The sequence below is a fragment of the Coenobita brevimanus genome, chromosome 12 (genome assembly GCF_032717465.1).
Source record: "Coenobita brevimanus isolate Jiangsu-jjx chromosome 12, ASM3271746v2, whole genome shotgun sequence".
Taxonomy (NCBI): Eukaryota; Metazoa; Arthropoda; class Malacostraca; order Decapoda; family Coenobitidae; genus Coenobita; species Coenobita brevimanus.
Window position 1 is genome coordinate 2,588,648 of NC_136965.1, and position 72,089 is coordinate 2,660,736.

General features: G+C 40.9%; 1 protein-coding gene across 1 annotated transcript; it reads left to right on the forward strand.

Moving 5' to 3' along the window:
- Positions 1–7,315: 7,315 nt before the first annotated feature.
- Positions 7,316–36,236, forward strand: LOC145413699 (uncharacterized). The gene is made up of 16 exons (XM_080283354.1): positions 7,316–8,597; positions 10,479–10,809; positions 15,979–16,121; positions 19,591–19,973; positions 21,064–21,360; positions 21,806–21,898; positions 22,682–22,906; positions 24,067–24,231; positions 26,079–26,288; positions 27,285–27,474; positions 28,130–28,269; positions 28,966–29,103; positions 30,050–30,189; positions 31,233–31,332; positions 31,628–31,822; positions 32,932–36,236. The coding sequence occupies exons 1-16, from the start codon at positions 7,316–7,318 to the stop codon at positions 34,162–34,164; spliced, it is 5,265 nt and encodes a 1,754-aa protein (XP_080139480.1). The 3' UTR covers positions 34,165–36,236.
- The last annotated feature ends 35,853 nt before the right edge of the window (positions 36,237–72,089 follow it).

Genomic DNA, 72,089 nt, shown 5'->3' on the forward strand with positions numbered 1-72,089 from the left:
ATGTATATTTGGTGAAGTATACGTCTTGTGTGTGTGTGTGTGTGTGTGTGTGTATGTGTGTGTGTGTGTGTGTGTGTGTGTGTGTGTGTGTGCGTGTGGGCGAGGGTGTGGTATGCCAGGTGTACACGCAAGTCATGGTATAGGTATGTGAACTTTAAATTTTACACCACTGAAGGTAGGGTATTTGGTTTCCATGTCAGCAGTCCTCCTACGTGGCACACACCTTCGCATGTCACTGTTTTGGCGCTAATACCCACCGTCTATGCTGAATACATGCTAAGGCTGCCTCATTCAGGACTTGTGTATTGGTGTTAGCGGGGGTGTTTTTATATGTGTGTGTGTGTGTGTATTTCGTAACGCATCTTCCCAAGCGATTTAGTTTGCACATAATGCCTCAGTTTCCTTCTGTGTGTTATTGGTGTAACCTGTGGAGAGAGAGAGAGAGAGAGAGAGAGAGAGAGAGAGAGAGAGAGAGAGAGAGAGAGAGAGAGAGAGACTGTTAAAGGACGAAAATCTAGGCCAAGTTGGAGTGAAAAGAGCATAGTAATTTTGGTCTTTATTTGGTTCTTGATGCCTGCACACGAGAGATTTGTGTCTGTCCATCGTCTGTCTGTCTGTCTATCTGTCTGTCTATCTATCTATTTTTATCTGGAATTGATAATGTTTAATTTGGTCGATTGCGTCAGGAAAGGTGAGGGTCAGGTGTGTAATCTTAGAAGCATTTAACCTGGGCGTGTAGGTGGTGAGAGAGAGAGAGAGAGAGAGAGAGAATTCTTGGAGATCCAGCCCTAACATCAATAGAAAAGTTTACTCAGATTACATTTTGAGAGAGAGAGAGAGAGAGAGAGAGAGAGAGAGAGATGTAACCCCGTCCATATAAGATTCACTACAAGACGGACCCCAAACGCAGGAGACGAAGTGAGATGAAAATATGAGTTACACTGAGAAATATACACATTGTTCCAGGGTCTCTCTTAAGTTTGCGTTCAGTCCCACATTGTTCGTTCGATTTTGCACATTACACTCATTTCGGGCCAAGAACAGTATACGGTTTCTCAATATGGTCCTTACACCTTTGTTTACTTAGAGTTTTTGTCCTTTTTCTGAATATTTCGCGTTGCTTTGTGGTAGACCAAATGCTGTGCTATTGCTCCGTACCCTTTCCATAGCACTTCTTCGTGACTTGCACTGTGTTGTAGCATTTATTGTACCCCCAGCGTTCAGACTTGTATTGTACCTCGTGATGGACGCCCTCATGTGGTGGCACTGATGTAAATGGCCGGCTGGACTGCCTGATAATGCATACGAAACTACTTCCCTGTTACCTTGAAGGAGGATGGTGGACTGAATGACAAGGGCAGTTAAGCGAACAGTTCATCGGGTTCGCGTTACAAATCTGGAATCACAATAACAACTATAAAGTGTTCAGAGAGTGCATACCCCGCCAGTGCCGGTATAATTGATTGTTTATTCATGTATCTGCATTCGGATTCACCGCATGATGTGCACAACTCTTCTTTAACCCTCTGCCCACCTGTCCACAAAAATTAATTGATATCCACAACTTTTTTATATGTCTTGTGCACAAACAAACGCAGGTGGTTACAGAATCTCCATCCATCTTCGTTGACGGAGGTAAAAACATCAACAGCACCACCACCACCACCACCACCACCAACAACAACAACAACAACAACAACAACAACAACAACAACAACTACAACGACAGCACTGCCGTCCCTCGAGTCATATTTCCGTCTGTCTTGGTGTCTTTCTCGATAAATTTCTCGTGCGTATTTCCCGTCTACGTTTTTCTTAGTTCGCCATAAGCAACTCCCGGATGTGTGTGTGTGTGTGTGTGTGTGTGTGTGTGTGTGTGTGTGTGTGTGTGTGTGTGTGTGTGTGTGTGTGTGTGTGCTACCGTTAAGCTGTGTTGTCCTCCAGTGTGTACCTAATATGGGTAAGATTGGTGTGTGTGTGTGTGTGTGTGTGTGTGTGTGTGTGTGTGTGAGAGAGAGAGAGAGAGAGAGAGAGAGAGAGAGAGAGTCTGAAGAATTACGTAAGGTTCAAGCTAAAAGTCTCTCTCTCTCTCTCTCTCTCTCTCTCTCTCTCTCTCTCTCTCTCTCTCTCTCTCTCTCTCTCTCTCTCTCTCCATCAATAAATAAAGGAACAAAAACCAACTTGGATTCTTGGACGATTGCCATGCGGACTGGGATGTAGTAATGAGGAAGAAGTCTCTCTCTCTCTCTCTCTCTCTCTCTCTCTCTCTCTCTCGGCGGAAAAGGAGATTAACGATAGAATATGGTGCTTGTCACGAAGAAGTGCTGTGGAGACGGTGTTAGGTACCCGAATATTGTACTCTTCATTATAACTTGGCCTAAAATTGCCATATCTCCATCTTGAATGCTGAGTTGTAACGGGCTGAGGTCAACAGCAGAAGAAGAAGGTAGAGAAGTGAAAAATGATGATGCTGATGAAGCGATAAAGAAGAGGAGGAGGAGGAGGAAGAAGACGAGGAAGAGAGGAGGAAGAGAAGAAGGAGAGGGAGGAAGGAGAGTAAATTTTAATCCAATATCCCGTGAAAAAAATGAAACTATAAAATACTAAGCTGTAAACGTCATTATAACTTCACGTGGGAAACACATTAAAACTTTATCTTCCTGGTAGATAAGGAGCCAGCGGGAATTTGTTAAGGAACTCCCAGACGTCAACAACCCTTTCTGTTTTGGCGGGAAAAGATGGTGTTTTCAAATTACACATGTACACGAGCTTTATTTGTGAATGACGTTGATTGATTTTTCTTTCATTTTCACTCATGATTCGTTCATTTTAAATTCTCTGGGATTTTTAGAAATGTTCGTCCTCTTACAGTCTATTTTCTATTGTTCATTGGCAGAAAGAGATGATACTAGAGCCCTGCATCCTATCCACAGCACTTCTTCGTGACTGGCATCATATTCTGGTGTTAGTCTCTTGTTACAGCTCAGCATTCAAGGTGGAGAGATGGCAATTTTACGCCTAAAGTGAACAGTAAATCACCAGACTAGAATGTATATATAGTCATCATCATCATCATCATCAGTAAATATTCATCATCATCATCATCATCATTCAGACCTCCTTTCCCACCACAAGATGGGTTGAGTTAGGGTCCAGAGAGCCAGGGGAAAAAAAAAAAAAAGATGGAATGAGATGCTAGCCAAAGTTTGCCCAATTGAATGAGCCACATTTCAAATTCATTCACCATTCAAACGCCCGGAATCCTGAGAGGTAAACACACACACACACACACACACACACACACACTCCTCCGATTAAGCATATTTCAACTATAGTGACGAAGTTGTGCTATGAAAAGAATGTTTGGGCATAGCATTATCTTTTACTGTCATTGAGCTGCGTGACAATAAGCTAAAGAAAGGACGAAAATTGGGCCAAGATGAGATGACAGAACTATATCACAGTAAACATCACATTTCATCATCATCATCATCATCATCATCATCATCACCACCAACAACAACATCACAAACTGGGTGGGTTAGGTAATGAGTTCAAAACAAATGAGGGTCCAGCTTGCGCATGCGTAGGAAGCTCAGAAGATGTTTTTTATAATTGCGTCTTTACTCCAAGGTCAGAAAGAGCATTGCCTCCTCCTCCTCCTCCTTCTCCTCCTCCTTTTCTTCTTCTTCTTCTCCTCCTCCTCCTCCTCCTCCTCCTCCTCCTCCTCCTCTTCTTCCACGACGGTGTAAACAAACCACAACCAGGACTTTGCAAAACTAATTACAGGGTTGAGTGCTCTCTCTCTCTCTCTCTCTCTCTCTCTCTCTCTCTCTCTGTGGCAGTTTCAAGCCGCTGTAAATGAACTTTTGACCGCGACCGTACGTGCCCACTCATCTCAAAGATCCAGCTAAGAGTAATGCGATATCGGAGAAGAGATAAAGAGGAGGAGAGGAAGAAGAGGAAGATAAACAAGAGGAAGGAGTAAGTGGAGAGAGAGAGAGAGAGAGAGAGAGATTGAGATTGAATATATAATGCGGTATATCGATTCAGTATACACATCGCTGGTATAATGTTCAGGAATCACACACACACACACACACACACACACACACACACACACACACACACACACACACACACACACACACACACACACACACATATGCTTAGTTTCTTTCAGTCTTGCAAAATATACTCTCTCTCTCTCTCTCTCTCTCTCTCTCTCTCTCTCTCTCTCTCATTATGATTGAACACGCTTATGACTCAACGGTGCCACATTGTTCTTCCAGGATGTTGTGTTATTTCTCTCTCTCTCTCTCTCTCTCTCTCTCTCTCTCTGTAGTTTTGTTATGGTTCTTTTTCTTGTTTTTTTCATTCGTTTTTCTTTGTATTGTTACATTTTGATTGCTTTATTCATTTTTATTATTTATTTTTGTTTAATTTCCAGTACAAATTATTATCTGAAATTACTGTCCATAAATTTTTGGAACAGTTATATTTAGCGTACCACCTTTCGCTTACTGGCTCGTGGGCGCGAATTTCAAAAGCCCTAACGTAAGGTGATAAAGGGTTAAAAAAAAAAAAAAAAAGGCTGCGGAGAGAGAGAGAGAGAGAGAGAGAGAGAGAGAGAGAGAAAGAGCAGGATATAGAGGGAGGAAGAGACCCCTGCAGGATATTGTTCATTAGTTCGTAGGGGAGAGAGAGAGAGAGAGAGAGAGTCGCCATTTTAGCCGTAACCTGTTTATTATGCCACTTTCACCTTAACTTGGCCCAGATTTTCGTCCTTTTCTGTTTCACGTGACCCTGTGTATTGATATAATAATACCGCTGGTTTACTTACTGTCTCAGCACTTCTTCGTGACTAGTATTGTATTCTAGTGCTCACCCTATGTGGAGAGATCAATTTTAGGTCAAGTTAGAGTAAAAAAGAGTATAAGATTCTCTCTCTCTCTCTCTCTCTCTCTCTCGTACCCCAACTGCTTCACCAGACACATAAATCGGGGAAAATAGCTGTTCCCATCTCGATTCTTATATTTTGCATTTAGGTCCTGTCTTGATGCCAAACTCAAAAAAAAGAAAAAAAAAGAAAAAGAAAAAAGAAGAAAAAAAACGTATTCGGGGTATGATGGAAAATTTGAATGGAAATATTGGGGATCAAATAACAGCAGGATAGAGTATGGCCCACCACTATTATTAATGCTAGTCTTGTCTTATTCATCTCTTATCGTCACACCTGTACCAGACGCAGGTGGGATTAACTGCCCTTTAGATTCTTAGTAAGGGTAAAGCCGGATTAAACTCACCAGGTCCATTAAATCCTTACCAAGAAAAAGGTTAAGTCGGATTAAACTGGCTTGCTAAATCTGGCAGCCGGATATACCTTTGGGTGATTAAAAAGAGAGGCCTACACCGAGGATGAGGTGGAGGGATGGAGTGGAGGGGTATGTGAGAGAGGGGGTTGTGCGTTGGGGGAAGGGGAGCGTGATGGCAGGGGACAGGGCGACATGGAAGCGATTTAAAAAAAAAAAAATACAAGATTAAGGCGTCTGGCTATAGATGAATAGAATTAAACTCAGTAAAAGCACACACACACACACACACACACACACACTGGTATTCATCCCTCTCACAGCACTATCTACCGTGTGCCATGCTGAGTGTTCTTACTTATCATTAATAGCTATATAAATTAATGCTCAAGTACTGGGTGTTTATGTTGTCCTGTGAGGCAGAACCAGAAGTATCGGCAACATGCAATAGAAATATTTTTATAATTCGTAATAAGATTCTGCATCCTTAGAAATATTTGTATAATTCGTGATAAGATTCTGCATCCATCAAGCATTCCCCTTTTTATTTATATATTTTTTTTTGTCCCATCAAGAACGTAGAGATCTGGGGCTAGGTTTCTCATCCCCTACATATAAGGTGAGAGAGATCAGCCTCACTTGCCCCTGAGTACCATTATGTGAGCAATAAGCCCAACCATTCCTTGGATGGAAACCCTCATAGGCTTGTTCTGGCTGGAGCATCTTACAGTAACTCGCTAGATCACCAGGCGTCATTTGGTTATATGGTTACCACCCAACATAGTAAATGGTTTCTTAGGTTACGTGAAACCAGTTAGCATGTTATTCAGTGTAGAATTACATGAAGACAACACCAAAGCAAGTGAGTGGATAATGGGCGCCACCTACACATACAGTAAATCCTCGTTGTGTAGGTTGTATTCTGAGAGCGTGTAGAAATTCATACCACATCTTCCTTAATGAATCATTCCGCATATTACACCTCAGCAGCCTCTTGTATATAGCTGATGTAGGTTTTGTCAATACTGAAATGGTGTAGACTGCATACAATATACAAGAGAATGTTAAAGTATAATATGTAAAATCAAGTTGCTGAGGAAAAGGTGTTAAGAAGCTTCCAGTGGCACTCTAATGTAAGTTACTTTTTTTTTTTTTACTTTGTGTGTGTGTGTGTGATTTAAGCATTCTGCTACAAGGACATGTTTAATATTTTGTTCTAGCTACTATCAGGTGACTTTATTCAGCGATTAGAATAGACTTTTTGAACTGGTGGAGTGAGATATAGCCCTCAAAACCCCTTCACTTAAGTGTCTCACTTAAATTGCATCAGATTATCAGTTCAGCAGCGAGAAGAAAAGAAAGGGACATCATTGTACTGACTGGGTTTAAATGTCTTCTTTTACATTTAGTTAGAGTAAAAGGGGTATACAGTAGTTACATAGCTACCCATGAAGCTGTGCCCAGTTCTCCCAGTTAGCTGTATTGGTTGTTTGAAAGAATTTTTTATTTTTTGAACACCTTGTACATATCGTGATGACTGCATGTAGATATGAATGATTTTTACTTAATATGCTTCTATTATTTTCAGGTAGTGTTGATCAATAGTTTTGTGTTACCTTCAGAACAGTGCTGAAAATAAGATACTGAAATTATATTCAGCCTTGTAGGATAAGTAGTGTACTGTGAGAAGGAAAAATACTCTCAGCAAGCAATGTTGAAAGGTAGTCCATTGAAATGAGACTGTATAATCATAGACTGAATGCTGTGCTGTGAGAAGAGATTATGTACATAGTGTGCTTGACTGAAAGAGGATATTGATGTGATATAGTGAGTCTCGTAGAATAAATGCCATGCTGTGAGGGAGGAAGTTGTGTACAGTGTGTCTCGTGAATGGACATAAAATTACTGAAAAGTAACGAGAGCCACTGTGGTGGTAGCAGAGATTGAGGGACATGGCCCAGCACAGGTGATGGAAAACCTGCTTCCCTCAGATGGAGACAAACATGAAGACTACTACAAAGAGAGAGGCTGGGGAGGACAGTCTTCAAGAGGGGGTGGCAGACACCTCTGATGCTCATAATGCTGATGAGGAGGAGAGACTTAACTGCAATCCAGACTCGCACAGCATTGGAATGGATGGTGACGAGATGATAGCTACCCAGTCCTTGTTAGACATCCCACCTCACCCAGCCAGTGATAATGATAATCCTGTGGAGGGCCATTCATATCAAGGGAGAAATGGGGGAACTGTGGAAAGTAACACTGTGCAAGATTTTGGATCCAGTATTAGTTTGTCTAGTAATGATGGGGAGGGTACCACGGACTTGATGGCAGCTATCTGTCGTGCCCTGCCAGAACTGCAAGCCCTAAACCCAATGCCAGTAAGACGTCATTCTTGCTCAGGATATGGAGCACATCAAAAGTCCAAGAGAGATCAAGCTTTACGTAACAGTGACCCAGAGAGATATTCAAACACACTCCCTCGCAAGTCCCAATCACACGCAGTCAGCAATATGTGCCATGAGCCAAAGGCCAGTGGCCATACTTATGAAAATGTTAGAGTTCTGGGGCTTCATTCAAGTCTTCAAAAAGGACTGAGTCAGGCCAGTAGTGAGGTGTTCCACTCTTGTCCCAGTTCTTTAATATTCTCAGATAATGAAATTTCAGGTGAATGTGAAGAGGGAAAAGAGCTGGGTTCCATAATATCTGGCACACAACAGGGAGATCCAGACAGTGTGCTGGTAGAAGCCAACAATAGCGAACTGTCAATTCTGAAAGAAGATGAAAAAGAGAAGCACGAGGAAAGACAAGACACGCAGACAAGTGAATCTAGAGTCAAGGACGATGGTGACATAAGTGAAGTTGATGGGGCAGCAGTTTTAGTAACCACTGAGGATCAGGAATCAGTCATTGTGCCAAGTGAAAGTCCTGTTGTGACAGGTGAAAGCGAACCACATTATGCTGTGGTCAGAAAGGGGCCTCCTATACCAGTATTAAGTGAGAAACGAGTAAAGAAGACTAAAGCCAATGAATCGAACAGACTGAGCAGTGAGAGTAGTGAGGCAGTTGTGGTGGCAGACACAGAACACGTTTATGATTGTCCCCGAACAGGACTGGATGGAAATGCAATTTGTAGCAAAGATGATGATAGCCACAACATTGAAAGCACAAGTTACAGGGAGAATGAAAGTAATGAAAAACCCATAGAACATGAACCTGTCTATGAAAGTGTAGATGAGGAACCCCAAAGAAGAGAAAAACGAGAAAGAAGAAGTCGGGACAGTGGTAAGATGAATGAAACTGGGTGTAGGGTGCAGCTTTTGCCTGAAGAGTTGTGGGTTGCTAATGCCTGCATGTTGTTAATTTCACATTTTTAGTTGACTTAAGAGATTTTGTAATGCCTCTTCCTTAGTTATTTATTTTGCACATCACACCATAAACCTTTGGCTGTGAAAAGCCTATTATGTATTTTATGCTGCTAACATCTATCTATCTATCTATAGCCCGACGCCCTAATCCCGCAAAGGGTGGCCGCAGACAAAACGCCTCCAAGTCACTCTGTCACCCACCATTTGACTCCCCTCCCCCCAACTCACCCCCCCCTCCCTCATATACCTCTCAACTAACATCAGCAGCATAAAATACAGTGCACAGGAAAAACCTGTCTTGCCAATAATTTTTAGTGTTCTTGATTATTGTTTTAGCTGAAAGTAATGAGCTTTGTATTGTATTCCAGCTTAGGACAGATGATTATATTCAGCTTATAGACTCACCACAGTCACTGGGTTAAGTCTTCTTATATGTTATTAATGCAGACTGTTGCTGTTAAGTGACCACACATAATACTATGGGAGAAAGGAAGGTCATGATAGAAAATTAATTGCTAAGGAAGAGGCATCATGAAGCCTCCAAGGAAGCAGCTGTCTTCAGTCTTGCCTCCTCTGGTTATTCTTTTGTGTTTTTTGCTTTTGTTGCAAGACTCCTGTGGTGGTGGTTCTTTCTTTTACCTTTGTCAGTAGATATTATGTCTTGTACTGAATTAACATACACTGTATATTTTTCCACTGCACTTGGGTGAAGAAACTACTGTAAATGGGGAAGTCAAGATATTTTTTTTTTTTTTAGTCACTTTTGCGGAAGCCTGCCCCTCAAGAATGTATTGTACACATTAATATTTATTATGTAATGCTTAAATCTGCTCTGTAGTGGTTGATAAGTTGCAATAATTTTATCTTCAAGGCAAAATGTATATACTGAATCTTTGAAGGGTTTCATTCAAGGGAAGCTAAGGAGAATGAATTAATCTTGTCCCAAAGGAATATGGTGCAATATTCACAGACTTGTTTTTAATCATTTATTCTTGTGCAGCACAACACAATAAATTTTTCCATTAAGTACAGTGATCGTTACTAGATTTTACTCTTACTTCCCTTAATGTGCAGCCACACTTGTTCAAAACATGTGATCGACAAGACAAAGCAACGCACCGGGTTAGAACCGCTGCAGTATTTGAGTCTTAACATTGGATGGACCTGAGCCTCGTTTCCTCTTGTCGATCAAATGTTTGGAGCAAGTGTGGCCGCACCCTTAGGCTGTTTTATTCAGCTTTTAGAGAACCAGTCATAGTAAAAGGGTTTGAAAGGATCTCCATTAATCTCTTTACAATGTGGAGGCTTATACAAAGACGAATAAAATTGTCTAGTAGTTGGAAAAAAAGACATCATCATAATATACTCTGTAAGTTAGTTGACAATACAGTACATGTAAAAAGTACTGGAAATCACTTACCATACTGTACTTAGCTTCCTTTTATGGTAACTTCTAGAGTACTGACCTCCTCCCTCTCACTAAGCCTATTTGGGCTAGATGAAACCCTAATTCTGTATTTTTTACAGACTATGAACTTTATTTGGCTACTTTTTTCTTTTTAGTAGCCATTATTCTGTTTCACATATCTTTTTATCAAGCACAATTCTGTCACATACCTATATAATTTTAGCAAACACTGTACTGTACTACTGCATCATGCATAACTTTTTGTTAGACACCGCACTCTTTCATATATATATTATATATTTTTTTTCTTTTTATCAGATACTGTACTGTTCCCTCATCCCAGTATCTCATGGCTTTACTAACAGCAGCAACTTTCCTTATCTTTCACAGACTCGCGATCAAGCAGATCTAGCCGTTCCAGTCGATCCAGTACCCTTAGTGGTCCATGGTGTGAAGACCGCATCTACGAGGACATCCCCGACCTGGGGAGTGGTGGTGGTGGTGGTGGTGGTGTTGGTGGTGGTGGTGGCGGAGGTGGTGGGAGTGGTGGTAGTGGCAACGGTGGAGGGGGTAGTGGCAGTGAGGAGACCTGGGTTTCACGTCGCTTGCACGTCCACCGACAGTTGTCCTCCTCAGACTCCTGGGGTTCTGAGGACTTTGAGTCATACTCCAGCAACGAAGAGGAGAACGGTGGAAGTTCCGTCAAGACACAGCCGCCAAAGTGAGTTGCTCATCTCCCACATTATCCCTTTAGAAGGCAAGAGATTCCCTCAGCTGAATTTAAACATAAGACTGTAGCCAGATGATAATAACTAAATGTGTTGCTAATTAAATATTCTTACATATGAAAAGCTTTCTTTGTTATATGATGAATTCCAGGTGCCAAAGATTTCTGCTGCTGCAGTTTGAACATTTGTAACAAAAGATGCCATATATCAGAAATAGAATTTTGGGGATAATGTTATCGTGTATGAGATTGTATTTCGTTGTTTCTAGTCTGTGGTTAGAAGCAGTTAATGGTGCAGGAGTTTACACTGGAAAGTAGCAGGGAGTTTACACTGGAAAGTAGCAGCAGCAGCCTATCAGTTCCTTATTTGAGAATCTCTTGCTTTCCCTCCAGGTGGTGCACTAACATTATCCAGGCAGTCCACCATTCTGTAACTGCTTACTACAGTAGGCCTACATATACAGTACAGTATTCCATTTAGTAAAGTCATATTTAATATTATGCTTTGTGAGAGTTAAGTGTACTGTACGTCATTTCTGATACCATCGTTCACACATTTTCAAATCTATTTCCTATTTTTTGTTGTTGGGAAGAATCTATTCACCACCCTGTTAGAGTTTGTAACCCTAGGGGATGTACTATTTTCTCAATATTACCAGGTATCAGGCAGTATTTTTAGCTGATGAAAGACTTTTGAAAGTGGAGGTGTTACCAGTACAGTACATAATGCTCTCATAGCCCCATCATGTGAGAGACTTCTCCCATGAATATAGACATCTGGAAGTAGCAAGAACAAGCTACAGTAATATATCATCATACTGAAATGGTTAGTTTTTTGCAAATTGGCCTAGAGTTGTGTCTCTTATATATTCCAGATACCCGTACCAAGATTGTTTGATACAGTCTCATATAGCTGCCCTTTGCCCCTTGTATGTACCTTTCTTTCCACTGAAATTCCCCACAACAAATTTATACTGAGATTTGTATTTTTTTATAGCAGTTCTTGGTTTGAAGAACATTGTGTGATAAATATTACTGTAAAAGTAATCAGCCACATGGGACATTATTACTCATAAATCCTTTCATATGATGTTGTGCCACCTTCAGGTGACTCTACACTGAGTGACAAGCCAAATACAGATTATTATGTTGGGTGTAAACCATTTAATCGGATGACACATGGTGGTCTAGTAAGTTAAGGTGCTGCAAATTACTTGGGGCCCATATGGGTATAACACTTGAGGGGTAATTGAGGTTTATTGTTCACATAGTGCCACTCATGGGCAAGCAAGGCTGGTCATCCTTGCCTTAAATGTTAGGGCTGAGTAGTCTAGCCCTGGACCTGTGCATTCATGATGGGGCAAAAAAAGATTGGATGATATATAGATGAGTAGACAGTGTTCTTGCATGTCTAATGGAGTTAGGTATGTGAACTCCTAAATAAAACATCTTGTGTTAATTGAATGTATTCACGCAGTTAACCAAAAATTGCTCTGATTAGTGAATAGTCATTGGCAGGAAGTATTCTATCAAGTTATCAACCATACCATTGATAAGCTTTACCTGATAAGACCAACAGTCGTCTTGGCTCAGTGGTCACATCAACATCACCTGTCAGCAGTTGCTGCTGTTTAATCAGACAAACTTTGCTGAAGCAGTACTGTACCAGTAACCATACATTCTCCTCTCACCCTCCATATCACAGCTTACCTAGAAAATAATGTATTCATTTCTCATGGTATGATTGTTGAAACTTCTGAGGAAATGTGGTGTTTATATAATCAGTAAGAACCCCCGTGAGTACAGAAGCCTCTTGTACCAGTACAATGGCACCACCAGTATCATTGTCACGAAAGAATAGCACAGACAGTACTCCCGAGCCAAAGATTTCATTAAGACGAACACAGAGCCTAAACTGGACAAGTGATTTGGCCAGATCTCCAACATCACTAGTTAGTATTCACCAGTTCAGCCCAAGAAGAACACAAGAATTAAATAAATCAGTTGTAAAAAATGTACGAAAATCAATTACTACTTCAGTTTGGGGTTCAAGATTTTCTTTCTTGTTGGGAAGAAAAGAGTCTGTGGTGTCAAAGGAAAGCAGAACCACTGGTGTTGGGCAAAAGCATTTACCTCTGCAAGGTAAGAAGCAGCATGACTCCGTGCAGGCATTGCCAACACAAACAGCTAATGTGGATGTCTCACGTCACCCAATACCTACTGTGTCAAACCAAAATACATCTGACATTTCGTATAATGTTCAGGGTGAGTATTCAAGCAACTCAACAGTCTGGTATGTAGATCTTGAGACAGAAGAAGAAGAGAGTAACTTACGCTCTCTTTCACCAAATAATATATCACGAGAGTGTGAAGGTGGAGAGGGAAAATTAGCCACGCCTTTACCAAACCATGAATCACTTGAGTTTGGAAAAGGAAGGAAACCTGTAGACAGTATAAAGGATCAAGAGTTGCCGGAGTGTGTTGAAGAAAAGGGGGCACAAGGTGAAGATTTGCACAAAGAAAGGTTAACCTATGAGAGTAATTGCAACCTGAATGCCAGCCAGAATCAGCTCTTTACAATTGATGAAGAGAGTATAAGAAACCACAACTCTAGTACCTCATCTGATTCAGACTCTTATGCAACTGCTGGTGAGATGTCGCAAGAAACATCTCCAGTTTTGCGACGTTCCCACACTGCCCCTTCAGACTATGGTGGTAAGCGTTGGACTATTGCTGTGTTTGATATTCACGACACTACAGCTCAAGAGGGAGAGGCAGGTGTGAATGATTCAGTGGAAGAAATGAGGGTCCAGGGATTATTAATTGAAACTGAGCAATTCCAACAAATCCCAAATCAGGGTGAAATGGTGGAGAATTCAGTTGCCACTACTCCTCCACCACTGCTTCACAAACAGGGGGATGCATATGAAGAATATCCTGTTTCTGTTTCCCAGCTACCAGACTCTGTTGAGAATCAAAATGACATGGCAGAGAATTCAGTTGCCGTCACTCCACCACCATTACCCTGTAAGAAGAGAGATGCCTGTCAAGAATCACCCATTTCTCAGCCACCAGACTCCCCTAAAAGCCATGATAATTCAGTCATCACCACTCCACCACAGCTGCCTCCCAAACAGGGAAATGCATGCCAAGAATATCCCATTTTACAATCCTCGTACCTTCCTGCTTCCCCAAATGACTCAGTTTTGAACACTAGTCAGAGCATGCTGGAACTATCATGGTGTGGGAGGCAAGACACTCCTGCCCCGAGAAGCAATCGAACCCTGTCTGTGTACGACAGTGTGAGGATGAAGCCGCCTTCCTTACAGCGCAGCTTCAGCCTAAGCCTTAGTGGTCGTGGAAGTAGTGAAAAGTTAGTTATATGATATAGTTGTTATAGTGGCTAATTAATTGCTTCACTTTAATTTATTCTAGCTGCCATCAGAGAGTATTATTCAGCTTAGGAGAGTGCTCTGGAAGTGAAGAGATTAAAGAAGGCAGCATGTCTCTCCAGTTTAAAAAAAAAATCCCTTGTTTGTTATTCACATCAATATGTAAAATTATTGTCACTTGTACTGGCTTCTATATCATGTATAGCATTTTCATTAGTGTACAGTCATTCCTCACTGTAAGGTCGTGACTATCTCTCTATCTATCTATAGCCAGATACCATAATCCCAGAAGGGGTGGCTGTTTGACTTTTTTGGGGGAGGGGCACTAACTCTCTGCCAACCCATTTGTTTACACATGGGGTACATGTATGGGTTGTGAATGTGTTACTAAAAACTACCATGTCAAGTGAAGCTTATCGTACAGTAAGTGAAAGTTTCTTCCATCAAGAAAGTTGATCTTTTCAGATATTAAAAAAACATGAAGGGTTGCAATGGATATAAAATCTTGTCCAGTGGTGTCGTTGGATGCATTTGTATTAGTTGAATACTACAGTCCATGAGCAGTATAAAGAAATCATGGTAAAGATATACTGGACTGAAACAAATGCAAGTGTGGGATGAATCAACTCTTACCCTTCACTGCACATAGTGACCACGTAATAATAAACAATGGCATGTTATGTAACAAGTGATCCTTTGTTAATTAAGAGCTTTGTAGTGAGATTTGTGCCAAGTGAAAGTGTGTTAAATGAAGAATTACTGTTCATGTCCTGTAAATTCATTGCTTTATAATTTTTTTCATTACATAAACCACAAACAGTGCTGTATATGTCTTCAGTAGTTTGTCTTGTCATCTGAGTGTTTAAGCAAGGATTCTGGGGCGTGAATGATTGTGTCCCATTTCACTGGGTATGTACTAGCTGATAATAATTCCACGATTATACTCTCCCTTGTGTCTGGATAGCTTTTTCATCCCATTCTAAGATTAGAGAAAGGAATATGATGATGATGATAATTATTATGGCCTATATTTTAATGATACTGTACCTGCAAAGCAAATGTATTGTTTTAGCCTCTCAGTCTTCACTATACTGTATGAATTATATCATCAGAATAAGTAATGTACTGTACTGTATTCACTGAATATCATCGGAATAAGTAATATAGTCAATAAAGTTGTCATTTGCCTGTTTCAACAATGAAATGAACACTCCAATGATGCATGTTTCCATGTTATGAATTTGGGCGTGTTGAGTGGATGGAGGATGACAACTAGGTGTGGAAGATGAGAAGTGTGAACCTCGAGGGTAGGGTTGCCAGAGGCAGACTAAAAAAGATCTGGGACGAGGTCATAGAGTGTGACCTCAAGGATAAGGGACTGAAAAGGGAGGCTGTCAGAGATGGAGCAGCACAGAGAGCCACCATTGGGTGACCAAGGCCAATGCATGCAAGTATGCTGGAGCTTTATAAACAAAACAAAGATAAATGATCTATGGGCAGTTTCATTCTGCTTAGGAACGCTATATATTTATGAAGACAAACACTCTCTTGGTTATATAAATCCCCTCCCCTTCAAAAAGTCTGTGCCAAGTTTAATGTACAGTAATCGTCAGGAGATAGAAAGAATAATATTTAAAATACGCCATTGAACTGAAGGGGTTCATGTAATGTACTGGACTACACTGGTTTAGTCTCTGATCCTACAGCTCAGGGGTATTGTGGTACAGTATTGCCCCTCTCCCTTTGATTTTTATGAGCATTTTTCTTTCAGCCTGGAGAACTTCAAGCAGCGCCTATTGCGGAAGAGAGAGCAGTGGCGAGAGAGGCGACAGTCAAGCAAGAGTCTGAAGGATGCAGCACGTAAAGATTCCAAGGAAGATCACAAAGACGCTGTTGTCAAACCTTCAGAAGACAGTAAGTAGTATATCTCACTATTTTTACACATCTTCTAGCAGGAAGATAGCTTGACAGTACTTCAGCATAAGTGTACAGACTAAGACTAATATTACTGTGATATTATCCCTCCTTTTTTTCCCCATTCCAAGTTGCTGTTCACAGTTGCTTTTAGTTAATTACTCACTGTAGAAGAATGAGTTACATCCCCCTTATCCCCCTTATATTAGATAGCACAGTAGTACAGTATGTCCAGGAGTGTTTCAGAGTGGGAACTTCCTGCATATGCTATACATAGATTAATATATATACAGTATATATATATCTGAATACTGTATTTATATACACACACACTGTATCAATAAACAGTACAGTACATGCATTAACTTGTATGAGGCTGAATCTTTCACCAACATGTATAGTTCAATACAGTATAGGCAAACCCCAGTATGATACCCCTACATGCGTTAGTGATGTGGGTAGAAATACCACCCTACCACCCCTAATGATGGCCGAGCCCTGGTTTAACGATGAGTCCTCCTATGTTTCGTCCATGAGTGATGGGCCAAAAGTTTGAATCAAGTGTGTTTCTGTGGCCAGCTGAGCCCGCCAGCCTGCCAGGATGCGCAGAAACGCTCATGCAGCCCCCGCGCTCATCCCTCACCCCACTCGCATGCATATCATTCTTCTCGTACTGGCCATCTCCGATTGAGGAACTCTCTTACGCTCGCCCACCTCTCATCGTGTTGTATTACCAACATTACACAAGCCGCTATCGTAGTGCATCGTAACTGTGCCCCACCAGTGTCACGAGTAGGGCAGCGATACTAATCGTGTGTGGAGTGTGATTTTGTATGAATTTTGGCCTAAACAAGTGTGATCATGTCTGGTAAGGGCACTGCACATGGTGGGGCTAGTGGTCCTAGTGGTGGCAGTGATGATCCTAGTCAGGGTGGTAAGCGGCCTGCTAGTGTTGGTGCTGGTGACATTCCCACAACGCGCACTTGTAAATCTGTGTCTCTGGAAGTGAAGTTAGATATTCTTATGCGCCACGACAAAGGAGAGGGCACATGTACTATCGCCTCGGCTCTCCAACCGCCCAGTCGACTGTCTCCATCATTATCAAGAAGGGGGAGTCCATCAAGGCTGTAGCTGGGGAGGTTGCTGACTTCACCACCTCCCATCTCACCTGCTCAGAGAGCCTGTGATGGAGGAGCTGGAGCGGATGCTCTGCACACGGGTGGAGGACCAGAACGGCAGGAAGTCTCCCATGAGTCAGGCAATCATACGCATGAAGGCTCTCTCCTTGTGGGACGAAATAAAGGTGAGACGTAGTCTCGATGCTGGTGAAACCTTTAAGGCTAGCTCCATGAATGGTTTGACTGCTTTAACAGGCAGGCAAGCCTCCACAATGTCAGGATCTGGTGAGATGGCAAGTGCAGATGCGTTGGTGGCAGCAGTGCTCCCTGACAAACTTAAGTGCATCATTGCAGAGGGTGGCTACAGTGAAAAACAAGTTTTGAATATTAACGAGACTGGGCACTTTGGAAGAGAATGTCCTCAAGGACTTATCTTTCAGGCGAGGAAAAATCTACGCCAGAGTTCAAGGCCTCAAAGGACCGGCTTACTCTGCTGCTGGGGGACAATGCCTAGGGTGACACCAAATTAAAGCCGTTCCTTGTCTACCACTCCGAAAACCCAAGGGCTCTGGTGGCATATGTTAAGAAGAATTTAGGGGTGATTTGGGAGTTGAACAAGAAGGCCTGACTGACTTCTGATATCTGTTTGTCCTATTTCCACTCCTACCTCTCTCGTGCTCTCAAGAAGTATGCCTCTAGGGAGAACTTGGCGAACAGTTGGTGAGGGCGTGTGACACCAATGACAGGACGACGGTGCAGTCCTTCAGGGAAGGATGTAATATACGCCACGTCATCGAGAACATCACAACTTCATGGTGGGAAGTAAGCCAGGCCACCTTGAACGGTATGTAGCTCAAGCTGTGGTCAGAGTGCGTTCACTCCTTCACCAGTGTCCCTGAGGGCGTGCGAGCACTGATGGTAGAATGGGTGTGGCAGGACATCGTGCAACTGTCTCACGAGGTGGGCTTTGGGGAGGTCAATGAGCAGGATGTGGAGGAGGTACTGGAAAGCCACAGGGAGGAGCGCAGCAGTGAGGAGTTCTCAATATGGAGATTCAGCAGGCACACCAGGAGGCACAGGAGGAGGGGGTTGTCCCTGAGGTGCAAGCACTCAGTGTGGAGTTTCTGAAGGAGATGGTGACCAAGGTTGACAAGGTCATTGCACTTATGCTCACTCACGACCGTCTCCCAGAACAAAGCAGAGAGGCATCTGATCGGTTGGAGGAGGGGATGAAGGTGTACAGGGTGATGCTGGAGGAAAAGAAGAGGGCGACCAGGCAGACTACCATCACTGCTTTCTTCAAACGGGCCTCCACCATGCCAGCAACCCACAGAAGATCTTCCCAGCCCATGACCAGCAAAGCATCTCCCCAGCCATCGACCAGCAGAGAAACACCAAGGTCCTTCTCCTGCCGAGGATGTGCTCTGCCCCTAGTGCTGGACCTTACCTGAAGCCAATCCTCATCTCCCGCATCACCTGAGTCTCCACTGCAGCACTCCGCCACTCCGTTGCTACCTTCCTCATCCCAGCCTCAATCTCCGACACCACTTTGGCCACCACCTCTGTGTCCCTCGTCACGACGTGAGCCACCGCATCTGTTTCCCTCACTACCTTGTCAGTCATTGCAGTGGTCTCCCTCGCCACCTCACAAGTCATCGCACTGTCTCCCTCGCCACCTCACAAGTCATTGCAGCTGTCTCCCTCACTACTTTGTCTGCTATTGCATCGCACCCTATCACCACCCCCAGAGCCAGCACATTGGTCTCCCTCTACCATCACCCCACCTTGCCAGGCTTTCCCCCTCCCCCCTCTGACCCTCCCCTGGAGATGGGGTTTGAGGGCTTTGAGAAGCATGAGTGAGTGCTTGGGAGCACCACATGTCCCCTAGCCTCGGGGAGGATAGCAAGGATGATGACCAGGACCGGACATGGCCTTACAAGAAGTAAGAGATGAGAGATGTTTGATATTTTCTGACCTGTTTTTTATGATTTTCAGATTTTATTTGTTGGTTTTAGTGAGTAATTTATAGGTGTTAGGCTTACTTTAGCTTCTTTTACAGCTGTTAGGCCATTTAGATTAGCTTTAAACATTTTTTTGGACTCATTTGGATGGGTTTAGGACCTGTTGGGGGGGAAACCTAAGGCCCAAAAACACATCCCTACACTTTACATGTAAATCGTCCCCAATGTACGATATCCCACCTAGTGATGGGTTTTTACTTAACCAGTTGCATCGTTAAACTGGGGTTTGCCTATGTGTAGTTAAAATAAGCTCTGCAGTTCATTGACATACATAATTCAGATGGCAGTGGAGTAAAAATGTCATGAAATTAATATAAATAATATTGACAGACCCATCAGCAACCCCAGACAGCAAGCTGTACCGGTGGTTCTCACTGCGTAAGAGCGTCAACTATGACGTGGAGCGGAGAAGCAGCACCATTGCCAACACCGACCGCACAAGCTCCTACACAGCCAATGCAACCAATGGCACCTACATTAACACCAACACCAGAATGCCAAAATTACTGGAGGAGACAGATACAGAACATGGGGGACTGTTCTCAGAGAATGGTGGGGTGTTTGCACATACCTTTCAGCGCAGACACCAACCACCAGCCCTCCCCTCTATGCCTCCCAACCTCAGCCCAGAGCAGATCAAAAGGAGACACATAGTTGCTTCAATTGTACATAGTGAGAATAACTATGTAGCAACACTTCAGAGACTAGTCAATGTGAGTACCTTTTCTTGTACAGTAAGTCACCACTTTCTGTGCTTCATCTTTGCTTTGAACCCCTCAGTACAGTGGCCTTTTCAGCTTTATTCCTGCTATCTCCAGCTCACCCTTATCATATTAGGAGAACCCTCACGTAGAGAACTGGTGTATCAAATCCCTGTTGTTCAAAAATGTCATTAAATGAAATTGTCTGGAGATAGCAACAGATAAAATATATACAGTGTGTGTATGTTCTTGTACTAAAAAGTTTAACTCCTTTACTAAGGAGTTTAACTCCACAGGGGAAAAAAAAAAAAAAAAAAAGTTTAAATTCCATTGCTGCATTTTATGAAGCTGGTTCATTATATTCCTCAGTTTAATTACAAAAAACTTGGCTATTAAAGTTCCACTACTACCTGTCAGGCTGATAGGCCAGTTTCCCTGAGCTTACAGTACCATTCCTGTGGAAAAGATTTTGATTTATTCAAACCAGCAGCATGTAGCACATGTAGCTCTCATATTTTCTCAGAAATGCATAGCAGCTTTCTTATACTTTTTTGCAAAAATCTCTTCACACCTTGCTACAGCAATTCCGTAGCTTAATTTTTCAACCTCTGAGCACTCAGAGGTTGATCAGCTAGGTATGATGTACTTGATGTTGTTTGAGCTTGTGCATTACAGTATCATCAACAGAAATCATATCAGTGATGTAGAATAAGATTTGGGTGTTGGATTTTGCCAAGCTGACATCAGTTTGTTTGAGTAAGTCAAGTATAATGGATATTGTTTTACAGATTACCTAATTCTTCTGCAGTATTTTACATTTTTGAACTAATACCAAAGTAATTCATAACTCATCAAACATCATGTCACCCAATCTTCCAAATTATTTTGATTGGTGATTGAGTAGCCTAGGCCTGGGCCCATGTGGTCCTGATTGAATGATAGGTTGATATAGACAGATAGATAGTCATTTTTTAACCCAACTAATGTATGAGTAATTTGTCTCTCATTTTAAACTATATTATTCCATAGACAGATAGATAGTCATTTTTTATCCCAACTAATGTATGAGTAATTTGTCCCTCATTAAAGTATATTATTCCAGGACTTCAAAAAACCTTTAGAAGAATCCAAGCCCCCAGTCATCAACTCTGCCAAGCTCACCACATTATTTCATAGAGTATCTGAGATTCTGCAGTGCCACACGTTATTCCGCATCGCCCTTGCTGACTGTGTGAGGCAGTGGGATAGGGAGGAGAAGATTGGAGATGTGTTCGTCGCTTCATTTTCCAAGGCCATTGTTTTGGATATTTATAGTGACTTCATTAACAACTTTTCACGTGCCATGGAAGTTGCAAAGCAGGAGTCTAAAAAGAAATCTGCTTTTGCTGACTTCCTTAAGGTAAGACACTGGAGTGTTAACACTCTCAGTCCAAAGACAAGTTTTCTAATTTATTTTTGCAATTAAAATTGAACTTGTTGTCTCTAAATGACCACATTAGAATTCAGGGGTTAGAAACAGACTCCAGTAATTGTTTGAGCCTTTGGAGATCTAATATACTTAAAATCTTGCTACTGATGAGCTATTATAATCAGTCTCTTGCTATACAAATTTGAACATGATGCAACTTAGAATGAAACTCTCAGCACTTGTACTTTATATGTCTGTCATCTAATGCTTCTCAAAAAATGCATAAGATGTTTGTTTTCAAAGATATACACAAGATCTCCCTCAGTTTTCCAAGTAAATTGTTGTTAGTACCTCCCTTTCCTTGGGGGAAGCAGCCTAGGTATATAGATAGATAGATGTTGTTATAAACATGGTCTAATGTAGTAATGTTCCACAGATGCGTCAGATCACCTCGCCTGATCGACTGTCATTCTTTGGACTCATGGTGAAACCAGTACAGCGCTTCCCCCAGTTCATCCTCTTCCTACAGGTATGTACATTGTTTTGTGTGTTATCCTTTAAGTACTTGTTTGTAAGTGTACCAGAACTTTAAAATGTTAGATCACAGTATGTACTTAGTCTACTCCAGTCATCATTTATTAGCAGAATATACATTTAAATCTTTGAATTTGCCATCTTCACACTTCAGGTAATTACCATCCATACACTGCTGAACTTACTTAATTTGATTGATCACTTCATTGTGATGTGTGATGACATATTTTATATTATCTTTGCTGCCTTGAGACAGTTTTGTTAAGCTTAGAATAGATTTCTAGGACTGGATAGAATAGATGTAACCATCACATATCCTTGCATCATAAGAGGTTCTTCCCTAACTTAAAGTCATCTGGCATTGGACCGATTAAGAAAAAAGAAAATAATCAGACCGAAAGGGATAAGTTGTTACTGTAGCACATATGTAATAGAACTCTTCCATCAACTACTGTGTTAAAATGGTGTTGCAGCTTCTATCAGATAATGTACTTTCAGGACTTTATCTATTAGATTATGTCTCTTGTCAATTCTTATGGTTCCTCAGCTTCCACACCTCACCATCCCAGAAACTTACTTGTGTTGGAAATTTAAGCAATGTTAACCCTTAAACCATTATTTACGCCTTATCACTTCTGTTGTTAGTACAGTATTGCCAGGCAATTTTACTTGCCACTGGTAAATTGCCCAAGGTATAAGAGTTAAATAAATTCTGGTAAGATTTCATTGTCCATGTAAATTTTTGCCGAACATAGACTATGGGTTCTTCTGTTTACAGGATCTCCTTAAGCATACTCCACAAGGCCACCATGACCGAATGTCTCTGCAGCTGGCTCTCACACAACTAGAGTCACTGGCAGAGATGCTGAATGAGAGAAAGCGTGAAGCCGAGCAGTACCAGGCGTTCCGAGACACACTCAAACACATCAACACCAAGTTTGCTTTACGTGGAATACAGGAGGGCAACCGTTACTTACTCCGACAAGATGATATGCAGCAGCTGGTTTGTATTTTATTTAATTATTATTCATTTATTGTATTTTTGTGTTTTTTAGTTGATTTTTTACTGTTGAGTGGATGAGTGTGTGGTGTGTGACTCGCTTCACAGGGCATGTTGGTGATAGCTCGTTCTCTTTCTTGCTTTCTCTTTCTTTACTTTCTGGACCTTACCTTGTCACATTCCTAGCCAGAAAAAAAAGAGATCAAGATGACATTGAGGATTGTAATGATGTCTGACATTAGGCAGGCTCAATAGTCTATTTCCTTAGGCCCAGTAGTCGTCGTACAAGCCACACATCTTCACATCACCACCCTGGCACTAATAATCACCATCCACATTGAATCAGTACTAGGGCTGCCTAATTTAAAACCTGTGTGATGGTATGAGCTGGATTGTTTTAATGACATGTTAGTAGGTGTTGTGGAAGATCAGTAAAGACCTGACTTAACAAGAGTCAAATCATCAGACTGTTCTTTACCTCAGCTTGGAATCAAACTTGCATCCCTTCAGACAGCCAAATGCTTCTCTAACCACTTGACCACCATAGTTCTTAGTCAAGAAGGGTTACAGTATTATTGTGAAAGCATAGTCACAGTCAGTGCACTCTTGGAACTGTAGTGAAACATAGTTAAATCTTGCTAAACTATTAAGTTATGATCAAAATGGAGTTTCATTTCTTGAGTTAGAACCAAATGAAGGTAAAGAAAGAATTGACTGATGTTGTACACTTCTATAATATATCAAGTCATCATAAGAGGTTGCTTTGAGGGACATCTCTTTTGCTATTAATTCCACAGTAAATTACAGAAAATAGGTATATTAAAGTACCATTATTGTGTGTAAGGAGGATGGCCATTTCCCAGTTGTTTGGGAAAGGTTGTGATATTCTGCAGCTCATCCCAGAGCTATTATGAGGACTGCATGTATATGATAACCTGTGAGCTTATATTTTCCCTGGCATTTAAGGTGAATATCACATGGCTTAAGCTTTCCTGGAACTGTGTCATGACCTTGTGAGATCAGGTTAAATTAACCATTAGTAACAAAGAGAACTAAGTGTTATGACCTGGGTTCTGAACCCAGAAATGTGTAGGAACAGTTGACCAAGACAGAACATTATTATAATGGTTTCATGCTTTTTTATTTTTTTTCTGCTTTATCAGGAATTCAACCAGGGAGGATTGATTAGCAAGAGCAAAGGTCGACGACTATTCCTAACTAATGATCTGATAATCTGCGTGACTGTCGTTCCAAAAACATCAGATGAATATGGCCAACAGAATGAGCGACTTTCCCTAAAGTGGGCCTACCCTGTCACGGATGTTGAGGTGAGATACTTTGCAGCAGTTTAGGTACCCTTCCATTTATCCAGAAAGACTAGTAATAGAAGTTCCCCTGTTTTAGGATATTTTGAATTTTAGGGTTTAAGGTCTTGCAAAATCTATACTTTAAGTTCCCCCCCAAATTTTAATGCTATGGATACTGTAAGTTTGGCAGAGTTCGATACAGGCATAATTTTTGCAGTCTTAAAGAAAGCCAAAGGAGAGACAGCCTTGATATAAACTCATCCCCCCCCCACTCATAATGTTGACTGATTTTGTTGACTGTATGGTTGTGTTTGTTTCATTTTGTTCATATTATTTAAGTGCGATGTCATTTCTTCATAATGACACTTGGATGCAGAAGGTGAGAAGTTGAACATTTGGGGTAGGGTTGCAAGAAGCAGACTGAAAAAGACCTGGGATGAGGTCATAGAGAGTGAACTCAGGGATAAGGGATTGAATAGGTAGGCTGCCAAAAATCGAGCAGCATGGAGAGCTGCCATTAGGTGACCAAGGCCGGCGCATGAAAGCATGTTGGAGCCTTATAAACAATGCAGAATGATGAATGTCCATTGAAATTGTAACATTTTCTTTCTTTCTTTGTGGATTCTACAATATCTCATCTGATCATTTAGGGGTGAATAAGAACTGAGATGATGATGTTGATGGTGGAAGAATTTTACCTCTTTGTGGAGTGATGTGTTTGTTGATAAGGTACAACATTTCAGTTCTGGCCCAACCCTATTTCTGGTTCATATTAATGATCTCTTATCTGTCACTCGCAATCCCGTTCACTCATATGCAGATGACTCAACACTACATAGTTCATTCACACTCAGACATCCATTTAGAAAGTCTAATATCTCTACCTCTCAACTCAGTACAGCCATCTCCATAAATCAAGATCTAGCTACAATCAGTGAATGGGGACAAAACAACCTTGTCTCTTTTAATGCTAGTAAAACTAAATATATACAGTTTACTAATAAACAGATATTGCCAGATTCGTACATTACCTTCAGTGCTACTAATATTCCCATCTCCAAATGTATTGAAATTCTTGGTGTCTCACTCAACAGTGCCCTCAGCTGGACCTCTCATGTCAGATCACTTGCTAAAACTGCCTCAAAGAAACTTGGATTATTGGATAGAGTCCGTAACTTCTTCGCCGATGAGCAGTTAGCTATAATTTATAAGAGTCATGTGCGCTCTCAGCTTGAGTATTGCTCACCCTTGTGGAATGGTTGTGGAGAGGTTGCATTAAGACAACTAGACAAAATTCAGAATAAAGCTGTTAGAATCATTAACAACTCTGCCATTACATATAAACTACCTCCCCTGCAAGTAAGAAGGAATGTTGCCTCCCTTGCATTATTTTACAGATATTTTTTTGGCAAATGTTCAGACGAAGTTGCGTCCATGGTGCCACCTCTCCATGCCTTCCCTCGTGCTACACGGACATCTGGTAGAGCTCATGACTGGAATGTCACTCAACCATATTGCAGAACTTCTGCCTGTCAGAATTCTTTCATTCCCCGAACTGCATCTCTCTGGAACTCGCTTCCTCAGAGTTGTTTTCCTCCAAATTTCAACCCACAACTGTTCAAGTCTAACTGTTACAGATATTTTATGAACGGAGGACACCAGTAATCTGGTGTATGGATTATTTTTTTTTTCCCCATTTGTTTTTCCTTCCTCCGTTATGTTATTTAAAAAAAAAAAAAAAATGTTTGAAGAATTCACAGCACTGATATCAGCACACAAGTGATAATGATGATGATATAACACAGATGATATTGATGATGATTATGTTTTAAAGCAGTTTTGTCTCATGTATTTTTTTATACTTTCAGATCCAAGACACCACCTCCTCTCCAACACTGAGTCGACTACTGGCATCTGGAGTAAACAAAACTGGTTCCATCAGTGCTGGTCGCATCCCAGAGGAGACAGCTGGACCTAATGTAGATAACTTGTGCCAAGAGATGAATGATCTCATGCATGATTATGAAATTGTCTCTCGAATCTCAACTCTTGTGTCGTCTCTCAGAGGAACTTATGATGTGAGTGCCATAGGATAAGTACAGGGAACATTATTTTCATCAGACACACAGGAATGTATGTGTCAGAATCTGATCATTATTCGTTGTTATATTTACTGAAAAAATTTATTGTTCATGCACATTTAAGAAAAAGTACTTTTTCCTGAACAGTGTACGATGTACCTGTTATAAAAAAGTAACAGTACCGAGTGCAGACCAGTTCCTAATGCAGATTTTGTCCAAGTTCAGTAAGAAAAATAGGATCATTTAGAATTCTTATATATACTGTTGGAACACTGAACTCATTATCAAAGTCATATAGTCCAAGAGTCACCATCAAAGGGCTGGACCATTATCAAAGAGTGGCAACTCTGGCCAGATATACAGTTGTACTTAAGCTCTTTCAGCGTCTTCCAAGAGAAGGCTGATGAGCTGCAATGATGGCACAGAATTGTGCTTCTGGAGACTACGGATTCATTCATATATTCTGCTAGAGGGTATGCAACCATTCTGGCCTGTCAGCCCCTCTTACTCACCAGAGGCAGTCACTGAAAACATTCTTATTCCACATGCACACACCACCCCAACATGCAACAAAAATACTGCCCTCAGACAGTGATGAGTCAAGTGTAGCTTTTGTAAACACTGGCTTTATTGCTCTGCCTCATACATGAAAGTGTAAACTAAGTTAAGATCTTTTGAATATTGAAGTCATGCTCATTTCAGATGAATTATTGCCTGAATATTTGTTCCTTAACCCTTAAACCTCAGGGGATTATTTAGCTGTTTTATTTTGGTTAGTATCCGATGACTTTACATGCCATTGGGCAACCTTCTGAGCTGTGAGTGTTAAGGAACTACATATCTCAGATTAATCCTTAAACGTTTGAGAATAATTTTTGTAGCTTACTCAGGCTAACACCAAATTATTGTGCTCCCCACTGGGAAATATCCAGAGATCTGAGGGTTATGAGTGTCATGGTACTACATTTGCTTCATTGGTTGTTTCTTCCTCAGGGTTTGACAATAGAACACCTGCAGCATGTATCAGGGACCATCCAGCGAGCACTCCACATACGTGATGAACAGATGGCGTGGGTGGATGCTTGCTGCCTTCAGTTTACTGTTAAGAACAAGGAGGGTCGAGAGAAGGAGACTTTCACCTTCCAAACCAACAATCCAGTTATTAAGAAGGATTGGATTGTGGGTCAGTAAATACATGCCAACTTATTTGAAATTTTCCCAAGTCTTATTTATTTTAATCTTAAGCATCTGCATAATCAGTTGACACATTTATTAAATACAGTTTAATACAAGAATAAAAATAAACACACTTCACTTTGTGAATTTCTAAAATTCAATATTTATGTTATCTGGGGAGTGACAGTCTTGCCCTTTTCAGTTAATAATGTGGTTTCATACCATGCATTCTCCCCTTGAGCAGCCAGAAGGGCTAATATGGAACTGTATTGTATTTTGTGTGGAATTTTTGGCTTGTGAGGTAGTGTCAAGAATTGAGAAGGTTGGATTTATGAAAGAATGTGTGTCCAAGTTTGTTTGGCACTGTAGTGGTAGTTCTCATGTATTGCTCTTTCGTATATCCCTCCCACCTCATTTATGAGTGGGAAAGAGGGTTGGGGTGATAGATGAAGGATGGGCAAGCATACTTTCTTTGGCAATGCATGATCTAAAAGCCTCCAGTCCCTCTTGGGGTTCAAACCCACACACATCAGGGTCACAAGTAGACCTCAACCATTATTATAGTGTGCTGTATCTTATAGGTGAATTAGGTGTGGGGCAGTGGTGGTGGTGATGAAAATGATGATGGTGGTAATTGTTATATGTATGTGTTTAATTTCCAGAGCTGAGATTAGCACAGCTTGCTCTGGACATCTCCAACTCACCGGCCTGGGATGTGCCAGAACAGGAGAAGCGACCATCAACAAAAATGCCACTCTTTGTCAAATCCCTTCCAGTCTTTTCTTCCCCTCACGACACAGAGGTAAATATTATGTACTTGCTTCCTTGCGACATTCAGGTAAATTTATACACTCAAGCTCATAACACAGATGTATATTTTTAGGTTTCTTCCAGCATAAATAAATTTACATAAATTTTCCCACGACACAAGTAATTTAGTACTTGTTCTTGTAATCCCTTCACTAACCACATTTGGTAGACTGCGAGCTTAGTGAAATATGCAAAAATTAAGGATGTACCAGTGTCTTGATATCATAGTCCAGACCTGGTGGGTCCATGTTAAGCCAGAACTGATGTATCTTCACAGTAAATACAATTTCACTATATGGGTATTATTTTGTTGACTTGAACACTAAATACCTATACAACTGACTGAATCAGTTACAAACAAAGGCACTCCAACACCAAATATCAATATGCCCTTTCCTACCTTACACTCAAAAAAAGCCTTTCTCATTAATTTTATACTTATACTTGAAGCACTAGGTGTGAGCATGACATCTCCAGTACAGAAAGTGGTTTTCGTTGAACCTTTCAGATCAGTTGCCCATCAGAACCCACAAAACACTCGAGTTGGTGTCCAATGTCAGGCCTATGCAGACTGCCCACTACTGTACAATGCATACAGACATTTATATCCTGGCTGTAGGCTCTATATTGATAGTATCTGTAACCAGTTTTTTATTTTGACATGTCTGTATTTTCCTTTTTCTCACAGGTTAAATGTGGGTGCTGCTACACAATGACAATGCCCCGGCCCAGTCGAATCTCTGGCACCAGCCGTCACCATACGTACCTGTGGTTGTGTTCCACTGATGGTGTGTCATCTCATCTGACAATCTACCTCATGCAGCAGGTACATGTACACTCTCATTCTCCTTTCTAGATTCTGTCTCTCGTTTGGGCCGGAATTAGTGTTAAGATGATAAAGTTGGTGGTGATGATAACACTCTTTGCTGTCTGGTGATCTAGCCAAAAAATATCAGCTGGAATAACAGCCTTACTGTATGCCTGAGGGTTCAGCTCTCCCGTAGGTAAATGAGGGTTCTTGACCCTGTATTTTAATACTTCTGAGGACATAGGTGTATTTTTGATATTATTCTTGATATCCCTGATGATTTTATTCACCTTGGGATAAGCTTTTTGAACTGGAGAGATTAGTTATGTCCTTCATTAACCCCTTGGCAGCAAAGCCTCTCCCTAAGCTGAATAAAAAGATCCGTTGGTTGCGAAATTAGTTTTAAAAACACAACCTGCACCATGCCATGGCAAGGACTCTAGTTCAACCCTGATGAGATGCCATCTACCACAAGGAGAGCCAGATCCTTACTCATTGTATGTACTGTACCAGTAGGATGGCTTCACAGAAACAGTTGCGTACATGTGATTGACAGGTCTGCTCAGTCGGGCAGACTGGGATTAAGTAATAACAACAACTTTGGAGTAAGGGGTAACTTGTCCCAGTGCCCCAGAGGAGGTAATGTGAGATTGGCTGTTACCGTAGAATGCTCTGCACAGATGGTGGTCAGTTCTGAAATAGCTGAATTGTAAAACGGTTACAGAGCAAGCTTATTTTTATATAATACAAGTTTTTCATCCGTTCAGTTGATCATTGTGAGGTTGTATGTATATGGTAGGTCTTTATTTTATTTATGTATTATTATTGATTTTTAAAAAATTAATTGCACACCTCAGGCATTCTGATAGTCCTTAGATAATTAATGATGGTTTGGCTCTGACTTTTTTTCATTATTAGCAAATCAAGTTTCCCTCTACATTATGCAATCTTTTCATGCATTCAGGTTGGTCTGCGTGAGGTAGTGCGTGTTGACCTGGTAGAGGTGTGCGTGACATCACTTCAACACGTCCCTGGCATCACCACAGCCACTGATGACCCCACCCTCCGCTCACACACCATCTGGATGGGCACACACTCTCATAGGTAAGTACAGTAGTAGTAGTAGTAGTAGTAATACAGCAGTAGTACTTGTTGCAACGCCATGCTCATCTGGATGTGAATGCAGTGGACTGCAGGCCAAAGCTGATTGTCTCTTGCAGTCCACCAACTGTCCTTTGGGAGACAGGGAGGGAACTGAGAGATGTTTGTTGCATAACCAGGCAGTGGATCTTTCAGTCACTCACCATCCACTCACTTGATGTCGTGCTTCATTGTTTGTCCCTCCTTCCTCTTATGTCTTTCTTTCTTTCCACTGCCTTCTGCCTATGGGTAACTTTACACTGCCTCTTCTGTCTTCTTTTCCTTCATTCTTTCCCCTTCCTTCTGCCAATGAGTGACTCAACACTGAGTGACAAGCCAAATGGTTTCCTGTACACCAGGAAACCATTTGCTACGCTGGGTGGTAACCATATAACCAAATTATTGCACCAGGTGGTTTAGTGGGTAATTAAGGCACTCCAATCGAATTGAGCCTATGTAGGTTTATATCCAAGGGGTGGTTTGGGTTTATTGCTCACATAATGCCACTCAGGGATGAGTGAGGCTGGTCACTCTCATCTTCAATGTCAGGACCAACTTGCCTCACCCTGGGCTCCTCCGTTCCTCATGGGGCAACATAGGATTGGATGATGGATGGATGGATCTGCCAGTTATTTCAGTGTCACCATATGAAGGCATCCCTCCCATGTACCTCTCATATGTAATATTAAGGTTAACAGGAATAATATATTCTTATGAATATATGTGTAATTTAACTTATCCCATTCTGTATTTGATACACAAAATTTCTCTTCATGGAATAGGAAATTTATTTATTTTTATTAAACACATAAAAAGCTGCAAATTTGTACCAAGCCATTTTATAATAACAATGTTGGCCTGATCCTTTTGGGAAGTGGAACAGTCAGGAAGGTTATGGTAGACCAGTACTATAGTTGTGTAAAAGAGCTATTGACTACAACTATACATCAGTTTATTAGAACAGTATATTTTTCCTTATCTGTTAATTTTTTGCCATTCACACACAGGCTGGTAGTATACAGTGGAGTGGATCCAGAGAAACAGACAGAGTTGGGCTCCACCACAGTTCCATCAAGTATTACGACTATAAAGTACCACTGTGATCAGGTAGAGTAAAGAAAACATTTTATTTCCATCATCATCAGGATCATCATCTTCATCATGTTCATTATTCTTTATGTAGTTCCCATTGTCGCCATTATCATTATCATCTTCGTGTTCATCCTCACCTCCACCTGTATTGTCATCATCAACAGAATAATCAGCATCATCTGTTTTCATTTTTCATAGTACTGCATTCACAGATAGAGCTAATTTATAAATTTGAGGTCCCCCTGCTCTCATATACCATGCTGTTGTATAAAGTTTTGGCTGTACACTAATCTCCACTGATGATTTACAGGTATATGTGGGATTAAGCAATGGATGTGTACAAGTATATCGTCGGGGGTCTGATGGGGCATGGCAACTGCGAGAGCCCCTTAGCATCCACCTAGGCTCACAGTCAGTCACTGCACTTCTCCCCATTAACACCCATGTTTATGCAGCGTGTGGGGATAATGTCCATGTGCTGGACTGCTTCACTGCCGAAGTAACCGTAAGTAAACAGAGATGGATACTTTGTGCTTAGTTAAGATTATATGTGACTTAGTACATCTCCTCTTTCTTTTATTTCCTTTAAGTATGTGAATGATGGTAAATTGTGACTGTCAGGGAACGAATGAGCAGCTTATTTATTTTTTTATTTTTTATTTTTTTTCTCTCTCTCTATTCAAAGACCTGTTCAATAGCCATTTCAGGTGCTGTTGACAAGTTCAAAAAATTTTCCACTTCTTGAAAGGGAAAGTCATGAGTGCTGAATATTGGCATCCTGTTTCTTTTGGAGATGTTATGTGTAGTATTAAATGTGAATACTTTGAAAGGAGCAAAAGACTTGAGTTTTTCTTGAATGATGAATAGAAATAGTGGCATTGTGTGTTTTAGCTGAAGTTCATATGCATAAAGTTTGGAGACATGAAAACTTATCAGATAATTGCATATATGTCTTGTGAAAATTATGCATACATTCATTATCTAATCCAGTGTTGCTGCATGATGGGCATAGGAGCCCAGGGCTAGGCAAGTTTGTCCTGGCATGTAAGATGAGAGTGACCAGCCTCTCTCTTCCCTGTGTGGCATTATGTGAGCAATAAACCTCAGCCACCTCTTGGATATAAGCCTGTACTGGCTGAATCTGATTGCAGTGCCTACATTGCCCACTAAACCACCAGGCACAATAATTTGGGTATGTGATTACCATACTGCGTAGAAAATGGTTTCGTGGTGTAAAGGGAACCATTTGGCATGTCACTCAGTGTAGAGTCTCCTGTAGACAATAGAAAGAGGAAAGAATGGAAGAAAGAAAAACAGAAGAGGAAGGAAGGAAAGAAGGAGGTAAGAGAGCAAAAAGGGCAGGCACCCGAGAGCAGCACTACATCGAGTGAGTGGATGGTGAGTGCCCCTACCAATCACTAAAACAGTGATGATTTATATTCAGCAAAATCTGCCAGTTTATAATTATTGTATTGTGTCCTTCAGTGCTGTAATAGAGACAGGTTTTGTTTTTTATTCAGTATAGGTCACCATTTTTTTAGTGGGATGATGAAGAGTATGTTTAAATAATTAACAGTGGTACACTTCCCTAATCTCATTTTTTTTCCTCAACAGAAGAAATTTTCGGTCCACCATGAAGGGACTGGGGGAGTACAACTTATGGCGCACTCTGGCATTGGGCTGTGGATCGCTCAGCAGAACACATCAACAATATGCCTGTATCACACCGAGACCTTCCGCCATCTACAGGACATCAATATTGCATCTAATGTGAATCGTGTGCTTGGGGAAAGAGGAATTGCAGCCTGTAGTATTAATGTGACAGCTCTCTTGGCTTCAAGGGGACTTCTTTGGGTTGGAACAAATGTTGGAGTTGCACTGACCATTCCACTGCCACGTTTGGAGGGTGTACCAATTATAAGTGGACGTGCAAACATCAGTTATCATGCTCATAAAGGACCCATCAGTTTTCTCCTGACTCTCCAGCCTCATGCAAGACCACAGGCATCACTCCCTGAGCTAAGACCTGGCTCACGACCATCCTTGCAAGATGGAACTGGCCACCCGCAACAACAGGATGCTAGAAGCCATGGCAGTGATGAGCTTCGAAGTTTCATGGCAACTCCAACACAAGTCTCTCGTTTGGAAAAGCAACAGAGTGATGGTAGCTTGGTTCCTCCCAGACGCATACCTCGCTTGCGCCAACAGTTGAGTTCCCCCGTAATACTCCGACGCAAGACACGAGACACACAACAACATGTCCGCCGCCTGTCTAAAACATTGCCAAGGGGATTAGGACTTGGGACCTTGGCTGGGAGTCAGGAGTGTGATGTGTATGGACTGTATGGGGATTTGCTTAATGTTCATGAGTATGAGGATGAGCCATTGGTTATTGGTGAGGGGCATTTACTCTCCCGATATGACTCTTTGCGCCGCAGTGATCCGGAGTTAGCTGTACCCTCTCAGATTAGCACTCTGGATCGTCGTGTGAGGCTAAAAGCATCGAGACCACGTTCATTGGATCTTTCTACTTGGTCAATGGACTCGCGGGCCTCTTCCGCTTGTACAACTTCATCGGGGTCGGAAGATGGTAATGGGAGTTGTATGAGCAGTGTGATTTCGAGTAACACATCAACTGGTCAGACTGATACATCGTCTGTGCCAGCCCAAAATACCACTAGCAGGTCAAATATGCCAGGCCGTCGTAAGGAAAATGATCAGTCAAGAACTTTGATGACAATAATGGGAGGCCGAGGATACCTTAATCTCAAGCAGTCACAGGAAGCTCGGTCAGCTGTCAGCAATGATAAAGATGCATTTATTGTTGTGTGGGAAATGAAGCTTTAATAATCTGTCATCACATCAAGTTTAGTATGTGAAGTGGTTCAATGCAACTTTAAGTGAAACAGGTTTAAGCAGGCATGCTTTCTGTTCATGATTTGAGGTGTTAAAAGCACAATAAATACTAATTTCTGAGTTCAAAACAAGTTTATTATGAATGATGAGGAACATTAAGTGAAAAGGTTTTATCAGCAGCTTAATTATGAAACAACTTTAAATGAAGACCACTTGTAGTGTCACCCTGAATTACTTACAAGAAGAATCCTCACACAGTCAGACCTGATACAAACCCACTAAGTACAGCTGGGTCCAGTCCCTAGTGGATTCTTAGGGCTATATTGTAATTGGCATAGGAGGCTTTGCAGGGTCTTTGCTGTGATTTAATTTTAATATTGCTTCTTTTGTGTAATGGGTTAGGGTACCCATAGAATACCAGTATGTTCTCCAAGAGTGTACATCTGAGGGTTGGTTGGAGTTTATTGCTCTCATATTGCCGCTCAGAGCAAGTGACTGGCCGTTCTTGCCTTAAATGTTGGGACTGACTAGCCTAGCCCCAGGTTTTTACACTCCTGATGAGGCACATTACTGAGCCAATCCACGTCAGTACCAGAAATATATAATTAACCTAAACAAGGATACTGAGGTGTGATAAACATAATAACTCATTAAAAAACCGTATTGTGAAGCCTCCGTTGTCAACAAGAATACAGCCCTCAGTGTTCATGACATACGTAGGTATTCATTTTGCCCCTTGTTTGTATGTAGTCTCTGTGCAATTGTGATATGTCCATATTTTATGTCCTTATTTATGCTGAATAATGTATCATACCTATTCAGACAAAATGTGTAGTGGATAGAACACCCCAGTCGTAATGACATCCTTGCATAGGTTTGATTCCTAAGAGGTGACTGGGGGCATTTTGATAATGCAATGCCATCATGGGAAGTAGGCTGGTCATCTACCCTTAAATGTACTGGACTGTAATAGCCTAGCTTTAGGCCCCTACACCTCAAAGAGGGTAATATGGGATTGGCTGTTACCCATTACTCATCGTGTGAACATACCTGCCATTTAAACAGTGGTAACTGGTTCAGCCCTTAAACAGTGACCCCTTCAACCCAAGGATTTGGTTCTTGATGCTGCCACATGATTTGATTTAACTTAGAAGGATCTCCCACAATCACTGGATGAATGAAGGCCATATCTATCCCCTCCAGTTGAAAAAGTCTCTCCTTACCTGAACAACATGGTCTGAAAATAACAAGAATGAAATGAAACATACATCACCAAAGTCAACCCAAGCATGTATTTTTCAGTCTATTTTTGCTTATTCCAATTGATTTTATTCAGATTAGGGGAGACTTTTTGCACTGGAGGGGTAGATAGGGCATTCATTAACCCTTTTGTTTCAGTGGGGGTTCTCTTGAGCCAAATAAAGTAGTCTGATGTTAGCTAAAACAAAATTAATAATATGTTATTGGACTGAAGTGATTAATGAAAAAAAGTACATTTAACTTTGAGAGAATCTGTACTATCATGATCAAGAGCTTGTCAATACGTCCCTGCCAGCTGTCGTGATGGAAGGTGGAATGTTGAAATCTTTTTATGTGTATTATTATGAAGCACACAGCAACAAAGAATGGATTGAAAGAACACCCTCTGATGTTCGTGGAGGAATTAGAAATATGGAAAGCAGGACACGATACTAGCAGGGGATTGTTGGCAAACTTCTGCTTGTGGCTGAACATTTACCACATTTGTGTTATAATCCCCCCCTGGCAGTTTCATGTTTAGTCAGTAATGGTTTTATCTAGCCACATTATACAAAATTTTGTCAGTGTATTATATAAATGTTTATTTCATTATTGCTATATATGTAAATTATCTATACAGTAAGAGTATATTATCGCAAGATGTTCAATTGTAAATACCAGATGATGGCTATTTTAAATACATTATTTTGGTCTACAGCAGGCCAGAGATAATATATACATATATATATTTTTTCTATTCCAAACTGCAGAGGCATTAACTCATATGAATCTAGAACCATGTAACTTATGGAAAATATATTTAAATGTGGGTATGCTGTATATATCTGTATCATTTTGGTGCCTGGTGGTGTAGTAGTTAGAGTGCCCCACACAGAGTGATGACCATGCATTGGTTCAATCCCTAGAGATGACTTGGGGGCTTTACAATCAAGTATTGCCACTAAGAGAAGGAGGCCAGTCACATACAGTACTATTTCTACTGAACCACAGTAGTCTAGCCTTGGTTCTGTACACCTTGAAGTGGGGTTAAATGGGAGAGGCTGTTACTTTTTTCTTTTTCTTAGCAATTAGTGACAAGCCAAATGGTTTCCTGTAACTCCAGGCAACCATTTATTATGCCTGTTAACTGTACAACCAGATGACTCCCAGTGATTTAGTGAGTTAAGATGCTCCAACAGGATGCAGCCTGAATGAGTTGGCATCTGAGGGTTGGCTGGAGTTTATTGCTCACGCAATGCCACTAAGGGGCAAATGAGGCTGGTCAACCTGCCAGAAGTATCAGAACTCAGTAGACTAGCCCTGGGCCCCAACACTCCTTTTGGGGTAAAAAGGGATTGAATGATAGATGGATTGACGGATGGCTTAACAGCTGGTAAAAAGTACCTTTTTATGGAGAAGAGATGTCAGGGAAAGGAAATATATACTGTACAGTATATAACAACATGGTAGTCTGTAAATGGTTCTCCATTAGAAACTCACATGACAGTGTCTTGTGTGCTCCAGGGATGGCTCAGTCCGCTAGTTTAAGCTTAAATGCAGCGATGGGAGTAGGAAATAAACAAAAGAGGCAAAGTAGACTCTAATAATGCTGACTGAGTCATCTCTGCAACACATGACATCGCATGGAGGAGTGGAAGAGGACAGAGGCACCTCCAAGTAATGTCACTAATATAGAAGGTCATTCTACTGATTAGTTTTACTATAAGACTCAAGGTAGTAGTAATAATTGTTGCCCCATATTCATCTGAAATATGAATCCAGTGGACTGCAGGCTTAAGTTCCTCGTGTCCTGCAATCCACCATCCTCATTTCAGGGGCATAGGGAGGGGAGCTGAGGGATGTTTGTGTAGCCAAGCAAAGGAGCCAGTCGGCTATCTCTATACCACCTCTTGAAGACGCCCCTCTCCAGCACCTGACACAAGGTAAATGTACTTGTTACATCAACAAGTAAGTCAACAAACATTTTGCAAGCTGGATAAAGCTGTGTGGAGGTAGAAAGAATAAACCCTTTTTTTTTTTTATATATAGAGATGAAGGAATCAAAGGCTAATTGATCCCTTGACTCTGATGATGTATTTTTCATCTTAATCAAGTTACCACCAGAGAATTTTCATAGCCTCCATGCCTATCTGCTTGACTGCCAACCTTCAGGGCTGTTGGCCAGGCAGGCAGGCTGAGTGACAGGCAGGAAGAGTGGCAAGCGAGCAGGAAGCCAACAGGTAGCAGGTGGCAGACGAGGAAGGCTGATAGGCAGTAAGGCAGGCAGGTAGGCTGATAGGCAGGCAGACTGGTCGGCTGGCAGGTATGGTGGCAGGCAAGCAGACAGCTTGCCAAGATGTAGGCAGGCAGGCAGGTAAGTGGAAGCCAGAGTGCCAAGCAGGCAGTCAGGGTAAGCGGCAGACAGACTACCAGGTAGGCAGGTACGGTAGGTGGCATAGACAGGCCGGCAGACAAGGGAAGGAAGGCAGGGTAGGTGGCAGGCAGGCAGGAGGGCAGATTTCTCTTCAAGCTGTTCTCTGTCCTGTAATTATACATAAAACGGGCAAGAATTAGCCAGACTAAAATATATACAGCCTTGATTAACCCCTTCAGTACGAGACGTCTTTGCTAAGCTGAATAAACCCGTCAGGAGGCGGCTGGGATAAAATATATATAATACGTCCTTGGTGTGAAGAGGTGAAGGGCTTTAAAAACACTAATAATGAATAAAGGCAATAAATGAACATTATTATACACTGATATATTTATTCCATCGGTATCAGTGGAGAGAGAGAGAGAGAGAGAGAGTTCCTGGTGCTCCGATTACAAACTATTCTAATCTAATGCTATATTTCGGGTCATTCAACCAAGTACAACTACCGGAGATAAATAATATGAACTAATTCATTCGTCAAAGTACATTGATGAGACTAAAACGACATTTGACGGGCCTGTCTGGTGGACTGCCAACCTTCAGGACTGTTGGTCAGGCAGGCAGGCTGAGTGACAGGCAGGAAGAGTGGCAAGCGAGCAGGAAGCCAACAGGTAGCAGCTGGCAGACGAGGAAGGCTGATAGGCAGTAAGGCAGGCAGGTAGGCTGATAGGCAGGCGGAATGGTAGGGAGACTGGTCAGCTTGCTAAGATGTAGGCAGGCAGGCAGTCAGGGTGAATGACAGGCAGACTACCAGGCAGGCAGGCAATTGGAAGGCAAACTGCCAAGCGCGGAGTCAGGGTAAGCGGAAGACACTACCAGGCAGGAAAGCAGGATGGGTGCCGTTTAGACAGGTCGGCAGGCAAGGAAGGCAGGGTAGGTGGCAGGCAGACTGCCTGGTAGAGGCAGTCTGCCTGCGCAATAATTAGCCAGAATAAATATTATAGAGGCTTGATTTAACACCTTCAGTAAGGAGGCGGCTGGGATGGTACGTCTTCGAACGCGAAGCGCGAAGGGACAGAGGCCTCGCCGTACCAAGTAAAAAAGTCATCCTACTCCGTTTAAATTGCCTATTTAAGTCAATATTATGCTATATTTCGGGTCATTCATTAATAAGTACAACTAATGTAAATAAATAATGTAGCTAATTGAGTCGTCAAGTACATTTTATGGACTAAAACGCCATTTTACGGGCATCGACCCTCCCAGTTGGAGCGTTCAAGGATTTCAAGCGGCGGGTTCGTCGAGTTGCAAACAGCACAACATAAGGCCCCTTCCCTGAAAGAACTCCTGACGTGTTGTGACGTCACGGATTCCCGGGATTCCCCCCTTCATTCCCCCGACCCTCACGCACAACCCAACTTAATTGACGAGCGTTTTAATATTGCGACAATGTCAAACTCCATCATTTTTGTCAGATTTGACACTCCGGTTATGCGATTGCTTTCCTAGAACACCGTGGGATATAATAATTATTAAAATAATACATAGAGAACGCATAATTGTGGCTAAAAATGAACAAAAACCGTCAAATTCGGATGGGGAAGTGACGTCACAGGCAACCCTGATAGTAACACACGAGCCTTTGTGCTAGTCCTCCCATCCTTATACCGCTTCTTCTTTGCTGCAGAATTACTCATTAACCTAATATAAACATACTGGGATATCTAATTTCAGCTGATATATGATACAAGAGGAAGTTTGGATGTGAATTAACGAGGGAGAGAGGTGCGTAGTCACAGGTTCCCTCCCCCCAACCCCCGCCCAACACCGAGCTGGCAGAAGTCACCAGTGAGATGCCAACGTAAATTTTTAAATATCGCCAAAACTGCTTTTATTAAGGTGCTAGAATGTCACTAAGGATATGAATGTCAAGAAAACTTGTAAGATATATGCAAGCATCACTAGATTACCGGTGAAATTTTGGAATAATGGTGAAATTACGGTTTGAAAACAATTCTCCCGTCAATATTCGGCAACTTGAGGGTGGCGGGTCCGCCGGCGGGACCACCGTCATTCCGAGCTGATCAGTCGAGAAGGAAGGTGGTGGCTGCCTCTCTCTCCCGCACCACTTCTGCCAGGATCTCGCATCTCTTCCGCACTCGCTTCTCTTTTCTCCTAGTTGCACTCTTATTTGCTTCCTATGTACTCATTCATCCGTTCATATATACTTACATGCATACATAAATACATACCGGTGTCTATATACAATGCATCCATACATGGTATGCATGCATTCACGTATATACATACATTTATACATAAGTATGCATGCAAGCATGTTGGAAGCTTTGTAAACGATAATCGATACGAACATACACATACAGTACAAACATACATGTATCCATAAATGTATGCATGCATACATTTAGGGATGAACACACACACACACAGTATATATATATATATATATATATATATATATATATATATATATATATATATATATATATATATATATATATATATATATGCGTACATGCATACCTACAGATTCATATTTACTCATACAGATACACATACATTCACATTCACTTCCATACAGTACAATAGAGTATTAGACTACCTACCTACTCGTATGAAGCTTGTCATGTATTCGATATAGACGGTGGATATTAGCGCCGAAGTGGTGACATTTGAGGCTGCGTGGCACATCAGCGGACTATTGGACCTCAGGCAACGGACTATCAAGACATGTCATCCAGCCCGTCACGACGATGACGTATTATTTGCTACATTCTTGCTGTTTACCCACCGTTTGCCTTGGAATTACTGCAGTGGTGGTGGTGGTAGTGGTGGTGGTGATGGTGGTGGTGGTGATGGTAGTCATTGCAGTAGTAGCAGTAGTAGTGACAGTAATAGTAGCAGTAGCAGTAGTTGTGTAGCTTCAGACAGAGTAGCAGTAACCTCTAATTATCTCCCCATTAACTGTCAAATTTCCTTACTAGCAATGTAATTACCTTCTAATAGACCCACTCATTATCTTACAAGTCCTCTAATCACCTTTACTTATTCGCTAAGTACTTTCCATTACCTTATAATTACCTTTTTACCCTCTACTTATCCTCTAAGCACTTCCTTAATCACCTTATAATTACTTAACTCACTAATTACTTCAAATTACCCTTCAAAATCTTCCGTTTAACACTGATTACCTCCTGTGAGCTGATTACCTCATTGTGAACACTAATTACACTTTAATATTAGACAGGAACCTTTATAATAAATCATCTGCTGTCAGTAATTGGAAATAATTTTAATAAGTCCATTTAAGTCAATATTATGCTATATTTCGGGTCATTCATTAATAAGTACAACTAACGGAAATAAATAATGTAGGTAAATGGTCGTCAAGTACATTTTTATGCTAAAACGCCATTTACGGGCATCTGACCCTCCCAGCTGGAGCGTTGAAGGATTTGAGGCGGCGGGTTTGGCGAGTTACAAACAGCACAACATAAGACCCCTTCCCTGAAAACCTATGACGTGTGACGTCACGGATTCCCGGTATTCCCCCGTTCATACCTCCCGACCCTCACGCACAACCCAACCTAATTGACGAGCGTTTTAATATTGCGACAATGTCAAACTCCATTATTTTCATTATATTTGACTCTCCTGTTATGTGATTACTTTTGCAAAGCACCCTAGAATATAATAATGATTATAATAATCCGCAGGGAATGCGTACTTGTGGCTATAAATGAACAAAAACCGTCAAATTCGGAGGACGAAGTGACGTCATAAGCAACTCTGATAGTAACGCACGAGCCCTTGTGCTAGTCCTCCCATCCTTATCCTGCTTCTTCTTTGCTGCAGAGTTACTCTTAAACCTAATATAAACATACTGGGATATCTAATTTCAGCTGATATATGATCTAAGAGGAAGTTTAGATGCGAATTAACGAGGGTGAGAGGTGGCAGTCACAGGTTCCCTCCCCCCAACCCCCGCCCAACACCGAGCTGGCAGAAGTCACCAGTGAGATGCCAAACTAAATTTTTAAATATCACCAAAACTGCTTTTATTAAGGTGCTAGAATGTCACTAAGGATATGAATCTCAAGAAAACCGGTAAGATATATGCAAGCATCACTAGATTGCCGGTGAAATTTTGGAATAATGGTGAAATAACTGTTTGTAAACAATTCTCCCGTCAATCATCGGCAACTTGCGGGAGGCGGGTCCGCGGCGGGACCACCGTCATTCCGAGCTGATCAGTCGAGAAGGAAGGTGTTGGCTGTTTCTCTCTCCCGCACCACTTCTGCCATGATCTGGCTTGTCTCGCTATCGCTTTTCTTCTCCCAGTTTCTCAGTTAGTTTAGGATGTGATAAGGATAGTGTATTAAAATGGAGTAATTACATTGTGGCAATAAATATTGAACTCAGGATAATAATACATTCATAAGAGTAACTGGGTTTTGTGTAGGTAAATAGCTTTAGTCAATATATTTACAAATCGGTATCAGAAAATAAACAGGTGAGCCAGCGTCGTCTGCTCTAGTTAAGCATGTTCTTCCGACCACGCTGGCGTTACCATAACAACCAAACGTCACCTCCCACCGGAGATGACCGCCGTTTTTTAAGTAATTAGTGAGTTAATAAGGTAATTATAGGATGAATAAGGAAAGGAACCTATAATTATGTAAACAGAGGGTAAAAAGATATTTGTAGGGTAATAGAAAGTATTTTCGAATAAGTAGAAGGTAATTAGAGGGCTCAAGATAATTAGAGGGTCAATTTGAAGGTAATAAATGGCAACTAAGGTAATTTGACGGTTGATAGGGAGATAATCAGAGGTTACTGCTACTCTATCTGAGGCTACACTACTACTGCCACTACTGCTATTACTACAACTACTATTATTAGCACTGTTATTACTACTACTACTGTTATTACTACTACTACTACTACTACTGCTACTACTACTACTCCCTAAGGTCCAGTAGTCCTTTAATGTGGCACGCATCTTCGCATGTCACCACTTCGGCGCTAATATCCACCGCCCATATCGAATACAGACCACGCTTCATACGAGTAGGTAACCAGTCTAATACTCCACTATACTGTAGTGAGGTGAATGTGACTCAATGCGTATCTGTGATTTAATATGAACCTGTTGGTATGAATGTATGTAGGCATATGTACGTTTATATGTATCTCTAATGTATGCATGCCTTTGCGGGTACATGTATGTATAATTCATGTATGTTCGCTATCGTTTATAAAGGTTCCAACATGTTAGTATGCATATGTTTGAATTATTTATTTATCTACATGTATGAATGCATGCGTACAGTACGTGTATGGATGCATTATGTATATATATGTATGTATGCAAGCATGTATTTATGAACGTATGAGTACACTGGCAACATAATACAAAGTAAAATAATCAGAGTGCAACTGGGAGAAAAGAGAAGCGAGAGCGAAAGAGAGGCGAGATCATGCCAGAAGTGGTGCGGGAGAGAGAGGCTATCCCAACCCTCCTCCTCGACGGTTCAACTCGGAGTGACTGTGATCTCGGCGGTGGACCCGCCACGCGATAGTTGCCGATGATTGACGGGAGAATTATATACACACCGTAATTTCAACATTATTCCAAACTTTCAGCAGTAATCTAGTAATGCTTGCATATATCTTACCGGTTTTCTTGAGGTTCATATCCTTAGTGACATTCTAGCACCTTAATAAAATCAGTTTTGGCGATATTTAAAAATTTAGGTTGGCATCTCACTGGTGACTTCTGCCAGCTCGGTGTTGGGCGGGGGTTGGGGGGAGGGAACCTGTGACAACGCACCTCTCACCCTCGGTAATTCTCATCCAAACCTCCTCTTAGATCATATATCAGATGAAATCAGATATCCCAGTATGTTTATATTATGGTTCAGAGTAATTCTGCAGCAAAGAAGAAGCAGTTTAAGGATGGGAAGACTAGAACAAAGGCTCGTGCGTTACTATCAGGGTTGCATATGACGTCACTTCCTGCTCCGAATTTGACGGGTTTTGTTCATATTTAGCCACAAGTACGCATTTCCTGTGGATGATTTTAATTATTATTATATCCCAAGGTGTTTTATAAAAGAAATCGCATAACTGGAGTGTAAATATAGTGAAAATAATGGAGTTTGAAATTGTCGCAATATTAAAACTCTCGTTAATTAAGTTGGGTTGTGCTTGAGGGTCGGGGGAATGAATGGGGGAATCCCGGTAATCCGTGACGTCACAACACGTCAGGAGTTCTTTCAGGGAACGGGTCTTATGTTATGCTGTTTGGGACTCGCCCAAACCGCCGTCTCAAATCCTCCAACGCTCCAGTTGGGAGGGTCAGGTGCCCGCAAAATGGCGTTTTAGGATCTTGACGACTCAATTACTTTACATTATTAACTTTGTTAATTGTACTTATTAATGAATAGCCCGAAATATAGCATAATATTGGCTTAAATAGGTAATTTAATCGGAGTAGGATGACTTTACTTGGTATTACGGACAACTGTCGAGTCGCTCCCTCTCTCGCCTTCTCACTGGGTCACTTACCTCCTTAGGAAAGGTTTCTCGTACTGAAGGTGTTATATTACATGTAAAATTTTATTCTGGCTAATTTCTTGTCCGTTTTATTAATAATCAAAGGATGGAGAACAGGTTTAAGGGAAATCTGCCCTCCTATTAGCTGTTGGCAGTATGCCTGCCATCTACCCTGCCTTCCTTCCCTTGCCTGCCGGCCTGTCTAAATGCCACCCACCCTGCTTGCCTGCCTGGTAGTCTGTCTTCCACTTACCCTGACTCCGTGCTTGGCAGTCTGCCTTCCACTTAACTGCCTGCCTGCCTGCATCTTAGCAAGCTGACCGGTTTGCCTACCATTCCGCCTGCCTATCAGCCTACCTGCCTGCCTTACTGCCTATCAGCCTTCCTCGTTTGCCAGCTCCTACCTGTTGGCTTCCTGCTCGCTTGCCACTCTTCCTGCCTGTCACTCAGCCTGCCTGCCTGACCAGCAGTCCTGAAGGTTGGCAGTCCAGCAGACAGGCCCGTCAAATGTCGTTTTAGTCTCATCAATGTACTTTGACGAATGAATTAGTTCATATTATTTATCTCCGGTAGTTGTACTTAGTTGAATGACCCGAAATATAGCATTAGATTAGAATAGTTTGTAATCGGAGCACGAGGAACTCTCTCTCTCTCTCTCTCTCTCTCTCTCTCTCTCTCTCTCTCTCTCTCTCTCTCTCTCTCTCTCTCTCTCTCTCTCTCTCTCTCTCTCTCTCTCTCTCTCTCTCTCTCTCTCTCTCTCTCTCTCTCTCTCTCTCCACTGATACCGATGGAATAAATATATCAGTGTATAATAATGTTCATTTATTGCCTTTATTCATTATTAGTGTTTTTAAAGCCCTTCACCTCTTCACACCAAGGACGTATTATATATATTTTATCCCAGCCGCCTCCTGACGGGTTTATTCAGCTTAGCAAAGACGTCTCGTACTGAAGGGGTTAATCAAGGCTGTATATATTTTAGTCTGGCTAATTCTTGCCCGTTTTATGTATAATTACAGGACAGAGAACAGCTTGAAGAGAAATCTGCCCTCCTGCCTGCCTGCCACCTACCCTGCCTTCCTTCCCTTGTCTGCCGGCCTGTCTATGCCACCTACCGTACCTGCCTACCTGGTAGTCTGTCTGCCGCTTACCCTGACTGCCTGCTTGGCACTCTGGCTTCCACTTACCTGCCTGCCTGCCTGCATACATCTTGGCAAGCTGTCTGCTTGCCTGCCACCACACCTGCCAGCCGACCAGTCAGCCTGCCATTCCGCCTGCCTATCAGCCTACCTGCCTGTCTTACTCCCTGTCAGCCTTTCTCGTCTGCCAGCTGCTACCTGTTGGCTTCCTGCTCGCTTGCCACTCTTCCTGCCTGTCACTCAGCCTGCCCGCCTGACCAACAGCCCTGAAGGTTGGCAGTCCAGCAGACAGGCAGGGAGGCTGTCAGGCACGAGGATAGTCAAAGAGGCCGGCACGCTGAGAGGCTGGCCAGCAGATGGTCAGGGAGGCCAGAAGGCTTTCAGGCAGACAGACTGGAAGGAAGACAGGTAGTCAAGCATCCAAGTAGGCAGGCAGGCTGGAAGACAGACAGGCTGGAGTGTAGACAGGCAAGGGTGCCGGCCAGCAGGCAGACACAGCAGCATACTTTTTATAAGTATTCCCTGTGTTTATTAAAATGTATATACACTTTTATTGGTTCCTTAGTATAACGCATTATATCAAATAAAAATAATAAAGTGTGTTTGTGAATTACTTCACCTCAGTATTTAAGAGGAGACGTATTTATAAACACTCTGAAGCTTCAGTTGTGAATAAGATAATGCTATACCTTTTTGTAATTACAAATACTTCACAATCGATGCATATTCACCAATAACGGGACTAATGTGACAAAAGATTATTCGTGACCAGAAAGAGTCTTAACGGCTTTATAAATATCCCCTAAGAATCTTCTATAATTAGTTTTCATGTTACTCCTTCCAAACAGGTTTACATGACCCCTGTCCTGAGTTGTGTGCTAAGTACAATCCTGCCTCCTATTGATCATGCAACAAACTAATGCACCTCCCCCTCAGCATCTGGTAGGAAGTTACCCTGTTTGGAGGGGGCCCAGGTCGCACGAAAACTATGGATTTATAAAGGATTTTAAGGGAATATTTATAAAACGTCCCAGGCACAATATGCCTCTCTTAGCTAATCTTGTTAGTTTGGTTCCTTCTATGTATGTCATTTATTGAGCCTGAGTATAATCAACAATCCTAATATACAAGGAATGATAATAAGCTGTATTATGCAAAGAAAATCGATAAAGAAGTGTTAGGGAGCCTCCCGTTCACGGGAATATGGGCCTTAAATCAAGCCATACTATTTAACTAGGATACTAGGGAAAGGTATCTCTTTTGGAAGGGGTTAATGAGGGCTTAATTAGGGCTAATAATAGGAATTTGCCAAGACTGGGGAAAAACACTTCGAAAAAAACGCTATTCATTCCTCCCCGACTTCTTAACCCACTGAGCAAGCTAAATATTTTATTTATTACCTATTAGGGTATATTTATATTATAGCACACCTAACTGAGATAATATAATGCTAATCCAATCGTCTGAGAAGAAAGAATCGCCGATATTTTTGTCGCATCTAGACCCCCTCTCACAGGGATCGCTTCTTATTTTCGAGCGAGGTGAGTCAGACAGCAATAGGAAAACATAAGAACCCTTCCCTGAGCAACGATGACGTCATGTTCCCGCCAAGATGACGTCAAGACCCCGCCAAGGACAAGCCTGCCATCTATTGATCATACTACAAATTAATGCACCTCCTCCTATGCACTTGGCGGGAACATGACGTCATCATTGCTCAGAGAAGTGTGCTTATGTTTTACTATTGCTGTCTGGACTGACTCCCTCGAAAACGAGATGCGCTCCCGTAAGAGAGGGGTCTAGATGTAGCAAAATATGGGCGATTCTTTCCTCCCAGACATTGATTTTGCATTATATTAGCTCAGTTTGGCTTGCAATATTATAAATGTACCATAACAGATAATAAAAACAATTATTTAGCTCAATTATAGGGTTAAGAAGTCGAGGTTGGAATAACAGTGTTTTTTTCAAAGCGTTTTTGCCCAGTGTTTCCAAATTCCTAGTATTAGCCCTAATTAAGCCTATTAACCCTTTCCATGCAAGATACTTGCCCCAGTTGAATGGTATCGCTTAATTAAGGCCCGTTTTCTCGTGCAAGGGAGGCTGCCTAACACCCTTTTACCGATTTTATTTGCACATTACAGTTTATTATTTATTTCTTGTATGTTAGGATCATTGATAAATACATAGGTTCTATAAATAATGTACGCAGTGGGAGCTAAACTAACGAGATTAGCTAAGAGGAGGCATATTGTGCCTGGGACGTGTTATAAATATTCCCTTAAAATCCTTTATAAATCCTTAGTTTTTGTGCGACCTAGGCCCCCTCCAAACAGGATAACATTAGACTCCTGTCCTGAGTTGTGTGCTGACATCACGTTCCTGCCAGATGCTGAGGGGGAGGTGCATTAGTTTGTTGCATGATCAATACGAGACAGGCTTGTACTTAGGAGCCTGACATCAGCACAACTGAGGGAAGGGGTCATGTTTTTCTATTGCTGATTTGACAAACTCGCACGAAAACTCAGGAGGTATCATAAAGACTGTTTAATATGATGTAGAGGACTTCACTGCAATTAATTATACATGGCGGTGAATGACTTTTTGTATTTTTCAAATTGTTATTTCACTTTAGGTAGTTTGTATTGCATGAAATACAATAGAACAAATGAAAAGAGGTATTCATAGAGTATTTTATCCCATATTTATGGTAAACAAGCCTGCAGAGAACTTAAACATTACAATATTTGTTTTGCAGTGTTGAGATTGACAGTGAAGTTATTTTTTATGAGCTACGGTAAGACAAAACAGTAAAATTACGATCTTGTAAGCAACTTACGCCCAAGATTATTGATGAATACTTCTGGTACCTACATGACGTTAGGTTATTAAAAAAATAAAAAAACATTACTTTATTCTTTTTTATATCACCTGATAAACTACACTTGCTGTATCAGTTGTGGGAGTATGAAAGTCTTATTCTAGGGGAAAACTGGGACTTAAAAGAAACTGATTGTCTGCCTCAATATCTCCAGTGCACAACAGAAACACTCCCACTCCTATGCATGTCCCAGCTGAATAAAATCGTCTGGAGTTAGCAGGAAGTTAATATGAAAGTTCCTGACCATGAGAGATCTAAAGAGAACAGTACCACCACGCTCAGGCTCCAGTGACCCTCCCAGCTGAGTAAAATCATCCACAGCCGGCCAAGATATGATACTACATTTGACAAGACAGTAAGGGTGTTAAACAGATTTCAATAATATACCAGAGAATAATATGTTAATCCTTCCAAGCTGAGCAATTTTTATAGTTTATTCCTCCTACCATCAAATGATTTTTCGTTGGTTTAGGAGGATTACCAAAGTAATGTTGTGATTTACTGGCACACTGCAAAATAAATTAATAAATGCCAGTGTCACTGCCTCAATACACAGTGGAGAGGTGCAAGACAGTTCCTTAGTAAGGTCGGCGAGTGTTAGGTAAGTACTTAAGGTGGGTGGGGAGGTAGGTATACAGGCAAGGAGATGGCTAGGGAGGTCAGTAGACAGGGAGACAGATATACAGACATGTAGGAAGATTTGGGTGGGTTGACGGGTAGAGAGGAATGAAGGTGGGGAAAGAAGTAGGCAGGGAGATAGGTAGGTAGGTATGTTGCCAGATAGGTAGGTATGTAAGTAGGTACACAGGCAGGCAGGTTGGGAGGTAGGCAGGAAGGTAAGTAAGTGGGGAAAAGTGACACGATGTGCAAGTTAATCCTCTATATGCTAAAGGAATCATTTGCACCTTACTAGCTCCTGGTGAAAGAATCAAACAGTTTGAGTGGCTGCAAAACCTGAACTCAGCAAATAAATCCATCGTACAGGTCTCCCTCATTTTATCCTGTATCATTTTACGATATTTTGTATTTACGATCCTTCTTATTTAGTACCAAGTGTTCATTTTACGATTGAGCTCCCTCGCACTTACGATTGGGCATGTGGAAATCCCGCCCTCACAAGCAGATCAGCTGAGAGTTGCATGGCATACCCGCCCCACCCACACAGTTTCCCACACTTTTGCCAGTCTCACCCGAGTGCTTGTTCAGCATACAATCTCTGTGCATCTGTGTGCATCAGTGCCCAGGATATTACTATTTCTCCTGTTCTTCATATTTTGCATCCCTAGTGCCACCACCGTGATGTCTTGTAAACGCCCTGCAACATCTGGTGCTGGTGATATGAAGCCAAAGAAAGCAAGAACGTCCTTAACCCTGGAGTCTAAGCTTAATATTGTGAAGCAGCACGAAGCGGGTGAGGGGGCAAGCTCCATCGCTCGTTCCATAAGTCTTGCACAGTCGATTGTATCAACTGTTATAAAGCATGCTGTCAACATTAAGAAAGCTGGGGAGACAAGCACGACTCTACAATACATAAATCATCATCATTATTATTGCATATTAGATCACTTGTATGGGCCTTGGGTTCCTTATACACGAGTCCAGGAACGCATCCCTATTTTTCCCATTAAACCTTAATTTCGCTTTACGATATTTCGGTTTACGATTGCCTTTCTAGGAACGCATACCAATCGTAAAACGAGGGAGACCTGTACATGACGAGGATCATACAAAATTTAATCTTAAGAACCTTAATGCGTCAAAACACAGCTAGTATGATAATCTACTGTTATTATTCAGCATTCATAATGAAAGGATGTCAATTTTAGGTCATTATTGTGATGAGAGTATACTGCAGATGTTATCATATCTGCTCATTTTACTTACTGTCTAATAAAGGTTATATAACAGCCTTCATTAATCACTTAAAAACTAAAGATTCTTCTATGACATGTAAACTGATTTGGAGAGATCTAGAATAAATTATGAAAGGGTTAGATCCAGCCTTCATTAAACCCTTCACTTATAGAGATCCTGCCTTGGCTGAATAATAGTGTTTGAACATAGCAAGAATGATACAATAAGGGAGTCACCACAAAGTACAGGTTAACCATCTAATTTTATTACTTCCTTATTATTTAATGCTTGCTATCTCCAAATATGTAAAGTTATCCAGCTTAGGGGAGACTAACTGGAGGGGGTAAAATGTAACCTCATTTTTGTGCTCTCTCCACACAATTATTTTCAGCTTGGGAGAGATTTTTAAAACTGAAGGGGTTAGATATAGGATTTCATCAACACCTTCACTATCAGGGTGCTCCCTAACTTGCATAACATCATCTGGTTGCAGCACGAATACTATGACATCCTCAGTTGAAGGGGTACAATACTTCATGCCAATGTATTATTCTTGCTGCTTCCAGAGGTTTTTATTCACCAAGGAGAGATGTTTTGAACTGGATGAGTTACATTTATCCTTCATTAACCACTTCACACCACAAGACTCCTTTCTAAGCAAAATAACATAGTCTAGAAACAGCAAGAATAAAATAATTCAGGTGTCATAATATTTGAAGTTAGAATGTGAAAAAAAAAAAAGATAAATAAAAAGAAGAAGAGACGAAAGAGAGTTAGAGATAGCCTTCATTAACCCCTTGAATCTGGGTGGTCATGTTTAGTTCATTTTTGTTGCTGCCACATTATATATTTTTTATGGTAATGCAAGACAGGCCTCCAGGATTGAAGGGGTCTGTAAAGGCTGAATCTAACTCCTCCAGTTCTAGAAGTCTATCCTAACCTGAATAAAATAACTAAGAGATGTAAGAACAAAGTGAAAAAAGACATCCCAAGCTCAGTGAGTTAATCTCTACACTATCAGGGGTTTCTCAGAAGTTGAATAAAATCATCTAGTAGCAACAAGAATAAACTTTTAAAAATATATAAACAATATTAATAACCAGAACAATAACTATCTATCTATAGCCCGACGCCCTAATCCCGCAAAGGGTGGCCGCAGACAAAATGCCTCCAAGTCACTCTGTCTCCCACCATTTAACTACCCTCCCCCCAACTCACCCCCCCCTCCCTCATAATAATAATAATAATAATAATAATAATAATAATAATAATAATCCATCCATCCATCATCCAATCCTACATTTCTCCATGAGAAGCATAGGAGCCCAGGGCTAGGCAAGGTGGTTCTGACATTTAAGATGAAAGTGACCAGCCCCATGCATCCCTGAGTGGCATTACATGATAAGAATAATCATAATATGATGATGATGATGATAATAATAATAATAATAATAATAATAATAATAATAATAACAGTATATCCCTGGTGGCAGGTGGGGGCACTCACCATCCACTCACTTGATGTAGTGCTGCTTTGGGTGTCTGCCCTTTCCTCTCATTCTTCCCTCCTCTTCTGTAGTTCTTTCCTTCATTCTTTCCACTTCCTTCTGCCTACAGGTGACTTTACACTCCCTCTTCTGTCTTTCTTTCCTTCATTCTTTCCCCTTCCTTCTGCCTATGGGTGACTCTACACTGAGTGACAAGCCAAATGGTTTCCTGTACACCAGGAAACCATTTACTATGCTGGGTGGTAACCATATAACCAAATTATGGCATCTGGTGGTTTAGTGGGTAATTAAGGCACTCCAATCAGATTGAGCCAATGCAGGTTTAAATCCAAGGGGTGGTTGGGGTTTATTGCTCATGTAATGCCACTCAGGGATGAGTGAGGCTGGTCACTCTCATCTTAAATATCTGGACCACCTTGCCTAGCCTTGGGTTCCTATGCTCCTCATGGGGCAACATAGGATTGGATGATGGATGGATGGATGAATGAATAATAATAATAATAATAATAATAATAATAATAATTCTACACTGAGTGACAAGCCAAATGGTTTCCTGTACACCAGGAAACCATTTACTACGCTGGGTGGTAACCATATAACCAAATTTTGGCACCTGGTGGTTTAGTGGGTAATTATTGCGCTCCAGTTGGATTGAGCCAGTGAAGGTTTATATCCAAGGAGTGGTTAGGGTTGATTGCTCATGTAATGCCACTCAGGGATGAGTGAGGCTGGTCACTCTCATCTTTAATGTCGAGACTAGCTGCCTAGCCCCGGGCTCCTACGCTCCTCTTGGAGTAATGTAGGATTGGATGATGGATGGATGGATGGATGGATAATAATAATAATAATAATAATAATAATAATAATATTAATATTAATACTAAAAATAATAATAATAAAAATAATAATAATGATAATATCTCTCTCTATCTATCTACCTATCTAATGATAATATAATAATAATAATAATCCATCCATCCATCAACCAATCCTACGTTGCCCCATGAGAAACGTAGGAGCCCAGGGCTTTGCCTGTTGGTCCTGACATTTAAGATGAGAGTGAATTATAATAATAATAATAATAATAATAACAACAACAACAACAATATATCCTCTTAGCGAAGGAAGTATTGTACAAATACGGATGGTAGGATTAATGGGCTATCGAATGCCTGAGGTTCATTAAGGCGGACAATCAACTTTTTCTAAGTCTCAGGCTTCCCCTAGAACATGATTCACTGCAGTCAAATTTACATGCACGTCCCTCATTTTTTTTTTTTAAGCTAAAATCACAATTTCCCCTAGAAAAACCCATCAACCTCATGTCTACATCCACAATTGTATTTTTTTCTTGCTGTCATAATTATCTCCTGGAACACAACCAGCAACAGTCAAATTTACACCCAGGTGTCCCATTATACTGCTTTAACTTCCCAAGTCACACTCTTCCCTTCAGAACATTCTCACCAACAGTTAAGTTACATGTAAATTCCCATTACTTTTTTTTTCTAAATTTTCTCCTACAACACTGGTTGCAACAGTCATATTTCCATCCAGGTACCAAATTGTATTGCTGGGTGAAGGACAAATGATCCAAGAGTTGTCTAACACAGCCAGATGATTGCTGAATCACAGCTTAGAGCAACAACTTCATCTTGCTACAATTTTTCATCTTGCTCAGAACTGGTTTCACTGCCTGTCTCCTGTATGGGAAAGATAATACAAATGAAGAAGGATTCTGTTCATACCTGACTCAGCTACAATCCTCATCTTGGTTAGGATACAGTGACAAAGGAGGTCTTGATGATGATAATGAGTTAAAAATTAATTCAAATTTTGATGTTGGTCATTGTACAGTTGATACTTTCTACAGCAGCTGATGTTTTCTATGATCTGGGGAGTACACCAAGGGTCGAAACCAGCTAATTATTCCCAACTGTCATTGTAGACCATTAGGTAAGGTAAGGTAAGGTAAGGTAAGGTAAGGTAAGGTAGGGCAAGGTTGGGGCAAGGTAAGGTAAGATAAGGTAAGGCATGGTAAGGTAAAGTAAATTATGGCAGGGTTGGGGCAAGGTAAGGTAAGGTATGGCAGGGTTAGGGCAAGGTAAGGTAAGGTAAGGTATGGCAGGGTTGGGGCAAGGTAAGGTAAGGTAAGGTAAGGTAAGGTAAGGTAGGGTAGGGTTGGGGCAAGGTAAGGTACAGCAGGGTTAGGGGCAAGGTAAGATAATGTTGGGCTGGGTAGGTCAATCAGACAGGGTAAGTTAAGGTAGGTCAGAGTCAGGTAAAGTAGGGCAGGATAAGGAAGCTAAGGTAAGACATAGAAAGGTAGGGTAAGGTAAAGTATGGTAAGGTGGGTTACTTTGCATCAAATACATTGGGAGGGGGGGTCCATATAATCAGTAACTTCTCTGGATGATCCTCTCAAGTTTTTTATGCATGTGTTTTTTCCCCTTAGCTCAATGAAAATAAAAAGATAATAACTGGGAGTTGGGGAATTTACTTTACTATCAAAATCTGGCCCGACCGCTCTAAAACAGAGAGTACGATGTTGTATGTCCCTAATTTCTCATGGTCATTTATGGGACACCTGTAACTACTTCTGCTGACAAAGTTGGAGAAGGTTATGTATTCATCCAAGTCTGTCTGTCTGTCTGTTTGTGAACATGATACTGTTATCTCAAAAAGATGTTATCAGATGTCAACAAAATCTGATGGATATGTGGGCACTGGGTCAAGAAATTACTTAGATTCTGAGGTGGATCCAGATGCAGTAATAAATCATAAATTTTACCGGTATCAGTGGAGGTGTGCCTTCTTTTTTTACTTTGACAGGGCAGACTATGAACGCTGAATTAATTACCTCCCCCAGTGAGGTTGCATAGAGGTTAGTCTATACGGTAAACCATGGATTACACTGACACTGGTGAAGATATGCACTTTCTGAATGCTTTCAAGTTGTTGGATGTGATCATCTTTCCAACTTACAGAATGCAGTCAGCAAAGATGCAGAAAGGTCAGACATACTGTATCATCACATTTAGGGGACACCCATAACTGTTAGATGTGATCAGCCTGGACCCAACATTTGAGTGTAGTCAGCAACAATACAGAATGGTCAGATGTCCAATCATGGTCTCATGCTTCTGAATATGTCAAACACTATGAGCTTGTCCACACTTTCACATCCAGTTTTAATATGATCCTAACACATGCTACTCAGGGTCACATTCTAAGTGCCTTTGGAGATTTCATAAGATCCCTTCCTTAGTTGTCTATCCTGCATATTATAAGATCTTTTATCCAAGTGACTGTACTTAAGAGTCAAAATCCAAGCAAAGACTCTAAAATTGTTACAAATCGTATTACATATAATAAATTTCTGTTTTTTCCCCAACAGCTTCCAGCAATTGTTGGGAAATAATTAGCTGGTTTTGGCTCTTGGTTTAGCTTCCAACACACTGAGATTATCAGCTGTACCATGGCCAACCCCAATACAGGAATTCTTTAGGTGGAACATGGTGTCATTTTTATATTAAATTAGATTACATCTCAATACCCTCTTTTATACAGTGAAAAAAACCTGGTGGCTCCCTTCCCTGGTTAAACAAACATTTCTCAATTTCCTCCATATCCCCAAATGGAGGATGGTAGCCTGCAGAGGAAGGGTTCATATTCAAATGAGTCTGAGGTTGCAAATACTACTATGTTAATTGATGTTACTGAAGTCAAGGACTTGAATTGTGAAGGTGGCCCATTCAACTGGACAGACTTAGTTAATTTCTCCTTCATTTTTTTTTTTTTTCCTGACTCTCTACACCCATCCTCAGTCCCCCATCCAAGGGTACAAAAGGAGGTATGGGTGATAATGATGATGATATTGATGCAAACTATGCCAATGCAGTATTAAGATGGTATAAACAATATACATGAAAAATGTTATCATACAGTAAGCAAACAGTATATCACTAATGAAGAGATGCTACAGAAACTCCTGTGCCACCAAGAAAAATGAACTTAATTCTAACAAATACAGAAACACTAGACACATGGGATCATATGGGTCTTTGCGAAAATAATGAAGAACCTTATGCCTAAAAATTCTTAGAGTGCTAAACTGACATACCATATGGGCCAATGCTAGAGTGACATACCCTGTGTATAAAACTTCTCGGGATGTGGCTGACTGGCCAAGCCTGTATCTAGTAGCATATGAAAAAGAAATCTGGTTGACTAACATCACAGTGAGATGAATGGATGCAGATGGTTTTAGTGCTGAAAGATTTCTTACAGTTCCATCCACCATCGTCAGCAGCAGCCCAAGTTAGTCCACTGAAGAATAAAGGTTTCTCCTACCTTCTTCCACTCTGTTGTATTGGCTGTCAGCATGTTCCATCAACTCCCAGCGAATCTTAAGTCAGAACAAGAAGGCAAGATGAGATCTGGGATCCACTTCTCCATCTGCCGACAAAAATCATCATCAATATCATCATCATCTTCAATTCTATTCTCACTATTACATATGAAGCAGTTATGATCCAGATAGAGGAAAATACAGGTCATTATCATCAATATTTTCACTCATCAACCCTTGCAACTCCCACTCTCTCACTCAGGGTACATGCTGTGGGGTGTAAACTTAACTCACCTTCTCACTCCATCCATGAATGTTCCCAGATGCAAGTGTCAAGGCAACAACTCTTCCTCCAGTCAGTAGCTATCTCCCAACAAAAATGACTGACATAATTCAGCCAAGATCTGCAGCCTTCATCTTGGTGCCTTCCTACCCAGGTTGCTGCTTTCAGATATCGGCCTGTGAAAAGGGTCAATCTAAGGAAAACATGCCATGTGCCCATATAACTAGAGATACTGTTCTCATTATGCAAGTACAAAAAATAAATAAATTCTGTAAATAAATAAAGTGTAAAACTTTATTATGCTACTATTTACTGGGAGAGATTTGGTTAGATGGTGAACTCTCCTAGTTTGCTGGCAGGAATACCATATTTCACTCAGCACATATTTTGGTGCACATTGTTTCTTGGTTTTAATGAAACAAAATTAATGTTCACCTTTTCCTGAAACTAATTTAGTTCTACCATTGTCATTATTGGATATTCACCTGCTTTTCCACTTGCTAATCCTGTGATGCTCTGTTAGGTAAAGCACACTCTCATTTTACGACTGCAATGTATTTTTGAAAACCAATCGTTTAATGAATATTGTGCTGTAATCACGTAAGCGAGAAAAAGATCACATCCTGGCAACAAGAAATCAGGTATCACAGTGACTGTATTAAAATAAATATGACTTATCTGAAAGTGGTGGTAGCACATTTTCCTAGGGGGACAGAGCTCAGTGAAGTGGATAAGTGACGATCAAATCTTGGAATGGTGACTGTCTCTGAGCTCGGATGGCTGATATAGTATAATTTAATACGTCATCATTAAATTTCTGCCAATAGAGAGACTGACACAAACAAAAACAAGGGCTTGGCTAAAACTACAGCATAAATCAAACATTTCAGGAAGCAAGAATTAACTCAGCTTTGTAGCAGCTTCATCAAGAATGACAAAAATAAAAATATATGTGCCACGTTGTCTAAATTCGGGCTTCATTTTCAGGGAAATAAAACAACGGAAGCAATGTATTCTCCTTTGTTACATTTTGTTATGTAGCTTTTTCAATACTTCAACAGTATATGATGGTATTTTGCCACACAGGTTCTCACATCAACAGAGAAAAATCACAGTAACTGAACATGTGCTCAGGACAGAGAAGCTGTTAACACTGAGAGACATCTGGTGGCAGACAACTTCCAAAGTCCCACATTACCCACTAAACCACCAGACGCCGTAGTTTGGTTATATGGTTACCACCCAGCATACTAAATGTTTTCCTGGTGTAGAGGAACCCATTTGGCTCAGTGTTGAATCACCTGTAGACAGAAGGAAGAGGAAAGAAAGAAGGAAAGAAAGGCAGAAGAGTAAAGAAGGAAGGAAGAGAGGAAAGGGAAGTCACCCAAGAGCAGCACTACATTGAGTGAGTGGATGGTGAGTGCCCCCACCTACCACTATAGTAAAAACATGGGTTTTCTTATTTGTTATGGAATTCATATGATATTAACCTTCATTTTCCTGTGAAAATGCTTCTTTTCTCTCCATGCATTCCCACAATCAATACAGGGATGGAGGAGGCAGGAAAAACAGGGAAACGAGGCAATTCCAAAAGAAATGGGTCAAAATCAAATGAACCACAAAAAAAATCAGAAAACCCTTCACTTATCCACAAAATTGTGCCTTCCTGAGTAAAAATGTATTCTTTGGGAATTAAAATTCTACAATAATGGGGTGACAGAGTTATGGAGGGTGACAGCATTACAGTACATAGCATACAGAAGAAAAATAACAATAAAGAGCAAAAAGAGAAACTCCTAACCAACCTCAACAAGAAGAAATGCACAGGCACTGCCATGCCTTTATGAAGTGGTGATAAGATCCTTCACTGCACTGCACAGCCCATCTTGGTCAACAATTCTGAGTATCGGCCAGAGGTCTCTGTGCGAGAGTCATCCCTGGTTCACTGACGTGTGGCTTTTGAATTGGCACTTACTCAGAACATCCTGCCAAAAAAGAAATATGGAATTAGGTCTTTGTGAATAGCCCATACCTGCTGGCACACCAGCCCCATTTCCTATACACATCATCATCAGAATAGATAACAGAGTAGGGGCTGAGTTTTGTGCCATATGCAGGAGAGTTACACGGCTAGAGACTTCAAATTATGAATTGTAGTTATTCAGTATAACCAAACAAGATGTGACCTAGTTGTGAGTGGAGGGACATTTTAAGTGAAAAAACTGAGTCAGTGCTAACATCATCTGACAGAGAATTCCAGAGGTCTATACATCTGATACTGAAAAACCTGTGTCTACACTCGGCTGAAGTGCAGGGCTTGGCCACCTTGAATCTATGGCCCCTAGTGTGAGCTAATGAAGGAAGAGAAAAAAAGTTCACGCGGTGCAACTGGGGACTGGTGATGAAAAATTTTCCAGCATTTAATAATGTCAGCTCTGATCAGTCTCCCTCTTACAGAATACAGGTCCAGGTTTTTCAGACAGTCAGCATAACTGGGTTCGGACAAGCCATTAATTTACTTAGTCCATCTGTGCAGTACAGACTCCAAGAGCCTCAGGTCACTGTGGTATTCTGTATTCCATACAGTGGAGGCAAACTCCAGAAGAGGTCTGACGTGGGATTTGAACAGTCAACATAAAATCTCGGTCATGACAGAGGGTGGATTTCTATAAATTACTTGCCAGGCCTGCTGCTTTTTTTTTTTTTTTTTTAAAGGTACTGTAGTTCTTATGTGCGCGTGAAATTTCAGAAACTGTCAACCAAGATACCCAGCTTTGTGTGTAGTTTCTACAGAGAGACTGGTGTTGTTCATGTGATACTGCTGACGTGGGTCAATCTACTGGGCCTCTCTGACATCGCAGTACAGTGCACTTGTCAAGACTGAAACGTAAACCCCACGACTCAGCAACCTTGTGCACTGTATCTATGTCCTTCTGGCATGTATTTATACCTACACCTTACAAGTAACAGGCGTTCTGACGCAACTTTATGTAAATCTTCATGTCGTCAGCAAAGAATCTGCATTTAGAACATATATATGTGGGTAGAAAGATTATATATATACCAGAAAGTGCAAGCGTCCTAGAACAGATCCCTGGGGCACACCAATGAGAACATTTCTTGAGGAACTGGTACACCCGAACACAGTCACTTCCATGGTGCGGCCGGACATGAAGTCAGAGATCCAGGTCAGCGGGACCACTGACCTCGAGTAGGGTCACCTTGTCAGTGAGTATCGAATGGTTGACAACGTCAAAGGCTTTGGTAGTCAAACAAGACAACATCCACACGGTACCCAACGTCCAACACTGTTTATTTTAAGTATCTATACTTCCACTGAAAAGACGATCACACTTGAGTCTAAGAAAGGATTGGAATCTCTTCTCTAATCCCTACGTTATGCATAGGAAAATTAATTATTTCTTCGTAAGTTGTCTGAATACGCACAAAACTTTCAAAATAAATGTTGGAATTTTCTTTACAATGAAGAACTTAGCCGATTAGGAAATGTTTCCACTTTATCTCTGCGGAGTTGCTCTAGTAAGCGTGTTCATCCTACCCCGCTGGCGTTACCATGGCAACCAAGCGTCACAGCCGCAGTCACTGTCAGCCAAAACAGAAGTGACTGCCATACACCGTTTTTTGGCCATATCTGAAGACGTTTTTCGTTATAATTTCGGGACAGATTGAGTAAATGAATGTTTGACTATGATACCTGGCTCATTTAACAATCGTTGACATTGCTTATTTCATATAATTTTCAGCCCTATTGTATTTTTTCATAAGTTTTCTTCAAAACAGCAAAATATAAGAACCTGTTATTATGTGGCCGAGCTTTCCCTGCCACTGTATGCAAAGGATAACCACTGGTTATCGGACTTATTTTCATATTTAATATAGATTGATAATCTCGTATTAATTCTTAATCATTATTTTTGTGCTTGTGTTACTCACTATTACAGTAGCATCTTTGTTTTACCGATTATGTTGTACATGTTAGCAGTACTATTCTTTGTGAGTTACTGAAAAAAATGGAAGATGAATAATATCTACTGATAACGAAACATTGTGGTGGTACTCCCATCGTAAACACCACAGTGCTTGTATTCATACTTTCTTGAGACGAAGATGAAGACGTGTACAAGACTGTTTGTGTATAAATTTATCTTAATTCATGCACCCACCAAGTAATTCATAAGGAAACGTTGATAGATACTGAAAAGAAAAATACATTATTCAAAATGACAGCGGCTATGAACGTCTGTTTATTGGAGAAAACGCACAAGATCTTTTAAGAATACCACCTCAGCCTGGGTTTATCCATCATCCCATTCCACCAACCTTACTGGGAGTGTGTACTAAAGAAATTAGCATATTTAATGAATGTGGTACTGGAACTTTGATTTTTGTAGCTGAGGAACAATGCGGCAGGTAGGAAATAACAAAAGCAGGATGGAACGATAAAAGGCGAATGGAAAGTCTTGTCAATTTCTGTGGCTGGGGCAGGTGGGGGATGAGGGGGGGGGGAATACGTCATAACACAGAGCCTCTCACTACCTCAACCATCCTCATTTTCCCTCATACAAACCAATTTCACACTCAGGTACCTAAACAGAAGGCACTGAAACCTCTAATTTTTGTTACTTTGTGACTGCAGGTATGACTGTCTCGCAGGGTGTCAAAGGTGAGGGTTGTGACGTCAAAATTCACAAGCTCCTCCCATCTGTTCGGGACTCGGGCAGGCCAGGCAGACTCAGAGGCAAGGGCAGGGGCCAGGGAGTGAGAGAGGGGGCAGGGGCAAGGTATGCATTCCGAGATGGACAGACGTAGGAGAAGGTATAATGCAGAAACTTCTCTCTCTCTCTCTCTCTCTCTCTCTCGTAGGGCAGGTATCAGCTACACAATGGGAATAACTTGACTGGCAACTCAGACATGATAAAATACACATACCATCTGTGGCGGTATGCAGGTCTTATAGGAAAATTTAAACGAAACTGTCGCCTTTATTATCTCCAGTCAGGCTCCAACGACTCTCAGCTGAATATAGAAGTTTGACATTAGCAGGAGATTACTAGAGTTGTCGTGAGCATGAGAGAGTTAGAACGGAAATATATTAACACAGGCGCCAATGACTCACTCCCAGCCTAGGAAAATCGCCTGACTCCAGCCAAATATGATGTTAAATTTGACGAGACCATGAGAGGATTAAAAAGACCTAAAAACCAAAGAATAATATTAATCCTTCCAATACATTTATCATATAGTTATTTATGGTACTCTCAATTTATTTTTATTTTTTCTATTAGCTTTGGGGGATTATCAATGTAGTGTTGGGTTAATGAAAGCTGGATTTAAACCCCTCCAGAGAGAGAGAGAGAGAGAGAGAGAGAGAGAGAGAGAGAGAATTTAACACTCATGGCTGGGACAACTCTCACTATTCCAGTTCACTTTATACCACATTATTCAACTGTTCAAGTCATAGATGCCTGAGAGTGTAAATACCAATAACATTAACTCTCTCATCCTTGGGACAAATCAAGTAGTCCATTCAAAACAACAGCAGGTTTTATTCAATTGTGAGTCAATCATGGGAGCCTGAGCACTGATGATGGCTCTCTGTACAACCCTTCGACGGTGAAAAAGTCTCTTCTAAGTTGGGTAAAACCATCTTGCATTTTCGTCAGTTAAGGAAGCCCCCTGACTCCTTTTCCTAAGCAGTTTAATTTGTTTATTACACCTTATTGTCCTGCATAAATAATGTACAAAAGGATATTAACCAGCCATATCAAAAAATGAATATGTTAGGGGAGCTTCCTTACACCCGGCGAGATACTAACACTGCAGGTACTCAGCTATGAACAACCTCTATTGCCAATGGGGTTAATGGTACTTGTAATCCCTCAGGGCTGAACACTCTTCCCCTAAGCTGAATAAAATCATCTGGGGGTACTCAGCTAGAGGGAACCACTATTAACAATGGGTTTAATGGATATAATCTAACCCTCCAAAGTCAAAGTGTCTCTCTTTAGCTGAAAAAAATCGTCTGGCAGCAGAGAGGAAAAGTGTCTCTCTTTAGCTGAAAAAAATCGTCTGGCAGCAGAGAGGATAAACCAAAAGAAGATATTACTAGATTCAAGACGCAAGTTTTCGCCACACAGCCTTTCAGACGTAATGCATAATACGAAAAACTTTACCTCATGCAATTTTTTTCCAGCGACACTTACACACTTTGCTTAGCTCCACTTTACTAATTTTTAATCATATGCTGGAGACGTATGCCTTCATGTGGTGGCACCAATATAACTGGACAGAGGAGATGCCCATTTACACGAATCCCTCCCTGGTCCCGTTATAGGACTACATAATAAATAGATAGATAAATAGATAGATAGAGAGACAGATAGAAGCAGGAAGTCAAACGATGAGAAGGTGTTGTGTTTGCGAGAAGCGAGCAGCGCTAAACGCTTACACGGGGGAAAGCTGACGACAGCGGCCAGTAAGATGATTCAGTTAGCTGTCAGCAGTCCTCTCGTGAGAAAGTTCTGTTGCCACGAGGAAGATACGTGACACACACACCCTACTACACGAGATGTGAGGAAAGAGAGTTTAGAAGGAGACAAGCGACCCTATAGAGAGGTCGAGACGGAGATTAGCTTGAGAACAGAGAGAGAGAGAGAGATAGCGAGACAGGGAGGTAGCTACCCAGGATTTATACTATTATACCTGTTTAATATTTCCAAGACAAATAAAGATAGTCCCATACTATTCTTTACCTCTCCCGTCACTACATGACATCTGGTGGGGAAACTACTACAAGATATAAAAGCCGCTCGACCACAAGTCTAACATATACTTCTCTACAATTAACTACAAAGTCTTTACGACATTTGGTAGCAGCGAACGTATACGAACCTCGTCTACGAATCAACATTAAATTCCTACAAAATATCAAGATTGACAACAACCAACAATATCAGCTCCTGCCCCCTCCGTCTCCCAGATCATTACGCTGATGCAGAGGTCAAGAGATCACTCGACGCCTTGCAAGTAGCTTAACGACAAACCAGCAAATCTGCGGACATCGTCTCCGAATTAAAAGCAAATTTCTACAAAAGCAACCGAGACTACAAGGTTAGCTTCAGTTCTACAAAGTCTACAGCCATCTACAATCAACTACAGCCATCTACAATCAACTACAATTAACAACTCTACGAATAAATCACTAGAGAAAAGGACAGAGAAAACTTCCACATAGAATAAAGGGAACAAACAAACGAAGAGTGAGACACGATTTACAACTCATCTTACTCACTCGTCTTCACTCAAGTTACTCATCGCTACTCATTCACTCACCACAGCTACCAGTGTGGGAAGCCGACGTCACCATGTGCTGAGATGACATCACAACGCGAGTCTGCCATGCCAAGCAACGTGTGACGGACACCAGGCACTTCTCACCCACTACTCATTACTCATTATTCACATAGCTCCTACTCATATTCACTTATTTTCACAGTTAAGTTGGAAATTCGACGTTCTATGTTGAGGTTTGCCTGGGACAGCCGTTAACCACTACAAATACCAGGCCATGGAGTTTCCTGAGTAATATTGTCCATCAACACACCACTAGAATTATCAAGAGATCTTCAATCAAACCTGTATTTTCTTCCGAGATCGACTTTGGTATCGACACACCTCTACGATCTGTATCAAGTGGGTAAAATTATACTTGCTCATTTCTTCTCAGTGCTAAAATTAGCTATATTCAACTTATTTAATCATCTAGTTTGCTAGGACATAAATAAACAAGAGGCATATTTCATAACATCATATCTTAATGACAGGAATATTTTCGCAACCACCCACGTTAATACCAGATGACACACAAATTGCCACAACATCAGACTCACAATTAAGAGACAGCCCACCCATTGTACAACCCACACCACACGTTATAGATAAGGAAACAAATACGGGAGTTTCGGATGATGAGTGGGAAACCCCTTCAGATGTTGAGAGTATCGACTTCGCAGCTGCCTTAAATACGTATGCCAATATACTTAACAGGGTTCACCGGTCCGGTCATACATATTCTACCATTCCCTCACATAACGATAAACTCGTACAAGTTGAATTAACAGGGCAATCATTAAAGATGAATCAAGAAACAAATACTGCTGATCTAAAAACCACACCTCACGTTTTTGTGTATCACGAGGATAAGACTGCCCCAAAATTCTCTGGCACAGACAAGGATCGCATTGATGTCATTTCATTAATCAGTCAGTGCGAACAAATGTTCATCAAGCGCCATATACTAGATGAACAAGAGAAAATTGCTATTTTTTCATCTTGCATAAGCCAGGAAAGATGTCCAGCAAGCAATTTATTGCGCTCCGATAAGCTACATCGTGCTAGGACATATGATGAATTTAAAACTGAATTTCTGAAGAAATTTTCTGGAGGTATGAACTTCTTGCCAGGTATAATTCCAGAATTACATAAAATTGTAGATCTTGTAAGGGAGCACACTACAAACCATGTGCTCAGTGAAATAACTGCTGATGTCTCCACAATCAAGAGAACCCTATTAGCTACTCTGGAGAATTCTAAGTGGATAACAGATGATGGAAAGATGTCCCCAGACCTCGTCGTGGACATCATTGGTTATGTAGCTGCCTTGTGTAAATTACCTGATAGAACCCTTAAGATCGCCAAAACAATCGCGTACATCCCTGGAATGTGCTTACTAGACTTAATGAACGAGGTAGAGATGCAGTGCAGTAAAGCAGGTGTGGTCGACACACATGCACATTCTGGTAGAATCAGGGTACCTGAGACAGTATCAGCTGTGAAAACATCAACACCGACCCCAAACAGAGAACAAAATCGATCGCGACCTGAAATGAGGCAGCCCAAACAAGCAAAGACGCCTAGACCTCGTTCCCACACGCCTTCCTACAGGCAGTTTCATAAGTTTTCGCGCAGCCCGAGTAGGTCTCGCGCTATAAACAACACTTTTTATGGGAAATCACCTCGTAGGTCACAGTCAAGGGATAGGTCCATTCTGTGTCATTACTGTGCAAAACCAGGACACACAAGGTATGAATGCTTTATCAAGGCAAAAGAGGATAATCAAAAGACACAAGGGTTTGGTCCTTACTGTAGGCATCATAGATACCAAGGGCACTGGACTAGTGATTGCAAAACAGTAGAAAAAATTGTGTCTATGTTCAAATCGGGGAAGACCAAGTCATGACAAAAAACGAACAAACATAAAAAAGAACAAGGTTAAACTTCACATAGGAGGCATGTTGGGAAATGAGTGTATCTTGATACCAGCTGTATGTGAGGATCAAAACGTTTCCTTATTTTTAGATACAGGCTCTCCAGTGAACTTAATAACACATGAAGAACTAAATAGAATTCTTAAAAATAAAAAGAAAGTAACTTTTTTGGATGAAGCTGATTTAGAATTAAACACAGTAGATGGTCAAGAGATTACAGTAAAAGGTATGATAAGATTAAATCTCAGTTTCACAGAAACTACAAGACCATTCTCTGCATTGTTCTATATCGTTGAAAACTTAGCAATTAAAGCTCATATGTTACTGGGCTTAAGATCCATGAGAACTGAGAACATAACTATACTCCCACAAATGAATGGAATAGACTTTGATAATGAATTTATAGAGGAAATACTTTCAGAGCCCTCACCGATTGGTAGAAGAGAGCCAAAAAGAATTGGTAATATTAAAGGCTTAAACAAACATACACAAACAGATGAGTGTATAGATCCACTTACACCAGCAACCCCATCCTCCAGAATTAGTGACCCGGCTAACAGTACTGATTTATCAATTTTTCCAGCCCATCTCACTAATGATTTGGTTATACCACCTAATTCATACATGAAGGTTACCATAAAGAGCAAATTACGGAATAGTACTGTTCTTGTCTTAGAAGAATTATGTAAAGTAAAAGGATTGTCAGTAGAAAACGCATTATGTCATACGAACGACGAAGGGCTAACTCAGATATTCATTATTAATCACATGAATGGGGAAGTTCAGTTGAAGAAGGGAACTTGCATAGTTAATATTGAAAAATGTTTCGCCCCTGTGAAGGAAATAAATATTGGTGGAGTAACAAGTGAGATAAAATCTACGGATAGAGAAAGAATAAAGAGAATTTAATTCACTCAGGTGAATTTGACGAAGAAAATGATTTGTTAACCCTGCTGGAAACACACAGGGACACCGTAGCCTTGCCCGGAGAACGATTAGGGTGTACTAACTTGATTAATCACATGATTAATGTGCACCCAGAAACACCACCAATTTTCGTACCAGCTTATCGCATACCACACTCCCAACGTACACTTGCTAATCAGTATGTCGATGAAATGTTAAAGCTTGGAATTATTGAGCCTTCAGTTTCTCCGTGGAACGCTCCCCTTTTCTTTGTGCCCAAGAGAAATGGAGAAATGCGTGCGGTAGTAGATTACCGTAAACTAAATAATCACACCATCCCAGACAGATTTCCCATGCCATTGCTAAGTGATGTGCTACAGAATATTGGTCCTGAGAATAATATATTCTCGACCATCGATCTCCTAAACGGATACTATCAGATTCCGGTATCTCAGGAGTCACGTAAATACACTGCCTTTTCAACAAACAGAGGCCATTATCAATATACAAGAATGCCAATGGGACTGAGGACAGCCCCTGGTACGTTCCAGCGTCTTATGAATTACGTATTGTCCGGAATTTTAGGACAAGGAATATTTGTTTATCTTGACGATATTATTATCGCAACGAAGAATATTAAGGATCATCTCAGGAAATTAGACTTACTCTTACAAAAGCTTAGTGATGCTGGATTAAAAATTAAACTTTCTAAATGCAAATTTTGCTTTAAGGAAATAAATTTCTTAGGCCACAAATTAAGCTCTGATGGTATTCACACCACTGATGACAAAATACAGGCAGTGAGAGATTTTCCTGAACCCACTACGACTGACGAAGTTAGACAATTTTTAGGTCTGGCTGGGTACTATAGGTCCTTCGTACCACAGTTCTCTCATATAGCCTTCCCTCTATTCCAACTACTCAAAAAAGATGCTGTATTCCAATGGGAAGAAGAACAAAAAAGGGCATTTAACAATCTAAAAATTAAACTAACGAATGCACCTTGTTTAGCATATCCAGATTACACGAAATCATTTCTTATTTGTACAGACGCATCAGTTAAAGGATTAGGGGCTGTACTGATGCAGGAAGATAAAAGAGGAAAGAATCAACCAATTGCATTTGCCAGCAGACAAACAAGAGGTGCAGAAAAAATTATAGCACTACAGACTTAGAGGCACTTGCAGTGATTTTTGCATTACAAAAGTTTCGAGATTTGGTATATGGTTACGAAATCCACTTATTCACCGACCATAAACCACTGGTGGGTATGTTTAAAGAAAAACTCCTTTCTGGGAGGAGAGCAAGATGGAAATGTACAGTTGAAAACTACAATGTACAAATACATTATATACAAGGTAAAATGAATATAGTAGCGGACGCATTATCTAGGAACCCGAACACAATTCAGGTTGCGGCGTTAGATCTCAAAGGAAATATCCCAAACCACGAGGATATCGCAAAGGCACAAAGACTTGACCCAGTATGGTCAAAAGTAATATACAAGTTAGAAAGTGGAGATGACATACAATTATCCAAACTGCATGTCCCACTTGAACAATTCACAATGGTCAATAATACATTATACAAAATTAACTCTAAACAACCAAAACGCCAAAGAAATACTAACCAGTTGGTAGTACCTAATGACATGATACCCCAAGTATTACGAATGATACACGACAGCCCACATGCAGGACACCCTGGAAAGGATAAGACATTCAACCAAGCCCAGCTATTATATTACTGGCCTTCATTACGAAGAGATATACACAATCATATAGACAGATGCGAATCATGTGCGAAACACAAAGGATACCCAATCACACCTGCACCGATGGGTAATTACCCAGTACCACATCAGCCATGGGACGTTGTCGCTGTTGATTTACTCAAGATGCCATTATCATACAATAATAACCTATACTTATTCGTAGCAACGGATCATTTTTCCCGTTATGTCATTTTAGCTCCAATTAAAGATAAGACAGCAGAGACAGTAGCAAAGGCAATAACAGATAATGTAATATGTCGCTTTACTACCCCAAAGGTATTAATAAGTGATAATGGAGGAGAATTTAATTCTGAGATCTTACAAGAAATATGTAAACAATACAACATTAAAAAGGTTAACGTTTTGGCCTATCACCCAGCATCGAATGGGTTGGTAGAGAGACAAAATAAAAGGTATTAGATGTGCTACGACACATTCTCAGTGAAAATTATGCAAGCTGGGATGATTGGATTCCCAGAGTAGAGGCCTCCATTAATGGGTCTATAAATAAATCCATTGGTGACACACCACATTTCATTATATATGGCACGGATAAAAAATTACCATATGAGCTCCTAGAAGGTGACAGCATGCCTATATACAATTACGATGATTACTCTAAACTCCGTTTACGTGAATTCCAGGACATACACAAAAGAGTGCAAAAACAATTAACGATGTCCAAGGAAGAAATGACGGAGGCATTTAACAAAAAGGCAAAAGATTCACCTATCAGCTTAGGAGACATTGTTTACGGAGTCATTCATACGAGAGACAATAAATTATCCCCTAAATTTGAGGGCCCATACAGAGTAATTAACATAAAGGCAAACAAAGTTTTAATTAAGTCACTTTCAAGTGGCGAGGAAAAACAAGTTCATATTGACCATTTAAAACGAGTTTCAAGGGAATTATCACATAATTATTCAGCCTCGGATACAACCGAACAGGTGAACGTACCTCAAGAAACCAAGCAAGAACACAACAATGATTACAAAAAGAAATTAAGGTCATATACCAAACAATCGAACATAGGTGCAACTATTCCAATGAAATCTACGGTACATCATTTACGAGAATTAAATATCGATTTAAACTCCTTCTATAAATGAAATAACAGCCAACCGTAACGCACATCATCACTATCATCAACCACAGCTTTATAGGAAATTAATAGATTTTTTTTTTTTCGGTAGGTTACGATGAAGGGACTTATGCTATGGATTCTCCTATACATAGTAAGAGTATATGCGCACCTAGACCCCAAGCATATAGTACGACAAGGATGCCTCATAGCTCCAACGGCCACGACTACAATCGTCAAGGATGTCATGAGTACTGAAATAAGTCTAGATTACTTGTATGACTTACCTACTTATATAGAAAGACTTGCGACGCCGATGCGAACTCTGGACTTCAAGATAGGGAATTATGTTTCACAATCACATATCACCAAGGAAGTGGATGAAATGGTGAAGTTAGCGAAATGGAAACTAGAACAGGCGAAGTCAACTATGCTCGTCATGATCCAAGATCTCCCATCTTCTGGAACAGAGGTGCTGAGCGACAGGAACAACATCACACGTACTCGCCAAAAGCGCGGTTTGTTCGATCTGGGCGGCGCAATTCTTGGGAACATCTTTGGATTGGCTACAGAGGATGACCTTAAAGAAATAAACAAAAAATTTAATAAGATAGCTCAGGTACTAACATACCAAGATAAATTCATCACAGGACAGAACTCAGCAATGAAAACAATTGTGAAAAATCTGAAACAAGCAGAAAACGTAGCTCTCGAGAGTATAGATAAAATAAATAACTTGGAGGGTAACGTTACCCTTTTCCAGCACTTCTCCATCATCACAGAACATATTGACACGATTCTACTACAATTAGAGAACACTAGAGATCATTTCAGGGCACTTATGCAAGGAATTTCGAATGCTGGTGATGGCAAGATCACAAATGACTTACTCCCAGTTCATGAGCTACGTCAGATAGTTAGTCAAGGCATACATACACATAAATTGAAGCCATTGTTCCGCAGTAGGGAATTTATGCAATATTACCCGTACTTGGAAGCAACACTAACACCAACATCAGTGATAGTTCATGTACCATTCATCACGGAAGACCTGTTCACAGTATACCAAATACACCCCTTCCCCTATAGAAACAACAACACTTTAGTCATCATCAACATCAACACAGACACCGAACTCATTATGGTCTCCAAGAGACGAGACACTGTCACTTTCGCAAGTGAGTCAACGATTGAGCGAAAGTGCCGCACATCCTTACATGCTGTTCATCTTTGTCCTGCGTACATTTTCACGTTTCAGCCTACTGATACGGTCCCTTGTGAAATGGCTATCATCAGCAATAACAATATTCATCATCATTGCAACTTCACTTTTGCTCCAGATAAACTTGTACACCATCAACGCATTGGACACTCGCAGTTTTTATTTCCCTCATAACACATCAGTTTACATAGTCTGTCCAGATATACCACCATCTCATACATCAGCCTCAGGATTATACATAGCACCAGACTACTGTGCGGTATTTACACCATCCATGTCTACTTTTTCCACCATCAATCACTACGCCATCCTCAATCATACACACAAACATTTCCACCCACTGCCTGATATGGACTTAAACATGAGCACAAGTATTAAGCTGACTTCACCTAAGTTTGAAACTATGCAGCTGATCAATGAAACAATGAAGCCCTGGGAAGATTTGAGTTTGAGTATGTTCAACCCATATTATGTGTATAGCCAAGCACCTTCTGTCTTCATAATTATCTGCATTGTTGTTGCAGTATTGCTGTTGGCCATGCACAGAATGCATGCAAGAATTGCTAATTTGGAGTCATTGTTTAGTGGGGGGAGAGTTAACATCACAGTTAACCACCCTGAATGAAGTGTATATATTTTGTATATAGTATTAATTATATATATAAAAAAAAAAAAAAAAAATAATAATAATAATAATAACACAAAGAAGAATGACCCATATATGGCAGACCAGTACCATTATCTTTAAATGAAATATTAATAACTCTTACAATATTCTTAATTTTAAACTATTTTTATTCTTGCATGTATGCAATTCACTATAATAACCCAAGTACATACTGTATTACAGTTAAATAATTTACTTTAATGCATTTATTCCAATATGTATTCAACTTATTTAAAATGTAATATTACTGAATAATCACTATTTACTATGCATAATATATGTATACAATATTCATACAATTATGTTACTTTACAATATTATGTATTTCACTTAATTAGCTTATAAGTTCATTATAATGTGTATGTAGTATGTATTAATATATTATAACTATTAAATGTCGATGGTACGTCATTTTCGCGCGGCCGAGCAAATATAGGACTACATAATAAATAGATAGATAAATAGATAGATAGAGAGACAGATAGAAGCAGGAAGTCAAACGATGAGAAGGTGTTGTGTTTGCGAGAAGCGAGCAGCGCTAAACGCTTACACGGGGGAAAGCTGACGACAGCGGCCAGTAAGATGATTCAGTTAGCTGTCAGCAGTCCTCTCGTGAGAAAGTTCTGTTGCCACGAGGAAGATACGTGACACACACACCCTACTACACGAGATGTGAGGAAAGAGAGTTTAGAAGGAGACAAGCGACCCTATAGAGAGGTCGAGACGGAGATTAGCTTGAGAACAGAGAGAGAGAGAGAGATAGCGAGA

Coding starts and splice junctions, on each gene's coding strand:
- LOC145413699 (XM_080283354.1), top strand. CDS start 7,316: ATGAAGACTACTACAAAGAGAGAGGCTGGGGAGGACAGTCTTCAAGAG. Junction 10,810..15,978: donor GTCAAGACACAGCCGCCAAA/GTGAGTTGCTCA, acceptor TTTTTCTTTCAG/CCTGGAGAACTTCAAGCAGC. Junction 31,333..31,627: donor TAAAGTACCACTGTGATCAG/GTAGAGTAAAGA, acceptor GATGATTTACAG/GTATATGTGGGATTAAGCAA.